The sequence below is a fragment of the Uranotaenia lowii genome, chromosome 2 (assembly GCF_029784155.1).
Source record: "Uranotaenia lowii strain MFRU-FL chromosome 2, ASM2978415v1, whole genome shotgun sequence".
Taxonomy (NCBI): domain Eukaryota; kingdom Metazoa; phylum Arthropoda; class Insecta; order Diptera; family Culicidae; genus Uranotaenia; species Uranotaenia lowii.
Window position 1 is genome coordinate 45,371,251 of NC_073692.1, and position 72,089 is coordinate 45,443,339.

The window sequence follows — 72,089 nt, forward strand, 5'->3', positions numbered from 1 at the left end:
AGAATCAGAATTCAGAATCAGAATTCAGAATCAGAATTCAGAATCAGAATTCAGAATCAGAATTCAGAATCAGAATTCAGAATCAGAATTCAGAATCAGAATTCAGAATCAGAATTCAGAATCAGAATTCAGAATCAGAATTCAGAATCAGAATTCAGAATCAGAATTCAGAATCAGAATTCAGAATCAGAATTCAGAATCAGAATTCAGAATCAGAATTCAGAATCAGAATTCAGAATCAGAATTCAGAATCAGAATTCAGAATCAGAATTCAGAATCAGAATTCAGAATCAGAATTCAGAATCAGAATTCAGAATCAGAATTCAGAATCAGAATTCAGAATCAGAATTCCGAATCAGAATTCAGAATCAGAATTCAGAATCAGAATTCAGAATCAGAATTCAGAATCAGAATTCAGAATCAGAATTCAGAATCAGAATTCAGAATCAGAATTCAGAATCAGAATTCAGAATCAGAATTCAGAATCAGAATTCAGAATCAGAATTCAGAATCAGAATTCAGAATCAGAATTCAGAATCAGAATTCAGAATCAGAATTCAGAATCAGAATTCAGAATCAGAATTCAGAATCAGAATTCAGAATCAGAATTCAGAATCAGAATTCAGAATCAGAATTCAGAATCAGAATTCAGAATCAGAATTCAGAATCAGAATTCAGAATCAGAATTCAGAATCAGAATTCAGAATCAGAATTCAGAATCAGAATTCAGAATCAGAATTCAGAATCAGAATTCAGAATCAGAATTCAAAATCAGAATTCAGAATCAGAATTCAGAATCAGAATTCAGAATCAGAATTCAGAATCAGAATTCAGAATCAGAATTCAGAATCAGAATTCAGAATCAGAATTCAGAATCAGAATTCAGAATCAGAATTCAGAATCAGAATTCAGAATCAGAATTCAGAATCAGAATTCAGAATCAGAATTCAGAATCAGAATTCAGAATCAGAATTCAGAATCAGAATTCAGAATCAGAATTCAGAATCAGAATTCAGAATCAGAATTCAGAATCAGAATTCAGAATCAGAATTCAGAATTCAGAATCAGAATTCAGAATCAGAATTCAGAATCAGAATTCAGAATCAGAATTCAGAATCAGAATTCAGAATCAGAATTCAGAATCAGAATTCAAAATCAGAATTCAGAATCAGAATTCAGAATCAGAATTCAGAATTCAGAATCAGAATTCAGAATCAGAATTCAGAATCAGAATTCAGAATCAGAATTCAGAATCAGAATTCAGAATCAGAATTCAGAATCAGAATTCAGAATCAGAATTCAGAATCAGAATTCAGAATCAGAATTCAGAATCAGAATTCAGAATCAGAATCAGAATTCAGAATCAGAATTCAGAATCAGAATTCAGAATTCAGAATCAGAATTCAGAATCAGAATTCAGAATCAGAATTCAGAATCAGAATTCAGAATCAGAATTCAGAATCAGAATTCAGAATCAGAATTCAGAATCAGAATTCAGAATCAGAATTCAGAATCAGAATTCAGAATCAGAATTCAGAATCAGAATTCAGAATCAGAATTCAGAATCAGAATTCAGAATCAGAATTCAGAATCAGAATTCAGAATCAGAATTCAGAATCAGAATTCAGAATCAGAATTCAGAATCAAAATTCAGAATCAGAATTCAGAATCAGAATTCAGAATCAGAATTCAGAATCAGAATTCAGAATCAGAATTCAGAATTCAGAATCAGACTTCAGAATCCGAATTCAGAATCAGAATTCAGAATCAGAATTCAGAATCAGAATTCAGAATCAGAATTCGAAGATTGAATTCTGAATTTAAATTGTGAAACAGAAATCAAAAATTCAATTTACAATCAAAAAATCAAGATTCATTATTATAAATGGGAATTTTAATAAAAATTAATCCTTAGATTAGTTCTTTGCTGGAATATAGCATAACAACGATTGTTTCACTAAAATAAAAAAAAATCCTGGACAAGTTTCATGGATTATTAAAATAAATCAAGTGTAACAGATAACATTTGTAGAAAATTGGACCCACAGCAAAGGTCGCATTATTGGATTTAAAAAATTAGTGGCAGCTTATCTTAAATTTTAAATCAAATTAAACGAGTGAAATACATCGACACAGCTTTCTCGACGGTGGATTTCGCTATGGAGTAGGATGTCGTCATGCGATCTGTTTTTGCATATTTTTTTCTTGTATCAAATCAAAGGGGAAATGTTCTTTTTTCGTGTGTTTATCGCGGAACAGTGACATTTCTACCAACAAACAAACATTTAGACGATTCATTAGTTTTAACCAAAGATGCAAACATAAATTAGTGACGAGACGACTGAACTGGAGAACGGAAAAAATAAATCCAAACTGGACTGAAACACCTAAATAAATATGCACGGCAATTTTACGACATCGATCGGTCATATACTGTGTAGAACGAAAATATTCTATGGTATGGCTATCTCTATTGTTATTTAGTGTTTTTTCGTTTCGAGGATTTGGGTTGTTGAGCCTAAAAATGGATGTGGTGTGGACAGAGAAAACCGGATTAACTTTTAATTTTTATTTTCGGGGGATAAAAAGTTCGATAGTTTTGATTTATTTTGAAATTGGTTTTCAGAGGCGTTCATCAAAGTGTTGGTTTTTACTATTTGTTGGTTTGATTTGTAACATTCAATCCTCCGTGGATATAACAATGCGAGATTTGTTCTTATTTTTCATTGGTTGCCATATATAAAATGAGCTATTTTGAAAGCTATATTTTGGTTTCTGTGATCAATGATAACACTTCTAGTTTTGTTTATATCTTAGTCTAGAGGGCGTAGCTTCGAAACGGTATTTCTCTCGACAGAGATTTTTTTTTGTAATTAAATGTTTGTGATTTGTTTCTTTTCTAAAATGTAGGAAAATATGTAGACTTCTCTTTTCGCTAAGAAACATTTAAAAACAGCTAAAATGTTTGCGTTCTCTTTAAATGTTATCGAAAGTAATCAAACTTAACATAATGTGAGCATTTAAAAATTTTTGTTTTATGTTTTTTTCTCAAATGACAAAGCTTAGTCACTGCTTTGGTAAATCTAATGTAGCCTTTGGCTACTTTCAGCTGTTGACATCTACAAACTATGTTTGTAGTAAATCATTTGTAAAAAAGATTCAAGAAAACAGTGACTATTCAGGTCCTTTTTTGATTTTTTTTTGTTCTGTCTAAACTTTGCACATCTAACCGAAACAAGCGGTTAGCATTTTATTTAACTTAACTTCACCTATCATTACAATTCCTAATGAATAGGACTTCATCACGTTAAACTGCCATTCCAGAAATATGGTCGCTACCGAAAGCCAATTGTTCTCAAAACTCGAGAGACCAATTGTTAGAGAATAGCGCTTTTGCGAAAATAAAAATTCTCTAAAACCATTTTCACTCCCAGAATAGCAGTCGATCGCGATAATGGTTCTACACCTACTCGTATATTGAGAGTGCTGTCACTCCTGTCACTAAACTTTTACCTATATACTGTCATTTGGGCCGAAATTGACGTTTTACACACTCAACGCTACACCTAGTGATTCTACTAGGAAGGCCAAAACTCAAGGTTGTTTACTTTCCTTTTGTCCACAGTAAAAGAACTAGCCATTGTCGTCAAAATTATAATTGCTGTCTCTCGAGAAAGTAAAGTCAAAGTGACATGTAAACACTCGAAGCCGCACAACGGAAATCGCTCACAATCGGCATCGGTGTGCAGCAACCACCTTGGGGCTTCAAATATTTTTTGTTGGTTTTTTTTAGCTGTTTTTTTTGCTGTTGTTGCTTGTTTTAATTCTACACTTGCTCATACACAGTAGGTACAGACAAATGGTTGCATTTTTTTTTCACAGCTTGCTTGTGTGCTGTTTTGCTCGCTTGAGTGTGTAGGGGCAAAATGTGTGAACGTGTCTCACGTACTTGAAAATTGTAATTTACATTTTTTTTTTTTGCTTGCTCATTTTAGGTTTTGTTTTTCTATGTTTTTTTTTTCGTCAATCTTTTATTACACTAAGGTTTTCTTCTTCTATTCATTTTATCAACATGTATCATAAGTTGTGTTAATATGATGAAAAATGTCACGGCCGTGGGCACATATGTGGAAAAGCATTCGCACAGGTGCTGGAAGATAGGTGGAGCCAGTGGGGTACATTATTGAGAAATAGAGAGTGGTTTATTGACGTCGGGGTTCGATCGAATGAGAGGGTTCAACACGGAGAGCTGAGATAGGATGGTTGAGTGCTAGCCTTTCTAATCGTTGCACTATTAACAATATTAAAGTTGGATGATCGATTTTTAGGATTTTTTCAAATCGATAAATAAATGAACAATAACAACCGATGAATATTGGAAACACAACGATGTTGCACTGTTGAAACAACAATATTATGGTTGAATGAAAGATTTTGAGACTGCTTTAATAGACAGAATGAATTAATATTAATCACCTATGAACATTGGAAAACGAAGATGTACAATAGCGTTTTAATTGAATACGCTTAGTGAGTTGATAATGAATCTTACAAAGTTTCAATTCTCGAAGTTTTCTTCTGGATTCTTGTTTTGATTCTGATTTTACCTTCTAAAGTTTCTTAGTTTATATTTTACATTTGCTTCGCCTTGGATATCACATTTTCAAGGTTCAATGTTTTAGAATTCTTTTTAAAAATCAATAAAAACTGAAAAAGTTTCGACGTAATTTGTTTGATAAAGGATTAAGGCATTCACTTCAAATAGCTTTTGAAGTTACTGGCGATAATTTTACACTGTAGGAAGTTTAAAGGTTTCTAATTTTTTTCGAGGGCACTCAAACATTTTTTTTTCTTCTGGGATTCAATTTTGAAGAATTCAGATAATTTGGACAATTTCGACAATTTTAAGACAATATTTACATATTTAAGACAATTTTGATAATTTTGTGCATGTTAACAATTTTTACAATTTTGACAGTTTTCACAAATTGATAAAATTGGACATTTTTTTCAATTGGGTAAGCTTGGTTGATTTTATCATTTTTTAAAAATTTTGTTGATTTTGTCATTTTGGGCATTTTTTTAGTTTTGTAAATTATGTCAATTTTCATAACATTGTCAATTTTCGTGTGTTTCGTTAATTTTGTTTTCTAACTCAATTTTGTAAAATGTGCCATTTGACAATTTTAATTTTTTAATTTTTTCAGTTTTGTCAAATTTGATAACAATGTCAATTCTGTAAATTTTGTCATTTTCTTAAATTTAGTCAATTTTGTCTTTTGATAACATTATACATTCTGTCAATTATTTTTGCCAATTTTGACAATTGCACTTATTTCGCACAATTTGCAAGAATTTTGTTGATTTTGACTATCTTGGCAACTTTGACAATTTGTCAATTTTGACAAGACGGTTTTTACAATTTTGAAAATCTTGACAATTATTCTAAATACTTTGACAATTTTGTCAATATTTTCCATGTTTTAAATTTTGTCTCTTTGCGCAATTATTTCAGTTTTGTTAATGTTAATAACTTTGTTTATTCCAAGGTGTTACGATATGTAAAATTGCTGATTCAGACATTTTGGGTTTGCAACTGCGGACTTCGTGGAGTTTGTTTTCCAATAAAGCCATCATTTCAAACAAATTTACCGATGTTTACAAACAAACTCACTGAACCTCACCGCGCTCTCCTCGCCTACTTACGGACAAAGTCAGAGAACCTTGTGTTCTAATAACCTTGGAAATTGATTAAATTGTCAAATTTTTCAAATGACAAAATTTACTTAACCAGCAAAATTGACAGCAACGCAAAATTGACAAAATTGACCAAGGTTTTTTTTTTATTTTATTTTTTTAAATAACCTTGGTCAATTAAAAAAAAACCTTGGTCAATTTAGTTAATTTTGCGTTGTTGTCAATTTTGTTGGTTAAGTTAATTTTGTCATTTGAAAAATTTGACAATTTGATCAGTTTCCTTAATTTTTTATTTTTGTTTTTTTTTAAGTTTCGTCCATATTGTCAATTTTGACAACATTGTCAATTCCGTCAATTGTCATTTTGAGTTTTTTTTTGTCTATTTCGTTAATTAACACTTTGATCAACTACGAGATATTTAGTTTTTTCGCTTCACGCGAGTGCGCTTCACTGAGAAGCATAACTCAAATGTGATACATTTGATAAAGAAACTTTATTCTACATAATTTGGTACAACACTTTCGATAACTCAGTGATAATAAAGTTGAAGAATTTGTTTCAGTCGTTTCTAAGATAGAGAATGTAAAATGTGGGTGTTCTCGGGCTTAGATTTCTTCGCGGTCCTTAATGTGATAAGTCAATTTTGCAAATTGGTGTTAACTTAGTCAATTTGGTATTTTTAGTCGATTTTTAATATATTGGAAATTCTATCAATTTGATCATTTTTACCAATTTTGTAATTTTGGCAATTTTGGTGTTATGTACTTACTATTTTGATTTTTTTTAAAATAATTTCGACAATGACAGTTAGGAAGATTTTTTAAGTTTAGTCCATTTTGATAACATTTTCAATTCGATAATTTTTACAATTTTGTTAATAAGGTCAATTTTTTTTAAATTTCTTTAATTTAGTCAACTATGTCCTTGGAATAAAATTTGATAGTAATGTTAATTCTGTAATTTTTAGAAATCATGTAATTTTTGTCTGTTTTGGTAATTCAAAAAATTCATTAAATTTTTTGACAATTTTGACAAATGACAATTTTGACAGTTTGTAAGTTTTTGCAATTTTGAGGTTTTTGACAATATTAAAAATCATTTTGACAATTTAAAAATTTTATTTCAGGGTTGTTTAAATATGAGTTTTTACTTTTATTTTACCATTTCCTTTCTCCATTTTTCAGAGAAATCATAGCGCATTTAGCTGTTGGTAATTTGAGCTGTGCTAAAATAGCTGGAACTTTTTATTTGAGTTGAAAACGTGTATTTTTAACACACAACTTGAAGAAAAAGCTTTTCAACATATGTAAGCTGTAAGATTTTTTTTTTAGGTTAATGCATTTTGTAGGGCAAATTCCGCTTTAGTGTTATTTTAACGTTGTGTTGTTGGACGAGTTTTTCCTTGAAAAACTTTGGCTTGTATCGTCTATCCACCCTGTTACTTGTATCAAGCAAGGCTTATTCTTCGAGTCGATTTACGTGACAAGCCATATTTTATCTCGTAGTCCTGACCCATAAGAGTGACTCAATTGAAAAAACGCGGATAAATGCGGATGAGCTTCAAGTACAAATCTAACCTAATCTGAACTTACGTTGCTTACCTGGAAAACTCACTTAAAACACAATTAAGGATTTAAATTTGACTAATCCAGTCACTCGAATCGCAGAATAAGCCTTCTATTTAGAAATTTACTGAACAATTAGCTCCTACTCAAACAGGCTGAAATTCAGTATTAAAATTTACCAAAATATACCGAAATCGAATTCTTGCGGTATCCTGCAAATGCAATTTTAGGAATTGTGCAAAAAAAACTGAGGCACTGATTTGTTTATTTGATCTGTTTAAAATGGAAAACTATTGATCGATTCACTCAACGGATGTTTGCGGCAAAACATAACCATAGGTTCGATAAAATAACAACCATCATTCTTCGGTTGTACCCCCTCATTCGATTTAACAACTAGGGAACAAAAATACAAACTTAAAATTCATCTCTCAAAAGATACCCCATTGGCCTTTGACAGATCCACTCATTTTTGATATTGGTCACTACTTTCTGTGTTCGTAGCCAGATAGGTTTTTTTTTCGTTTTTGGAAAAACACAGAAACACATTGAACGAAATCATAAATATACAGCAAAACATAAAAATGCTTTTCGAAAACAAATTTGTGAGGAATATATGTGCGAAGTACATACTAGAACAACATTGGGAAAACCCGCTCGATCTGGGTTTTCAGTCCTTACAATCATGATTTATTTTCCTTGACGCGTGATCCAAACCAGGTTTTCTTTTGACACCCTATCGAAGTAGGAAGACACGCGTTTATTTACTTTTTCCCATTTTGATTTTACCTTCTTTTGCTTTTGAAACCCTAAAGGCAAATACGAAATGTTTTCTGTCTGGAGCTATCCTAAACTACATTATTGGCTGGCTGGCTAAACTAAACGGAAGCATTTGGTTCAAATGAGCCGGGCGGGTGGTGGCAAATAAGATTTCCGCGAAGGAAAACAACGTCAGGAACGTCAGGAAAAATTAATTCGATTTTCCTTCGAGGCTTCCCTTGTTGCAGCACATTCCTGTTATTCGTTGGACCTTTCCTGTCTTTTGCTGTTAACGGTCGTACTTTTTTGCTTCATTCCTTTTTTCGAAAAGAACCACTTGACGTCACAGAAGTGTTCCGCCGTGTACTATCTTGAAAAAATTTCCCGACAAAAGGTGCTCTCGTCCCGTAGGATAGAGAATGCTTCATGCTTTGCTTATTATTTACTACAGACTATCCCGTTGAATTCTCGGAAGCTGCTCTCCTGGAACTAAACTTTTGAAAATCTCAAGCTCAAGTCAACACCTGTCCTGTATCTTCCTCGAACAACAATCATCATCAACATTTTCATCACCTTGCCTCGTCGCATCATTGTCACACGCTGTGAACTGAAAGACACCATGTTTAAATTCGTAGCACATTTTTTTCTCGAGAGTGCTGAAAAATGTTTTTCCTGATTTGGGATTCAAGATCTGAGTTATGATTTAGATCTAAGATTTCCGTTCCTAGATTTGATGGCTTCGAATTTGGATTGATTCGAGTTTGGATTAGGATTTAACTTTTTTTTTCATTATCTGACAGTTTGCGCCGGGGGTCTTAGATTTCCTCAAAAATTTCAAATTTGGCTCAATTTTGCGGCTTAAGCCCCCATGATTTTTTTGCATTTTTTTTTTTATTTTAATTCCCCGAAGTATATGAAGTTATATTTTTTCGTAAAATAATTTTCAAACCATATTTCAAGTGCACATCAGTTGCCCATCGATGGAAGTTTTACCAGCTTTTTAAATAGAAAATCCAAAAACAATGTAGACGAGTAAATTTCTATCAAAAAAGTCGTAAATAAGTTTAAAAACTGTTTAAAAGTGCCGTCTGCATCACCCAATATTTTGGGGAAAACATAATTTTGTAGCCCATTTGGTGATGTAACTTTCATCTGAAGACACTCGTATGGGCCATTCACTTCTTAAAGTATTATTTAAGAAATAAAGACATAAGAGATTTTTCCTCATTATTCCATTCATAACGGTTAAAGGAGAGTATGGCCCATTTGGGGTCTTCAGATGAAATTTGCATCATAAAATGGCATAACAAATGTTATGGTTCGCGGAATGTTTGGTGATGCAGACGGGACTTTAAATAGTCTTGGAGTTTGTTTGCGATTTTTCATGCTCATATAAATTTGCCACTCAAATTTAAATATTTTACTTAAAAAGCTGATAAAAATTCCATTATCTATAAAGAATTTCCGTTGAAAAATTGAAAGTTCTGTGCACTTAAAATATATGTTTTTTCCAAGAGAAGAATTTATCTCTGGAATTTTTTTTCCAAAAGCTTGCAAAAAATCATGTTTTTGTGTTGTGAAATTTTGGGAAAAATCAGAAGACCCCCGGCGCAAACGCGTCTGATAAAAAAAAACTTCATTTCGTACCGATTTTAAGTTCAAACTGATTCCGACTTCTGGCCTATTCTGAATTTCAAATTTCAACTGATAATGAATTTATATTGATTACAATTTTGAATCCGTGCTCATTTGAAATTTGAATTAATTTCTAATTTGTTCCAGTTCTGACTTTGAGCTGAAGATCTGATTCCAAAATCTGACTTATTTCGAATTTGGATTGCAGGCTGGTTCTGAATTGATTAGAAATTTTGTCCGACCTCCAGGATTCTAAGTTTTACTGATTCTAAATTCGAATGGATTCCTTTTTTCAATAAATTCTGGATTCAAACTGATTCGGAATTTGGATCGATTCTAAATTCGGACTGATTCTGAATTCTGGTTGATTGTAAATTCGGACTGATTCGGACTCCAGATAGATTCTTAATTCGGCCTGATTTTAATAGTGCACTAAAATTCAAATATTTTACTTAGAAAGCTTTACAAAAAATGAGTTGACGAATATCTCTGAAATTTTTTTTTTTGCCAAAAGTTCAATCATTTTTTTGTGTTGTGAAATTTTGAGGAAAATCAGAAGACCCCTGGCGCAAACGCGTCATATAAAAAAAAATTCATTCAGGACCCATTCAAAGTTCAAACTAATTTGAAATTCTGACCTATTCTGAATTTGGACTGGCTTTAAATTCCAACTGATTATGGATTTGGATTGATTACTATTTTGAATTCGGACTCAATTGAAATTAGAATGGATTTCTAATTTGTTAAGAATTTATTTTTAAAATCTGGTCTGGTTCTGAAATTGATTAGAAATTTCATTCGGGATTTGAATTCGACCTCCTGGATTCTAAGTTTTACTGGTTCTAAATTCGAATGGTTTTTAATCCATTGAATTCTGGATTCGAACTGATTCGGAATCTGGATTGATTCTAAATTCGGACTGATTCAAATATTCAACTTGTAAAGCTGATAAAAATTCTATGCATTCTATATGTTCTATTTAAAAAAACTGACTTCGGTTATCTCTGGATTTTTTTTTGCAAAAAGTTGCAAAAAATCATGTTTTTATGTTGTGAAATTTTGGAAAAAATAAGAAGACCCTCGGCGCAAACGCGTCTGTTAAAAAAAACTTCATTTCGAACCGATTTAAAGTTCGAACTGATTCCGACTTCCGGCTTATTCTGAATACGGACTGACTTTAAATTCCAACTGATTATGAATTTGCATGGATTACAATTTTGAATTCGGACTCATTCGAAACTTGAATTGATTTCTAATTTGTTCCAGTTCTGACTTTGAGCTGAAGAACTGGTTCCAAAGTGTGGCCTGGTTCTGAAATTTATTAGAAATTTCATTCGGGATTTGAGTTCGACCTCCTGGATTCAAACTTTTTCTGATTCTAAATTCGAATGGATTTCTTTTTCCAATGAGTTCTGAATTCAAACTGATTCGGAATTTGGATTGATTCTAAATTCGGACTGATTCTGAATTCGGGTTGATTGGAAGTTCGGACTGATTCGAACTCCGGAGATATTCTAAAATCGGTCTGATTTCAATTGCGTACTTCTGAAATCAAAATGACATCGAATTACGACTTATTTTTAAATCGGTATCTAAATTTGAATACATTCGGAGTCCTAATTCGCACTGATGCTGAATTTGTATAAATCTGAATTGAAACGTATTCTGAATTCAGAATATTTTTAAAAGTGAACTGATTCATATGAATTTTTTAATCTGGTCGGGTTCTAAAATTCGATTAATTCTGAATTTGGATTGATTCAAAATTTGATTACAAACTTCAATTCGATATGATAAGAAATTTGATTTCGAACTAATTTATTCTAAATTTTACTGAAACTAGATTCAAGCAGATTCTGAATTCGAATAATTTCGAATTTGGACTGATTCGGAATGATTCTGGATTCAAACTGATTCGGAATCTTAATTGATTTTTAATTTGAATTTTTTAGAAACTTGGGTTTATTCTGAATTAGGACTAATTCGTGTTTTGTTCTTATTCGGAACTCGAACTGGTTCGAAATTTGAAGTAATTCTTAATTCGAACTGATTCGGAAACTGTTTTATTTCTGAATTCAACTGACACTGAATTAGGGATGATTCTCAGACCGGAATAGTTCGGAATTCGACCTGATTCGTTATTAAAACTGGTTCGGAGATTAAACTTATTTGGAAATTGGACTGATTCGGAATTAGAGCCGATACTGACTGATTCTGAATTTTAGCTTATTATAAAGTCTATTAATTCTTCATTCGAATCGATTTTGAATTAGGACTGATTCGGAGTTCTTGCTTATCATAAATTCAAAGAAATTCTGAAATCGCTATGATTTAGGAATAATTCTCAGTTCGGAATAATGTGAAATTTGAACTATTTTGGAATTCGGACTGATTCGGAATTCGAATTGATTCGGAACTTAAACTGGAATTATTCTCAGTTCAAATTAAGCAGATTTCCATTCGGAATTCCAACTCATCCTTAAAGCGGAACTTGAACTGATTCGGAATGAATGCCAATCCGAGATCCTGAAAACAGAATGATCCTTTATTACAAACCTGATTCCGATTTATCTCATACAGAATTAGGAACTTTTATGTATGGAATTCTGACTGGTTTGGAATTCGGACTGATTCGGAATTCGAAGCGATTCTGGAATCAAAATGACACTGAGTTTAGCTGATTTTGAAAACGGAATGACTCTGAACTCGGATTTCGTATTCTTATCTTCGGATAGGAATTCGCAAATTAAGTCCCAATTCAATATCAGTTTGAATTCAGAACGATTCCTCATTCAGTATGACTTAAGAATAAATGAGTCAAACTGAAACTTTATAAGGAATCATTCTGAATTGGACTTAACAAAATAATCAGTCGAACTGAAACTGAATAAAGAATTTTTCTGAATTCATACTGATACTGAATTGGAACTCATTTCGAATTCGAACTTCTGAATTTGAGTAATTTTGAGCTCGGACTGACTCTGAATAAGCTTTAGAGTGGCCCAAAATTGTATGAGGAAGTAATACTTATGAAATCTTACGCGTTGCAGGCTGAATTTCTCCTAGTAGGACTATCACAAGGTCCTTGTAAATGTTGGCCTGGTCACAGGTAGGGGTCGCGCAATGAAACTGAAAATTGTATGGAACATTGAGACATTTTGATCGAGAGGAACGTGAAAACCTCGTTGGATAAATTTGCAAATATACGTTAATTGACCCTCTAAAAGTTTTTTTTTATTACAGCTCAATAACTTTTTTTTATCACAACTCTACTCGAAATGCGTTCATTGAATGAAATATTTGTTTAAATTAAGTAAACCAGATTTTTTTCATGTGACCCTTTCCCGTGATCCATGTCTGGCTCAAATTTTGCATGTTTCCTTTTACAAGTCCTAGGATCAATGTCAGTCCGTAACATGTAAAATTTTCAAAGATTGGCCAATTTGGATCACTCTGATAAGCACTGACTCTTAATTTGAACTTGGCCTTATTCAAACTTTGAGGTTATTCTGAATTCCGTTTGATTTCGACCGATTTTTATTAAAAAGTTATCCTAGATTCGAATGATTTGGTTTTTTTTATTCTTTTTTTTTTAGGAATTTAACCCATAAAGGTTTCCTCGTAGTGAGTGATTTGGGCTTGTGATATAGCTCAGTTGGCAAGTCTGTTGTCTCCTGAGCCGATGTCCGCGAGTTTGAGCTCAAGAGTAAACATCGAACACAGTTGTACCGGTTAGTTTTTCAATAACGATCCGCCAACTGCAACGTTGATAAAGTCGCGAATGCCATAAAGATGGTAAAACGACTAAAACCGATACGATGTAGGGTAAATGATCTTGAGCGGAACTAGTCGAAATCTGATCTTGAGCGGAACCATTTACTTTTTCTAAGATCTAGGCAATGATTATTTATGAATCTTACCAAAATGTTGAAAAAACACTTTTTCAAGATTTTTTCATACAAGCTTTGTGATTTTTCATAAAATTTATGAAATGAAGTAATGTTTTTAGAAGCTTTAAAAACATACGTATTTCTGCTGCAATTTTCACCAATCTATGCTGATTTTGAACGTCGTTATGTAACCCTTGGCCGTTATAAACTGATTCTTATTGACTAAAATGGTAGAAAAATTCTAAAAGAAGCATTATTCGGGTTTTTGTAACAAGTTTTCCATCAAAATATCAATAAATCACGTGGTTTTTAAAAGTAAAATATGATCTTGAGTGGAACCATCTTTGATCTTGAGCGGAACTACTAGCTTCCGAAATAAACCGCTAGGTGCACTGCCTTATGCCTTATGTCTCACACGCAGGTTTTACCCCTGAATGTAAGCAACACCTTTTTATTGTACTTATTATATCAGCTTTAGGGACAGAAAAGATCTAAAATTAATTTCGAATACAACTGAAAATTACTTTGATTGGTGTCACAGCGTACCAAACCAGGCACTCAAAATGTTTAGTTTTTGTGGTGCAAGAAATGTTTTTCGGTTTTTTCTTTCAGAGGAACGACGGTCAGTAAAGTAATGTCATTATTCCAGAATAAGAATCAATCTTCATTGCCATTACTATTCGATCTTTAAGAAGCAGCTTTCGTTTAAAGAGGTTGTTCTTGATGTCGAAATTCCAATTGAATACGATATACCAATAAACAAAAATTAAAATTATTTTTAACACCAATTCCTTCAGTTCTTAAATGTGTTGCAAAGCACACCTAGTTAGCTATTTTATCATACTTAACGAATCAATTGGTGGCCTGGTATTGAAAACCTATCCGATTCTCTAGTGTTTGATGTTTAGACTTGAGCTGGAACTCATGAAATCGGTTAGAGAAATAAATGTTTTATCAATTGAGCTAAATGCTTAATGTTTCCATATTTTGTTGATATAAATTAATTTTATCGTGATTCATAAAAAACAAGAAACTTTATTCTATGAATGAGTTGTTTAGAGCAAGAATGCTGAAATCAAAGAAAAATCTGTAATTTCACAGAATTTTGAGCAAATTTTTATCACAAAATCTGTGCTACTGAACACAGAAATTTGAAATATTTACAGATTTCACCGAATTTTTGAATTTTGAATAGATTTCCAAAATTTTAATTTTTGTTCAATATAAAATTTAGGTTTCTTATTTTGAATTAGAAAAGTTTGTTAAGAATTTCAATGTTAATTGATTTTTCCCAACTAGAATATAAAAAAAAGAAGCAATTTATCATAAATTTTCAATGAAATTAAAGGAATCAGCATCACAGAAATCCATCGCTGGATTTGGGGATAAAAGTACAAAAAATCAAATTTTTTCTATCGAAACACTTTGATTTAGAGCAATGTACAGTTTTATTAGCAAAATCTGTAATTAAAGGCATCTTCTTTTGTATAACTGACTTTGTCGTAACCTTCAAAAGTTGTTCGGGGTAATATGACCCTAAGCACGCACATTCAAATTATCACTCAAATATACTAACAAATCTAATTTTTTAGATGAAATAGCTGAAATTTGAGTATCTATTTTTTCAAAATAAAATACAGTGAATCAAAATGAAAATTGGGAATCTTTTTTGAAGTAAGAAATAAATTTGAACGGATATTTTGAAAACAACTTTGGAAGGCAAAGTTTTTGTCATTTACATGAAAACATAAATTTTTGAACTTTGAAATCTTTAAAGATGAAATTTAATTGAAGTTTTCACAGTTACACAAAGATTATAAATGATAGCTATTCAAGATGTTGACAGTACAAAATGGTTCCGCTCAAGATCATATTTTAGTTCCGCTCAAGATCAGAATTCTTTCTTCAGTAAAACAGCTCTAGAGTTATCAGGGTTTACTCTAAAATATTTTACAAATCATCATTAGAAAGCAGAAGCCAAGATCTATCCGCTGAACTAAAAAAAGTTCGTTCGGATGTAACCCCTATCCACACCGCTTGGTCAACTGTTCCGAGTTGCGTCGAATTTATCCAATTGGTTCCGCTCAAGATCATTTACCCTAGGTGATTGGCTACATGAACTCATTAAAAACCCATCCCCATATAGAATAGCGTATGCGTGTATAAATAATTAACGCAAATTTAAGAAGTCTGGTGGAATTCAAAGGAATCTTTCGATTGCTTTGATTCAAGTCTGGTTCATCGTGTGGGAAAATTGGGCGAACCACGTTGAGCGTGTAAAAGAGAGAAAAACCGTCAAAACGTCACTTTCGTTTCCGGTGAAAAATCGGACGATCGGTCGCCACACAAAATCGTGGCAGTAAAAAAAAGTGCGTACGCGGAAGAAAAACCCGGTTTGCCAGCGGAAGAAGCTGGAGTGCCCTAAGTGCAGCACCAGCAGGAGGTACGTAACCCCGGAATTCGTTGGCGCAAAGGCATTGAAAAATGCAATTTATTTACAGCTTCTACGCGGCAAAAACCGGAGCACGCCACGTGCATACTTTGCACAGAATCCAGCCGAATAAAAGGTAAAAAACCCTGCCATAAACCCATTTTTTTTTTACTATATCGCTTCTTTTATCGCCTCTAGGGCAGTCCATTTTGGGAAACTCGATGCCCGGGCCAGGAGCAACAAAATAAGAACAAGCACCAGAGAAGGGTTGCAAAGGCAAGTATCTGCCGCGAGAAAAGAAAAGTGGTCGGGTTATTTTACTTTTCCTAAGCGAATTCCTCGCTGGATTCCTCAGGCTGCGCCGTATCACTACGCAATGGCAAAAAAATCCCGATGGAACAGCCGCCAAATCCGACCGCGTCCGTCTCGCAACATCAGTGCTGAAAAATCCCGGTGGAACACCACCGAATTCGGGTCGCTTCGAGCAGCCGCCGAATCCGAGGTATCCGATCGCCGAATCAGTGGCAAAAATCTTGGCGGTTCAGGGCCGAATCCGAAGCATTTGATCGCCGCATCAATGGCGAAAAATCTTGGGGAACAGCCGCCGAAATCCGATCGCTGCATCAGATCGCCGCACCAGAGGCAAAACATCCAGGGGGAACAGCCGTCGAATCCGCGCTCATCAGGCGCCCAGAAGAATTCGGATAGTCATCTGATGAGGCGAACGAACAATCGAGGAAGGAAGAGGCATATCGTAAATTTGTGAAAGCCAGTAAGTAACACGCAATCTTGGGGAATATGGGAGAGACGAGATTAAAATGTTGCCCTACTCACACAAAATCAATCATAATTTGATTTTATTCATTTGTGGCACCGACCACGGTCCGCCCACATAACAATTCTTCATAATGTGACCAAATCTTAATTTCAAGTTCTGTTGTGAATTCTTATTATTTTAATAATTAGGTTAGTAAACTTTGGTTTGATCATGAGTTCAGAATTCTTGTTCTGAGTTTCGATTTTGATATGAAATATTTTATATTTTTTTTTTTTATAATTTTGTTACCATTATTTGTGTGTTCGAATTACGCAACAATCCAAATTTCTTTCCGTATTTTGGTGTTTCCATTTCTGCTCCTTTAATTCAAATTCCTAAAACTTTAAACCCTTACTCCAGTTATTGAATTAACCTTTTTCGTCATACACGACTCTTAGGATGACCGGAATTCCATTTCCGGTAATGAGATTACTGTCGATATTTTTCACGATGAGATGGAATGTGTCCCAATGGGACTTTCATTTCACAGGTGACAGGTGATGATGTTCGGCTCTCTATTACTCTCTATTGATTATAATTTTGTTGAACGGTCACCGCCTCGGTCAACTGTTTCATGATGATTAAAGTTGTTCTTTGTTTTGAGGTTTGCATTTTTTTTTACCTGGTCTTTCTTAAGGGTAAGTTCAGTAAGTTCAACTTGTGTCATTACAACATACCCAGTTTAAATCCTAACTTTCAACCTTACTGATGACTCATTTTTACGAAAGCTCATCTTCATTAACCTATCATGAGTTTAGAAAAGAATGGTGTCCGAGTGGTGTTTTTTCTTGTATGGGTTTTGTAGCCAGTGTTATAGATTCGATGTGGACGATGTTGTCTACTGTTTTCAATGAATTTGTGTTGTAACTAGCAAAAATTAAGATATAAACCAATATTCAAAGGATGTGCTAAACAAATCATCAATAAACAAAAAAATATTCCAATAATAAAAAACTGAGTTAAAATATAATCAAAATTGGAAACGTTTTATGCAGTGTGTAGTTCGGTATTGCCATTTGTTGGTTGTGTTTATGTAAATTGTTTGTGGAGAGTTTCTCGATGGAAAACAAATGGATTTCTACTCCAACTTATCGCTGCATTCGGAGCCATTAACGAAACAGTATGTAGTTCGAAATTTGGTTCACTACAACTGCATGTTTTTGGAAACCTTCAATGTAGGTAGACCTTTTTTTAATTTATTGTTTCAGTGATAGCGAAAAACTATTTTTTTTAAATAAAAAATAACATGCTATCTCGAGTTCAGAAAATATTGAATGTTGTTTGCGATTGGCAACTGTCGGTTTGATTTGACAGTTTGACAAACTTTGACTATGGGGATTCCAAAAACAAAAGGAAGGGAGAAAGTGTTTGGAAATCTTCTGTTAGTTTTCTAGCAGACACAGACAGTTTCTACATCTTTGAATTACTTTTCGTCATGATAGAAAGTATTCTAGAGATGAAGGTTAGTCGAGGAGATAAACAAAATGCACGTGTGGAAGCAAACATTCTCAAGGCTCGGTGCTCAATGCATGCAAACAATCAAAGCGTGTGGTAGAATAAAAGCAATCCAATAGTGTGTCGATACAAACGAGAATGACGAAACAAAAATATAAGAAAAAATGAACAATAAATGCGTCACTCACACTCATAGGGATGCACAAAATACCAGTTCTATCAGAGGGCATGCAATATTTCAGCTTACTTCATTTTCGTTGTTTTTTTACAGACCTTTTTGTTATTGTTTCAATTGTAAAGATGCTTAGATTTGAGGTGGATTTTTGAAAAGTAAAACTATTTTGGGGAACTAAGAGAGACTGTACAACCCAGTTTTTTTTTAATATTTACAGGGAGAAATAGTTCTAAAGAAATGATAAAAATGCAAAACTATGGCAGTTTTGGTCTAACACAAGTCTGCACAGACCCTTTTTATTATCTGAAGGAAGACATTTGGACGTATAAAACGATAGATGAAATAATGATTCGCAATCTAGACCGGAACGAAGCTTGGAATTGTTAAAAAAATGTACACTTAAGGTGGAACTAACATCCTTTCTGTAATAATAATGTTGGATGAAAGAAAATTGTGTAAAGTTTATCTATTTTTCCGTCAGTTTTTCTTATAAATTTTTATAAAAAACTATGTTTCACCAACCGGTTGTAAAATTTTCTCAAATCGAACAAATGCATGGCGACCGTCAAACGCCTTGAAACTGGAATGAAATGTAAAAGTTTTCAAAAATGTCATAAGCATGTAGCTAGAAATACTGTTGAGATTTGTGTATAAATCTTTGTTCAAACTCACGAGATTGATCACTTTCTATTTCCATTTCGTCACAGTGGATGTTTACCTCGAAGGACGATGGAGGGTCGATTTCGATAATTGGGTGCGGGGTTAAACTCTTGGGATAAAAGTCGTTAATCAACTTTAAGGAAGTTGAAAAAAAAAAATGGTAGGAAAATCCTTAAACCACAAAGAAGATTTCTGATTTGCAAAATCAAAAAATCTAAAAATTTAAACAATGAAAAATTTGGAACAGGACGGAAACTACTGAGGGACTGCAACTTTTGAAACCGAAAAAAAACCTGGACAGGTAGTTTTCATCGTTTTTATTTGCTCGCTTCTGGTTTGGTTGACTAATGCTTTGGATTTTGTTCTCGATATATCAAAAAATGATCACGATTATGTTTTTTTTTGACGTTCTATCTTGGATCCGCAATAATAAATTTTCCAAAATTTTCTTGTATATCTGTTTTTTTCTCTCTTCCTTTCGGAAACTTGCAATACAGGACAATCAATCAATATTGTTGTGTTAGCACGTTTTTTTTTTCATTTTTTAACCTTGAATTTTGGGGGTGTTTTTTTCGTTCAATAATTCAGTTACTGTTTGACAATTTTGTTCTCTCCTCGTATGGATAGACTAACTATTTTGGAACGCTGCAAATTCTTCGAAATCGTTTTAGCTGCTCGTTAGTTCCTATATTGTATTTCTGCTGCTCGAGTATAATTTATTCTTAGATTACTTTTTGCTTTTTCCGCTGACGGAATGAACAGCCGGTTTTCATTTGTTCGGGGTATCGTCAAAGTTTTGTCGATCGAGTCAAAGTTTACTAAACCTATTTTGGAAAGCTTTTATAAATTTTCAAACGCATGCTAAAACAAAAAAAAATAGATTCAAATATTTTATGTTATCATTAAAATAACATTCGTAAAACGCTCAATAACTTGAGATCCAAAAAAATTGTTTTGAAATTATCTGAAATCTTTGGATCTAGGAAAAAGTTTCTTAGATTATCAAAATAGTAGGTACCTATTCTGTTGAAACAAACTCGAACTTGACTGCAGGTTATTTGAAAATATACCTGAAGAATATTTTTTGAAAAAATTCTGCTGAACAGTACCACTGAAAATTACAGAAACTATCAAACAATCAAAATTTAAACAAGTTCTTTGATAATTTGATATTTTTTTCTGTGTTGGATCAAACATAAAGTTTTTTTTCAATTTCTGGTTAAAAGCTATCTATGACTGCGACCATCTACTGGTACTAAATATAAGTATGATATTTAGATATTTTATGAAAGCATCCGAAAACGACCCTGTGCCTATTGTTCCACAAAAAAGTGTGTATAAAAATAAAGCTCTATCTACATATCCACTTCTCATGAATTAAATTTACTTTCAGTATACTCAAGCTTGAAACTGCATTTAAATGTATAGAGCAGCAGTAAGAATTATTCGAAAATTTTCACACCTTGTTACTGGAAATGTTTGTATTCGCTGAATTGATTATTGACATTAATCATACTAGTACCTATTGTTGTTTCATCTTGTTAACTAACGAATTTCGTGAGCAAAAAAAAACAAAATTATCTAAATACTTCCAATGGTAATTGGAAGTTACTTGACTTTTATTCCTGTTGATCAAGTTGAAGTGAAAATTTCGATAATTACGCCCAACCGATATGTCGTTGTAAGACGCTGCAGCTGACTTCAATTTGAAACAAAATAAATTTTTAACCTTCTCTTATAATATAACCTGCTTTGTTTAAGTGAGCTGCGATGAATAGATTATGATATTTGCGATTCGTATATTTACAAACTAACATGCCCTGCTATTATGATCGCTTATTCGCCGCTGACAAATGAGGCCCTCAGAGCCAAAGCGATATAGTAAATGCAAAAATTATCGATTTTGAGTTTTTACTGCCAAAAAATTCTTCATTTTTCAAATGTATGGAAAATCACCAAACAAAGCAACTAAAAGCCGTGTTTTCTGGAAATTAACTGTTATGCACTTATACCCCTTCGGATCCAAGGGCCTTAAATGATACCAAGCAGCTTTCAATCCCCGAAAAGAAATACCCAGCTTTGCGTCTTGCCTTCCTATGTAGCACTCAATGATCGAATTACGACTGTCAACTTCTACTGAATTGACAAAGTTTAGAATTTTTCCAAGGAATCTGTTTTTTTTTTCATATCTGTACCTGTGTGGAATGCTATCGGAGTGTGTGCTATCGGTTTTAGTAAATGAAATTAGGTAAAAATTTATTCATCCTCTTAATACACCCAAATATATCATATGTGTTACAAATCGTGTACTTCAAATCTGCACACACTGATATTGTTCTTTTGATAAATTGAGTAAAATTAAATGAAATTTGGCGTACAAATACTCTAATATGTGTTGTGAGCCTACTTGGTTGAATAATTCTACTGAATCAAAGCATTTCCCAGCATTTTTCAAAACAAAAAACATCAACAAAGCGGACCCACGTCTGTCTCAAGCCTAGTCCACACTAGGCAACCTGGACTGCGATTTCGGTTGCTGAGACTTGTTTATGTTTACATTTGATGATATTGCCGTCTCAAGTCTCCTGACAAGTATAGGAGACCTTCAGCAACCAAAATGTATGTATGTATGTATGTATGTATCCACCTTGGGTTTGCAGCAGCGCCGCGGTTATGGCCAAAAAAATAACCCACGCGTCCAACTTGGCTCCCACGCACCACAGTCATAACCACTCAATGAGACTTCTAAGGGGATGGAATCGTAAGCAGAGGCACTTACGGTATCCAGGGTTATTAGGGGAAAAGTCTCGAGAAGTTATAACTATGTTGTTGACTAACCAAAATGGCATGCAAGTTATAATCCCGCCCCCAAGGCTTCCGAAAAAAGAGTGCGTCCTTATTTTACAAAAAGTAATCGAAAACTATGTTTTCCTAAACCATGCCAAATTCCCTTGACATGAATTGAGGAACGTCCAGTATTCGAAACGAGAAACAAGCACATACTGTAACCCGCTCCTTTTGCAAAACGAGGATACCCTGATGCTCCCACCCGAATTTGATGATACAGTAGAAATATATGAAATATCATAATAATATATAATATAAATAAAATAAAAATTCCAAATATAAAAATAATAATGATAGATAATATAAATATAATAATAACATAATGAAATATTAAAAGAATATATAATATATTATGGTGTTATGTAACACAATGCAATGAAACAAAGTAAGAATGAGTACACTGAAACTTGGTTAATAAATCACATATTCCTTAAGCCTCTGAAAAAAGTTAATTATTCCCAAGTGATCCTCATGATTATTTCACCGGTTTGAAACGAATGCTAATTATCATAAAAATTAAATTTGAAATCATAAGAGTCATCTATTGAAATCTGAAAAAAAAATATAGTTAAAATCAACAAATTTCTGTGATAAAAATTGATTATTTACATGGCGAGATCTGAAATCTGATATTAACAAAAAACAAATAGCTACTTTTAGAATGAATCAAGCCATCATTAAATTTGCAAATTTCAATTTGATCAAGTTTAATATTCCACAATTTTTAATATTAACTCTGATACTCGGGACAACATTGATTTTTTTTAAATACCTGCAAGAATGTTTATAAGAATGTAAACAATAAATAAGTACATATAAACCTGTCAAAATATATAATTTAATTATTAAAGATGTACCGAATATTCCGCCGGTCGCGATTATACTAAAATCGTCACCAACATACGGATTCGCCGTCGAGAAACTGTTATGTGACAGTAAATAAAATGAAATATTTTTTACTTCTTCAAGAGCTAAACATTGACGCTATTAACCTCTTATTATATATTTATTACAATGCAAATTTTTAAGACAACAATTTGCATTGTAATTACAATGGATTATTTGGTAAATCTACAATTCCTATCAAGTCTGGGATGTCATGCTGAAAACTGAAATAAAAGTAAGAAATACGTTATGGTGGATATCACTTGATCTGAAACTTTCAAAAGTAGAAATTCATGTTTGAATTAAAAATTGTTAGTTAAATTTATAAACTATATTATCATCATGCTATCATCAATAATCTGTAACAAAAAGTTTCATTAGTAACTTAATATGCTTTGTATTTACAATCCGCCAGTTCCTTCATGTCATTATCAACTACGTATGTTGACCTGTAGAAAAATATTAGGGTTAGTTGCCCTACTTTGGACCCTTTAAGCGGTGGTTTTTAAATAATCATGTTTTTCTCATAAATGGACGGAAGTTTAATATCTTTCAAGAAATTTATCTACAGTTCATAATCTTATCGTCAAGTTTCAATAAGATTTTTCAATGTAGGTTTCACCGTTATTGAAAGATTTGCAATTATATGGATGATCAACATTTCCATCTTTGAACCTACTGTTCCCATTTCGGTACTGAACTGGTACCTTTCATTGGACCTATAGCTAAAATTCTTGTAGAAAGAATGATTTTTCGAGAAGAAATAAACAAATTTATTAAAAATGTTATCTGCAGTCGAATATTATCGTAAAAAAGTATTACAGCTTTTTAATGATAAAAACACTTATGTTTTGTTTATCAATATTTCAAACACTTTTACTGCCCGTCAGCTCTATCAGCAGAACAAGAGCTGACACTTTTTTGTGATCACTTTCTTGTAGTTTATTTGTGTAAAGCTGACAAAAAAAGCTATGAATGTTCAATATTGGTTCTGAATTATGCCCCAATTAAAAATTCGCATCTTTGTTGATTTGTTGATGTTGAACTAAAGTTTTGGTGATGTTAGGTCTAAAATTGGAACATCAAAGTCGAAGTCTCCTATTTTTGGACCCCTTACAAATTTTCCGTGTTTTCCATTAGTTTTCATTTATTTTAGGAGAAATAGGTAGTATCATTCATATTCTTCTCAGTGAAAGTAATTTTCCTTAAAACTTTGGCTTGGGCAGTAAAAAAACGAAATTTTTCCTTACTCACTCTCATTTCTCAAAACGCGCCCCACTAATTGATATGTCTGATTTATCACTGATTAGTAGGTACATTTTTAAAAACGTTGAAAATTCTATCAGAAGGACTTTTTATGGCAAAAAGCGGTATGATAGGATTCAGGAAGAATAAGAGTTCATTGTGTGCATAGCAATATCTTTATCCTTTGCTAGCTAAATGAATTATTCACAATTTTGGGCGTTTTAGGACTAAAGTAGGCTCTAGGTCCAAAGTAGGAGCACTCACCCTATTTGATAAAAGCGTCTGTCTTGAAGAAATTTTTGATTGAATTCCATAAAGCTACCAAATAAAAAAAAAATAGAAAGATTTCGAACATATGAATGTATAAAATTATGATGCTATGAAACTATGATACGATAATTTTATGTTAATATGATTAAATGCGCATGGATACAAAAACTTCTTTAAAGACCATTACTGTGCTTTTCAAAAGAGATGTGATGGGCTGAAAAAAATTATTAATTTACTGTTCTATACTATAATATCATCGCAAGAATGCAAAAATTTGCATGAAAATACCTCTGTATGTGTTTCCTTTAGAGAAAAGACAGGAAAAGAAAGAGAAAGAGAAAAGATAAGTTGGAAGTTCCTCACCGCATGCAAGCAACGCTTGCTTTGATCCTTTTTTGTTGGACGACGCCTCAAGCATCGTATCGAAACATGTTCGGACAAGTTTCGCGTCTGAAATTTGTTTCTTATCTTTCACTACTTTCACTTTTGTGGAATTATTTTTTCGAAACGCAATATCTAAACTCTACATGTACACTTAATTATTGCGATTTGCATAAAAAAATTTTAATTTTTTTTCAATTCCGCACTTTAGTACCAGATAAAAAAACACTTGCTAATTGGTTTGCTAATCAATTATCACGCACTGATTATCTTTTGTTATAAAACTCCGATATCCCCTCACTATGTTTCACTGGTGATTATTGCTATCTACAATTTTTAAACTCTTCATAGAACACTTGATACTCAGCTAACAAAATCTTCACCGCGGTTGGAGGAAAAAAACTGACGAACCGAACGCGACGGGGGCGCAAAGCCGACTGGAGACCTTCAGCAACCAAAATGTAAACATAAACAAGTCTCAGCAAACGAACTCGCACTTCAAGTTGCCGAGTGTGGACTAGGCTTCAGGAAATACCTGATAATGTTTTCAAGTTGTCGTCAAAAGAGCAGTGCGTTCGTGAGAAAGTTTTGCACGAGTAAGTATCACTTTTAAAATTAGAATCCGTCGCACATAATGGAAATCGGAAAAAGTTAAGAATCACGAATTCTACGGTATCAGGATACTGAAACGTGAGCCGAACTACGTTCGTTTAGAATCCAGAAGTTCCCGGACCGAGACGAGAAGCAAAATAAAACAGCCAAAAGTAGTGTACTGTTGCGTGGTGGATAATGATCCAGGATAGATCAAGGCAAACTTCAAGCAGATCATCCGAGACCCAAGTAACACCGATAGTTATAAGACTCCTCAAGTCCCTTATAAAACCAAAACTTTGTCTAGTAGCCTGCTATAACACTTTAAATGTTACTTGGCCTGAGGATCCGAGACCGACCGAGCCCGCTTGTCCAGTAATAACAAGATCACGATCGACGGTGACGAACTGGAGATAATCGAAGATTTGTCCATTTCGGCTCACTGGTGGCCGCAGACAATGACACCAGCCGTGAGATCCGGAGGTGAATGATCAGCGGAAGACGAGAAGACTTAGCCCTCGCACGAAGTGTAACCTGTGCACGGTGCTCATTAGACCGGTTGTCCTTTACAGGCACGAGACGTGGATATTGCTCTAGGAGGACCTGCAAACACTCGGAGTATTCGAGCGACGAGTGTCAAGAATCATCTTTGGCGGCATGCAGGAGAATGGAGTGGGGAGGCGAAGGATAAAACACGGGCTCGCGCGACTCTTTGGCAAACCCAGTATCCAAAAGGTGGCGAGCCCTGGACGGATACGCTGTCTGTCCCGCAAAACAGGTGTTCGCCGCGATTCCGGTAGGCATCAGATGAACAGGAGCGCAACGAGCAAGCTGATTAGACCATTTGGCAAATGTGGAATGTCCCAGAAATTGGAGAACAGTTTCCGAGTGAATTGAAGAAATGTTGTTCTTCAAGTTATGTCGTGAGACGGTATACTGTGGAAATAATAAAAGAAACAGATTTATTTAAACCTGTACATGACGGCCAATGATAAGTTTGACGTTGCCGAGAACCTCAGGGCACAGAAAGTTTCGAAATTAGTCCTTAAGTTTCTGGTGTGGCAAGTCACGTGCGGAAACGGTAGGCAAGTCAATCTTAAAGAGTACCTCCAGAAGCGCTCTTTTGGGTGGATTTGGTATCTTGCCACTACTTCAATGAGGTTGTAGAGAAGTTCGAGGCGCAAGGAGTCGATTTTGAAGTACTGGGCAACCCGATCGAGAAGTACACGGCCATTATTTAAGGATTGCTTCTGAAACTACCTTGAATTAAGTCTCGATTGTTTCTTTACACTCCCTAAAAATTTGGTGGAAATCGAATGAAAACTCGAAAGTTGAAATTGAATTTTGTCTGTGCAGATTTAAAAAACACCACAAAAGATGTCAACGGTTTTATAACCTGAAGCATGGCTTGATAAACAGGAAATTTTTTAACGATTACTGCCCAGCTTTTCCTTGAACATGGTCGTCCGGTGCCACCATATTGTATTGATGTTCAACAACGTTCGACGAGTGAACTCCAGAACAATTACCAAAGCGATACTCGAGGCTATCTCAAAGATATTTACTGTGAGTTCATACGGAATCTCGTATTCGTTGGGGGGAGGTCAGGGAAAACATCGCAAATACCCTGAAGGTTGAAAACTGCTAAGAAGGTATTTTAAAACGAAGATAGTTTCCCGGGGATCATGAAGTAAACTGGCTACTCTTGGCAAACTGTTTGAAATCTATCTTGGCTATCTTCAAGAGATTGACGGTCTTAACAAAAAATTTACTGAGAATGTTTGACGGGTCTTTTAAACAGGTTCTACCGTAGCGTCACTAAAATACGTGGATCCCCAAAGAGGCGGGTTGGTCTTCGAACTTATAAAATGCGGTCCAGTAGCGCTCGTGAAGATCGTGTTGAGATCGTTTGGAAATTCCGGTATCACTTATAGGTCGGTGAACTTAGAGCAAGATGGAAGATCGTCAAGCCAGATTCAGTGGAAAGACGACGTACTGGAGCCACGCCGCGGTCGACAGACAAGAACTAAGTAAGGTCTTCGAGCCACTGCGACTGGGAGGTCCTTGAGCCAGAGCCATGAAGTGGTCAACGGACCAGAACTGCGTAAGGTCGTAGAGCCAGACCCACTTGGAGGTAGTTGACCCGGAAGGTCGGCGATCTGGAGCCCAGATGGAAGGACATCGTGCCATTGGTGAGGCGTCGAGCCAAAAGAAGAGTGTCGAGCCGCACCCAAAAAGTTGGTTAGCCATTTGGAGGTCGTCGAGCAGAAACCATGGAAGGCCGATGGGCCGGAAGCCAAATGGAAAGTCATCGAGCTGTAACAGATAGACTCATCGATGTGCCTCGATAAAGTTTTGTGGCGCTCTATTAGTGGCGGAATCTAGCTGAATTCATATCGTTGTCGGAAAAAAGTAAAATGCTAGTTGTATCTTATGTCGTTTCTAGACATTGTTTCAGGGTGTTATTGGCAACTACCATGATAGACATTTTCGCGCATGTTTCCTGAAGTCACGGTTATGTGCTGGACCAGGTGTTAGTTCAAGATGAGGCACTCTCGATCGGCATATGACGGACTGAAAACCGGACCTTGAGTCATTACGATAGATACTCGAACCTTGAATCATTAAAGAAGAGAAGAAGTCAGGCCTTGAGTCGTCGAGAGTCATAAATTATTATGCGCATGAAGTGCACTCGTGAACCTGTATTGCCGAGGAGCCTTTCTGCGCTAGTTTAATCTCTTATCCGGATGGGTTCATGGTCAGAGACAGTAGTTAGTTCATAAGGTGTATACGTATGCTGTTAAAATTATTCACTGGGTCCGTAGAAAGGTGCACACGTTTTTTCCAAAGTGGTAGACTTCGATGGACAATCCGTTAATACTCGGAACTCGGAAAATGCGGAATATCGCTGCGGAGCTTTGAAGATCCGACCAGAGTACCACAAACAAGAGGCCTTCAAAAAAAGAAGGCTTCTTAAGTATGGAATTTTCACCACACACACGTGGAATCGTCACCGGTTTGGATCAGCGCTTGCGGGTCGTCATTTGTGTTGGACCGATTCAAGAGTGCTAACTGAGTCGAAGGAAGTTTAATTCCGGTCAGTATTTGAGGGAGCTGTTCACCTCGGCCACGTGTGTCGAAAAGTGAACTGTGGAGACTCTCAGTGTGTCGCGGCCGGTACTTTATTAACGCCGCAAGGGAAATCACCCCGGAAGATGATACCGAATCAGCAGTTGTTCGTGTTCCGGCCACGATCGCCGAAAGCAGTTTGATGTCGGGTATAAGGCGCCGATCACGAGCAATGGCCATAGTTTGAAGTCGGGTTTTTAAGCGCCAATCGGGGTGCCATTTGATTATTCCACGATCGCCGAAGCGAGTTTGATGTCGGGTATTAAGCGCCGATCAAGAGCAAAGACCAAAATTTAATGCCGGCCATCATCGCCCATTAAGGCGTATTGAATTGATGTTCAAGCCAGCTTGAGCGCTGTAGGGATTTAGGACGCCGGAGAAGTTTATGTGGGTGTTCCGGCTACGAACGAGGTTGGATTTGTGTCCTGACCACAAATGCCGAGAGGAGGAGCCTGATGTTCTGAGAGTGAACATATCACAGAAAACATTCAGGTAAGCTTAGGACATTTATGTCTGAAAACTCAATCCAATGGAAGCCAACTTTTGTACCGATTGGAGAGGAGCCAAAACCTCAACGGACACACGAACATTGGTTAGATTTCACAAAGTTTTCTAATGTATCAAGGTATCTCATCAATTCTCAGTTAGGTCGAAGCCTGTTCCAAAGTAGGCAGGACTATCATGTAAAACTTGAGGGTTTTCCTTCAATATTTTATGTTCAAAATTGATCTCATGACAAAATGGTGAAAAAAAATCATATCTGTTTTCAAGTTGATTGGAACTCCAATTTATTACGAACCTAGTGTCAACGTCATCAACATCAGAGACAATTTTAAATCCAAAATCTCATTGAATCAAGATAATGAATGACCGACGGCGAATGGTTTAAGTAATTTCCATATGTAGTTATGTAACTACTCTCTGGAGCCACCGATTTTCAGAAAAAATAATTTTCGTAACTTCTCTGTAGGCTCTACCCCCTTCACTGAGGTGACATGCAAAGTGAGTCTTGCGATATATACGTTTGAAAAAAAAAAAAAGAAACAAATTCAAAACAACATGCAGTTATGTTAGGCGTAACAAAAATCAAGTAAAAAACAGATAAAACTTGTAAAAAAAACAACCGTTAGCACACATTGATTCTGCATTATACTAGATTTTTTTTCTGTACAGAGGTTCTGCTAATTAGGCTTTCGTTTCGCGCAACTTTTGAGAGTTTGATTTGTTTGGAAAGTGCATAGCGAGATCAAAACATAACAACGACCGGAGAGTTGCTGAAGTTTTAACTCAAGTAGCTACTGGTAGTAGGTTTGATGATTTCTAATGTTTCAACGCGCAGCTGCTGGTTATGTTCTGATGGGGGAGAAAAGATGGGCAGAAAGATGATATCTAACTATTTACAAGGATATTTTGCTCTTTCTTAGCTATTAATTGTATTTAGGTATAAAAATATGTTTTCATTTTGAGTATTTGCTCTAGCGATCTATGGTAGCTTAAGGTATCAGTAACTAATGTACATAACAAAACTCATACAAATGTACTCATTTAAATTAAAACATTCTCAGATATATGTCGGTTAGAAAATAAAATGACGCATTAAAACTAAACTCTACAGCAGTTAGAATAGCTTATCGTGAGCAGTTTGAGTACTAGAGCGATGCTTGTTTTGTTTTTTTTTTACTTCTCGATTCGGGTTTTGATTTTCGTTATGAATCGCGTAAGTATGTTTCCTCCGGTTGGTGTTTATTGTAACGTATGCGGAAAGCGTTCGTGTTTTTCTTTCCGAATGAAAAATATAATCTAACTTGTAGCAAACGGGCGATTTTGAAAATTCTATATCTCTGCTTATTGTAGATGATGTTCAATTTGAACGGATGGCTTTCGTTTGGTTTCTTCAAATTCAGTATTCTAACGCACTATCTATCTAGTAAGTTTTAAGAAGGTCAAAAAGTCTAGGAGAATCGAAACAGTAACGAAAAACTCAATCAACTATCTATTGTCAAACTCGATATCAGTACCTATGAAAGTTTTATAGATTACAGGGAGAGAAAGGGGGAAAGGAGCTTTATATAACATTTGTTGTTGTTGCTAAACTCGAGTGTAAAGAGTTTGTTAGTATCGAGAAAAAGGGTTCAAAGGAAAAGTAAACAAATTCAAACATTAGTTTTAGTCGCCATGCATTTACTAAGGACTATGTTGAGATAGAGAGATAAAGGGGGTTAGACTAATTATATGAAAAGACGTTTGGATGTAAGAAAATGAACGAATGAACGATGGGCTTCTCATTCAACAAGTTTTGTTTTCGTAAGCTTGTTTGAATGAGCCGCCAGTGAATCGGATCATCTGAAAGTATCTAACCATCCAGAAGGTGATCTGGGGAATGATGATAGTTGAAGAAATTCAAAGAGAGTATCTGAAGATATTCTGCTTATGGTTGGTAGGTAACAAAGATAACTGTTAAAAAAGTGGTTACGGTTCAATGAATCATATTAAAATATTTATGTACGCATCTGAACCGGGGGAATGATCAAGGAAAAGTCAGAAATGTGAAACAATCCATATCGAAACTCATCGAACTGGTACTAATGTTAGGTTGAGATGAAAATATTTCTTTGAATATTGTGAATCGCTGAGAGGTAAACAAATGAAGGTGTACTGATTTACTGGATGCATCTGCCAGTGAGAAGTGTTTGAGTGTTTGTGTTGAATAGATGTTTCTATCTTGTTGTTACCGTGAATGGGTCATGAAAGATATATCTCCAGAAAAGGATATGGCCATCCGCGTTCTTGATCTATGAAACATATGTTTTTCTGTTTAACAGAAAGTTGCTTCCATTAATCTACTATCTAAGGTTTGGGGTCATTGAAATCGATCCACACGGCTCCTAAAGCTTGGTACCGTGATATTACTAGTTTTTGTTTTTATTCGAAATTCATTGTTCGCCATTTTTGTGCTGCGGCTTACCGAAGTACCCTCTGCACCGTATTCAACAGAATCACGGCTATCACGCTACTGATACACATCTTGACATTGAGATGATTGGTAAAATGTAAGCTAGGACTCGAGTTACACATATCTTCCTCACAAAAACACATATGTCCATTGCCTGAACTTTCCATCATACACACATGATCTACCATAAACAAGTTTATCTGTAATTGAGATGTACACATTCTTCTAACAACTTCATAAGCTGAAATATTTCAAACATTTTTTTTGTTTCATTTCATGTTAACAATTATGAATATTTAACAATATACGAGATTATTATGAATATATATTTCATTTGTCACATTTTAAAACAGTGTATTGTTTGATAGCCAAAAAAAATAAATTATAAAAATTAGAACAAAATCATATTTATCACGATGACCGGGAAGCAAAAACAATTGGTAGCGGTAGAGTTGTGTGTCGGAGAGAGAATAAAAAGAATGTTATTAATTAAGGTATCTTATCGAACTACTGAATGTAACAGTATGCATTTCGAATATAGTAATAATGGAGCAGGTGATGATCGAGAACTAAAAACTAATGATTATTCCTTGGAACCGATTGTTTTCTCTTTGGAAAACAAAAACAATTATCCCTTAAAAGTTCAAAAAAAGTTATATGTCAGACGATAGAATTTAACTTATAGCTCAACCAGAGATGCATATTTTCTTTAAGTGCTTTTTTTTTGTAAACTCAAATATACAGGCCTTAATGGCTCAAAGCGGAAAATCGTTGACTTGAGTATAAATTTTGGCGTTTGCATCATTTGCAGAAATTGTTGAGCATCACAGTGATAATCAGTGTTGTTAGCGAGAACTTTCACGAATTTCACAAGACTGGTGATTATCAGAAAATATGCAACTCTAGTTAAAACAATTGTTTAACAGTTATTACTATTTTGTCATGATCCTGTGTAAAACTACTAACTCAAAGAAATGAAAAACGTTCAAAAAAGACTCGTACTATGATTACCAATTCAGATGATGAGATGAGACACTCAATAAAAATAATACACTGGTAGATGAGATTGTTTTTACACCTAAACAGCGAATATATTTAAAACGAAGCCGATCGTTTGTTGTGATTCGAAAAAGAGGGTCAGACTTACGTGTCCGGGAGTGTCGCACCATCTTGACGCAGCATCCGTTGCAGGTCATCAGGGGCGGCTGATCCCGGGGAAGCGCCGTATAATTGAAGGGATCCTTGCAGCGGGCGTCCGTCCAGCTATCGCACTCGTAGCAGTAAATCGACCGAGCTTGGGTGTGAGGATTGTAGGGATTATTTGGGTTTTTTTTTAAATTGATAAATCAGAATGATGGAATAAAAAAGGGGGAAAATATATTAGTTTTTTGGTGTATAATATTTCTCTCACAACAAGTGCTACAGAAAAGAAATGGAATGAGAAATAAGTTTTGTCCAATTTCTTTCGTTCAAACACCGGTTGTTAAATTCAATAGGGAAAATGTAATGTAAATTATTTTGTTACCCCTTTTTTATTTTATCCTAATCCCATTTCTTTTCAAAAATTTTAACATTTACATAAACTTCACAAATGTACCTAAAACTAATAGAATAAACGAATTAATACAGGTTTCTACTGAAAAAAGGTTTCCGACATTCAATCAATCACACATATGCAATTGAAACTTTTTTTAAAGACCTCTTTATCAATATTATACACCTTGTCAGATGAATTCCACTATGCTTGGATATAATTTTCATGAATTCACATATCGATACGTCAACCCCAAATTAACGTGTATATCGTGATTAAAATAGATGTTCTCGTCTTGGTAAACTTGAATACCATCAATATTCAACAACTAAAAAGTTGTCCTATTGCGCTAGGCCATTTTAACTTCTCAAGAAAACTGCTCAAGTTTGGCTAAGAGTACCTGTTTTCTTCACTATTCCTGCGAACACTTGTTTTTGTTTCCAAATATGAAAATGTCAGCCGAAAGTCAGAACTTCTTACTCTTATTTTCAACGAAAACGCATATTCTAAATCCATTTTCATTCCGAACCTCTGAAGGAGTTTTTCGGTGTATTGTACTTGAGAAATCTCTAATTTTTGATTCTCAAAGTCACGTGTTATTTTCATTCCCAGGAAACATTTCATTTCGTACAAGTAGGTACTTCATTTGGAATAACCTTCTAAATTCCTTTATGGTCAATTTTATGGAATCAATATGTTTGTCTATCAAAAGGATGACGTCTACGTAGAGTAGGGTATTTCGGGGGAATATGCACCTGCTAAGGGAAATTACCGAGTATGTGGAATACATAAGCTGAACACCCGAATACATTGCAACATGTGCTTCGTATTTCTATCTTCTACTCATATTCTGTCAAAAATATCACTTTTTATTGTAAAACTATGAAAATATTCGATTTTTTACAAACGCCTTTAAAAGCAACCTTTGAAATCATTGGATGTTAAACGCCCCAGTGTGAGCTAATGATGCTCCAAAACATTGGATCAAAACGACTCGAAAACAACACAATATTCACAGTGAAAACGAATTAATTCTGTTATTTGATTCGGAAAAAGTGCAAAAAAAAATTTTTTCCAAGTTTATCTACACATAATAACAAGTGGTTTGTTAACATTTCTCATTGAAAAAATGAAAAATTTTGAATTTCATGACTTTATTTTGAACTGTGTCAGTTTCAAAAAAAAATTCTGCCGCTTTTGGCAACAAGTTTAGTGAACCGATTCGATTTTCTGTGCACGTTTTTTACTCAATTCCGATCGAAAGTTATAATTATTATGCGTCCTAATGATAATATAGGACTAAGCAAAGAAGAAGATCGATATTTCATTTCGAAAATCGGTCTGTATTCATGGAAAACTCCACTCCAAAGCTTAGAATAAAACACGTGGTTTTGTTTACATCTTACCGAACAGCACCTTGAGAGGAGGGTGATTTGTCCAAAAATTGATGGGGGCATTTTGATCGGATATTTGAAATTTAGTATGTCTTCGGTTTACCATAAAACAACAATTTACCACAGTTTTTCATCAATTGATAATTCAAATATATAATTTGAACTATCAATAAAATCAATGGTGAGGATTTTTTAAGCAATCATTATTAGATCGGTACTAACCAGGTTTCCGGAATTAAAAGAGAGTTTATTAAGTTGTTCACATGCACGGTTATATTTCGATCTTCCTCGTGTCCTGTCGCTCAAACAACTAACTCCAATAGTTTTTCCTGTCCCTCGATTGCTTCGATCGATATCACATTCCCCCCTTACTTAGACAAAGATTCTCTTACATTGGAAACATAGTTTTTAAGATATTCTGGTCGTTTAGTTTCGCGTAAACTTCGACGCACTATGCAATCACCTTCATTAACGTCGTCCAGGTTGGCTTCCAGTGCTCTCTCATTATTCCCTATCTGAGACTCCGATTGATCCCCACCATTTTTCATCTGAGAGTCATTATTTGACTCGTTGCACCCTTGATCAATGAGTTTCAGATGTGAAACATTCCTCTGGTATGTTTTTCCCGTTTCCAACGATCTTAAGTCAACGGTCGCTCCAGTTCTTGATACGATCTTGAATTTTTCGGGTCCAAAATTAGTACATAGTTTGTTGTCCTTGATTATCCGTTTCGCCACCACTACATCCCCTTCTTTTAAATCGATCTGCTTTGCATGCCTTTTGTTGTTTAAAACTTGACTCGCCTCCAACTTCTTTTTCCAGTCCCGATCTCTGGTTTCCTCCCATAAAATTCCTCTTGAATACAGTTCCTCCGAACTTGGAATTTTATCCCTCATTACTCTTCCAAACATGAGCGTTGACGGCGCGATTCCTGTAACTGAATGGGGAGTAGAGTTGTACATCAACAGAAAATTTCTTAAATCCCATTTCCAGTCATTAGCGGTTTCCTGTTGGCTGATACGTAAACGTTTCAAAATGGAACTATTCATACGTTCAACCTCACCATTTGCTTGTGGCCAATACGGCGTTGTTCGTTGATGAGATATTCCGAACTCGTCACAAAAATGCTTGAAACATTCACTGGTAAACTGCGGTCCGTTGTCTGATCTCAATGACTCCGGAAAACCAAATCTTGTGAACGTTTCGAAAAGGGATTTAATAGTCAATTGAGTCGTGATTTGTTTCATAACAATAACTTCAGTAAATCGGCTATAATAATCAACGATAACAAGAAGATAATGACCTGACGGCAGCGGTCCCAAAAAATCAATAGCAACTTCTGCCCACGACCTTTCTGGCATTTTGGAGCGCAACATTGGCTCAGGTGGTCCCACTGCGGATACTAGGGTACATGACTGGCATTTTCGTACAAAATTTTCGACCTGTGCGTCCATATTAGGCCACCAAACTTTTTGACGAAGTCTCCGCTTCATTAAACTCATTCCCGGATGATCAATTTTTGCCTCGAAACTGCCAAGTATTGCCATGGGTTTATTGGATGCGTACCCCGTGAATGTTCTATCTACGTGAGTCGTACAGTTCTTAACTTGTACCTTGAGTCGTTTCATTTCATTCCAAATGTCCTCAGAAATAATATTAGCCGCTGCTCCGGAATCTATGACCATAGGTACTCCTACACCACCGATTTTGAACAAAAATGTGTTCTTTCCCATAGCATAGAATATGTAATCGTCATTCTGTTCTTGTTCTGCGCCACTGACCATTCTTATACGCTTAAAAGGTCCACTCTGTCGCTGTTCCGTATTTGCTCGCTTCCGACATTGTTTAGCCCAATGATCGGGTCCTCCACATTTTAAACATCTAGAGCCTAAAGCAGGGCATCCTTCCGAGCCTTGCATGTGACCTTTCTTTCCGCACGAAAAACAAACAGATTGTGTTGGATTGTTGAATTTTGAATATCGGTGAGATTTGTCAAAAACGGAACGATCAAACTTCTTAAATGTTTTTCGTTGATTCAAAACAGTTGGATTGTAAAAATTTCTTTGTTCTCCATCTTTTTGATCCAAAAATACTTTGCTAATGGGTTGTACATGCGAAGAACGAGATATTTCCTTTAACTTTTTCTCACTTTCCTCCAGCGCAACACCAAAAGCCTCTACTTCAGACAAAATCATATCTCGTTTCAGCATTTTTTCTTTAAGTTTATCTGACCTACATGTCTCTACAATCTGATCTACTATCATTTCTTCTGGTTCTTTAAATTCACACCTTTTCGCTTGACCTCTTAAACGCAAAACATAATCAGAAAAACGTTCCGACGGTTGTTGGATTATTTGCCGAAATAGATGCCTTTCATATGTTTTGCGTCGATACGGTTCAAAATGAGCGTCTAGCTTCGCAACCGCTACGTTATAGTAGTTGGGGTCAGGAATAACGTAGGATACATTCTCGATGTCTGGTAGATTGTCGTATATATCCCGTAAATCAGAACCCCCGAGGTATAACAATTTCGAACGTTTGTCGTATTGAGATTCTATCTTCTCGGATTCAAAATAACATTCCAAATCCCGTTTCCATCTGGCCCATGCCAATGGTAGTTGTGAAGACTCGATGGAAGTTATAAATGGTTTGATACGATTATCAGATGCTGACCTGAAGAAATCATAACATAAAAACAAAATCATTCCTTTTAATACAAGACACGAATGCCGCAGAGATGGTAAAGTGTCTCAAATAAAAAAAAAAAAAAAAAAAAATTCCTTTTAATAATTTTTAATTCTTTTTTTAATCAGAGGTGATTTATCAAACATACGCGTCATTTCTCAACTTTTTTTTTAAGTACGCAAAAAAAATAATAAAATTTACACGATGGTGGCCAATTCTTATATTAATCATTTAATTACTAAACGTTAATTGGCTAATTATTAAAAATATCGTCTCCAAAAGAGTGTTTTTTTTTTTTGTATATGGCGAACCCGCCCGATCCTTTTTATCAATGGCGAACCCGCCTGATCCTTTTTATCAACGGCGAACCCGCCTTATCTCTCTCTTGGCGAACCCGCCTTATCTTTCCATGGCGAACCCGCCTTATCTTTCTCATGGCGAACCCGCCTTATCACTTTCATGGCGAACCCGCCTTATCCTTTCCATGGCGAACCCGCCTTTTCTTTCTCATGGCGAATCCGCCTTATCATTTACATGGCGAACCCGCCGTCCAATTTCGCAAATCAATTTATTATCATAAAGACACATGAAATAAAAAAAATCTTAACTGACCAGTAACAACCAAAAAAAAATTACAGATTTTGTTCATCAAGGTCCAGGAAACAAAAAAAATTTCAAGGAGTTTACCAGTAGTCATGGTAACTTGGGTAACTAAATTTTCCGGTTCATGTGCGAAAAAAAAAACTTGAATGACGCGTATTCGATTAAAATCTTCTCTACTATGTGCTGATTCTTTAGTACTTACATCTTCCCCGATTTACTCCTCGTCGCCAATATTAGATCGGTACTAACCAGGTTTCCGGAATTAAAAGAGAGTTTATTAAGTTGTTCACATGCACGGTTATATTTCGATCTTCCTCGTGTCCTGTCGCTCAAACAACTAACTCCAATAGTTTTTCCTGTCCCTCGATTGCTTCGATCGATATCACAATCATCTTGGGGTAAAAGCCTATTTCATGTGATCACTTTTTACAAGTTAAGTGATGGATAGCCATCACAAAATTTAATTGATTTGTTATTCGTGTTTGAATGAATATCTGGTAACCTAAAATTACAAAGGTATTGGTTTTAAGAACACATACATATGTGTAAAAAGAATCCACTAAAAACTTCGCAAATCTCCAAAATTTATCAAAATATTGTCGCTGGCGTTTTACCCCGCAAGGGCATTATGGACAGAAGTACCCTATAAGAAATATTCCTTTGACTTTTGACTTAAAGATACAACAGTCAGTTTTTAGAGAAATTAAATCCAGAGTTCTCGTAGCATCATCAAATCGGTTATTCCATGATCTACTAGTTTGTTTTAAACCATACAAACTTTTGTGCAGGCGAACAGTTTGATTTAACTTATCCTCATTCCGTGGTAACTTCACGAATATTTTTTTATCCTATTATCCATTTAAAAATGCCGTCTTGACATCAATTGAATTGACTAATAATATGTGCTCGTTTGCAAATGCAAGAATAAGTCGAACGCTTTCCAATTTTGCAATAGGTGCATATTCTCGAGAGTGACCCTACACAATCCTCTTCCCTCTCCTCAAGTCAAAAAAAAATCTAATAGTTGAGTAGCCGCGACAATTACGGCCCCCGCTTACTAACTCCACACAAAAGTGAAATGAATACTCGGCACAAATCTAACTTCATGAGTTAAATGCCTCAATAAAACTACTTGTAAATTTAAAAAAAAACTGGGCATATATTTCACAGTAAAGCTTAGTTCTTTTAGAAATGGGACAGTTACGAATGCCTGTATCTCAAAAACCATTCGTTTGAACCAAATACTTTCTATGAAGAAAAAGAAGGTAATGTTATGATTTTTCATGAAAAAATTTGAAAAAAAATATTTTCCGTTTTTTGTTAAAGAAATTTCTACTTTATTCTTGGTATCTCCCATTGGCCGGCGCACACTTTTTTCGGTCATGGTATTGATCAGTTTCTCCAACTTATACTTCGTAAAATCTATATTTTAGGTGGCTTCACCCTCCTTCTTCAATTTCTAATACTTTTTGGTCCAATACTTCTCTGGAAACTGGAAACTGGAAGCATTTTAGTGGAAACAGTTGTTTCGAAATGAACAAATTTGATTATTTTTGACCACATTTTTGAACGTTTTTTTTGGGTACCGGTTTTACAGCTTAAGAGCTTTGGAACTATCAAAAAATGGTTGTTTGAGGTTGGATTTCTATGAGTCATCACTAGGCAACATTTTCAGCTTATCGGAGAAAATTGTTTTGGACATTTCAGCGATCTACCCTTAATTTTTCGTTTATTGAAAATTAAAAATGCTGATATGAGACTTGACTTCCTTGATGATCCTTAACCGTTGTTGCCGATCATGTGCTTCACTCCAATGCTTGATTTGAACTTTGCGGACATTATTGACAGTGTTTGCATACTTATCCACCACAAAAACTTAGTAATTCTTTGAATAATCAACGGTTTTGTCAGCTATCAATTTGATAATGACGATTTTTAAAGGAAATTGTGCAAAATAATTTTTTTCTTTTTCTCTTGCATCGTACATATCTCAAAAACGCGTAAATTTTAAATTTTGAAAAAAATAGGCCGAATAGTACTTTTTACAGGCAACAAAATGCTGTAAAAATTTTTAATATCCAATAACTAGTTAACGAGCTATTAGCAAATGAAAGTGTCCCATTTCTAAAAGAACTAAGCTTTAATCAAATCCAGGTCGCTGTGAACATCCCTTTGCAACCAATCTTGCTTTATATCGTCCATCATCTTTCATTGTGAAAACCCATTTCGACTGAATTGGTTTCACTCCTTTTGGAATACAGTTAACCACTGTCCAAGTTTTGTTTTGATGTAATGCATCAAGTTATTCTTAAATTGCAACTTTCCATTCCCTACAATCGTCCGTTTTCTATTGCTTCGCCGCAATGTGTGGTTAGAGACGTTGTCACTTATATCGCCTTCTTGAGTTTCATTCGTACTCTCATAATCACTTATTCCAAATGATTATTCAATTTGACCATTATCAATCGAAGTAACATTATCTTCTAAAGATACTGATTCTTGGTCCTCAATTTCTTTATCAATTTTCTCTTGCAAGATAACCTCCTGCTTTTACCTACCTACCTAAGGGTCCAGCGCCGATTGACCGGCGCATAGGGCTGAGATAAAAGATCTCCACTGCTGGCGATCCGGAGCCAGCGTCTTCACTTGCTGCCAGCCGAGGTTCTCGTCAACTGTGCGGATTTCAGCGGCTAGACTTCGCCACCACGAGCTTTTGGGCCTGCCTCTTCTTCGATGCCCATCTGGATTCCAGTCAAGCGCCTCTCTGCAAATCTCGTTTTCATCTCTTCGCAGCGTGTGCCCAATCCATCTCCACTTACGTTCCCGAATCTCGATTTCTAGCGCCTTTTGATGACACCGGCGATGAAGTTCAACGTTCGAGATCCAGTTGCCAGGCCACCAAGCGCGGATGATGTTCCGCAGGCAGCGATTTACAAAAACTTGCAGTTTTCGCGTCGTCACCGCATATGTGCACCAAGTTTCACACCCGTACAGCAATACGGATTTGACGTTTGAGTTGAAGATTCGGATCTTAGTTCGTAGAGAGATCTGGCGTGACCGCCAGATGTTTCGGAGACTCGCAAACGCAAATCGGGCTTTTCTGATCCGGGTTTCGATGTCCTTCTTGGTACCACCATCAGGCGTAATCTGGCTACCAAGATACTGGAAGCACTCCACTGTCTCAACCTGTTGTCCAGCTACCACGAAATTGGAACGATTTTCTGTATTGATTTCCATCGACTTGGTCTTTCCGACATTGATTTTGAGTCCTGCTGCCTTGGAGCTTTCGGTGAGGTCGTCGAGTTTGCTCTGCATGTCTTGTTGTGTTTGGGCGAGCAAAACAATATCGTCTGCCAGGTCAAGGTCGTTCAGTTGCTCCATGGTTGAAGGATTCCACGGCAATCCTCGGTTTGGTCTACAGTCAATCGATCCAGTCAAGATCTCATCCATTACGATGAGAAAAAGCAGCGGTGACAAAATACATCCTTGTCTCACTCCAGCAGTTACCGGGATTGGTTCGGACAAGACACCGTCGTGCAAGACCTTGCACGAAAATGCCTCGTACTGTGCTTCGATGAGATGGACTAGTTTCTCTGGGACCCCTCGTCGTCTAAGAGCAGCCCAGATGTTTTCGTGGTTCAGTCGGTCAAATGCTTTTTCGAAATCAACGAACACCAGCAGAAGAGAGTCCTGGAATTCGTTGATTTGTTCCAGTATTATTCGTAGCGTTGTGATGTGGTCCACACATGATCGTCCGGATCGGAATCCAGCTTGTTGCCGTCGGAGTGTAGCGTCGATTTTCTCCTGGATCCTGTTCAGGATCACTTTGCAGAGTACTTTGAGGGTTGTACAGATCAAAGTTATGCCACGCCAGTTACCGCACTCTGTTAGGTCTCCTTTCTTTGGGACCTTTACGAGGATACCCTGCATCCAGTCGGCCGGGAATATTGCAGTATCCCAAATGTCAGCGAATAGACGGTGCAACATTTGTGCTGACAAGGCAGGGTCGGCTTTGAGCATTTCAGCAGGAATGCAATCGATTCCAGGCGCTTTGTTGGATTTCATGTCCTTGATTGCCGCTTCTATTTCAGCCAGCGAAGGCGCTTCCGAGTTGACGCCATTAATGCGACTTACTGTGGGCGCCTCGAGCTGCGGGTTCTGTTGGCCATTGCTATTTGTAACTCGAAAAAGTTGATCAAAATGCTCAGTCCAACGCTTGAGCTGATCTGTTCGATCTGTCAGCAGCTGACCTGCTCGGTTTTTCAGCGGCATTCTTGCATTAGTCCTTGCACCACTAAGGCGGCGAGAAATATCATATAATAATCGGATATCTCCAATGGCGGCGGCTCTTTCTCCCTCTTCGGCTAGCGAGTTTGTCCAGGCTCTCTTGTCTCGTCTACAAGCTCGTTTAACTGCCTTTTCCAGCTCCGCATATCGTAAGCGGGCGGCTGCTTTGGCTGACCCGGTACATGCCTGCTCAATTCCGACTTTCGCCTTTCTCCGATCATCGACCATCCTCCAGGTTTCATCCGACATCCATTCACTTCGTCTTCCACAAACTTTACCGAGTTCTTCGACTGTTCCGTCTGTCGGCAGCTCCGAGGCTCGGGATTCTAGCTGTTCAACGTATGCCCTTTTCACCTCTGGATTCTCCAACCTGCGAACGTCGTATCGACACCCGACTTTCTCCTCGCGCCGTTGGACACGCGCAACTCTCAGTCGTATCTCGCCAAGGACGAGGTGATGGTCAGATGCAATGTCTGCGCTTCGTTTGTTGCGGACATCAAGAAGGCTCCTTCTCCATTTTCGGCTGATGCAGATGTGGTCAATTTGATTTTCTGTTCGGCCATCTCGGGATACCCAAGTGACCTTATGTGCTGGTCGATGGGGGAAGAGCGATCCACCGATCACCATGTTGTTGTTGCCACAAAATTCTACAAACAGCTCTCCGTTTTCGCTCATCTGTCCTAGGCCATGGCGCCCCATGATGCGCTCAAAGTCCTGATTATCGGAGCCAATCTTTGCGTTGAAGTCGCCTAAGTGGATTTGAATGTCACCCTTCGGAATTCTCTCAACCACGCTGTTCAATTGACTGTAAAACTGCTCTTTCTCCTGCAAATCGGCAACGTCAGTTGGCGCATAACACTGGACCATTGTAAGGTTTCTAACCCGTGTTCTGAATCTGGCTACGATTATTCTTTCGTTTATCGGTTCCCATCTTATGAGGGCCGCATGGGCCTGCGGGCTTAACAGGAAACCAACTCCTCGTTCCCGAGTAGCATGTTCTCCTCGTATGCCAGAGTAAAGCAGTACTTGCCCGGACTGTGTCTTGTGTTCTCCAGTGTTAGGCCAACGGACTTCGCTCAGTCCCAATATCTCTAGCTTGAGGCGGCTAGCTTCTCTAGCAAGTTGAGCCAGCTTTCCTGGCTGGGCAAGGGTCAAAACATTCCAAGTTCCAATTCTAGTCCGTGTTTTCATGCTAAAAGTCGTTGCCAAAGTTCCAATTCGGTTATTTCTTCTCTCAGTTTCTGTAACAATAAAAGATATCAGGAGCAGTAGGTTGTTAGCCTAAAGTCCCTATCCCGCGATGGGGCTGCCATCTTGGACTTAGCTGGCGGGAGCCGCATTTCATAAATTCAGCCGCTTGCTGCAAGACAGACGCTGTTTGAGCCGCCCCTGACCTGGAGAACAGACGCTCGGTTGTTGTTGCACGCCGCCCCTGACCTGGAGACGCGTGCGGCCACCTTCTCAGTCTGCATGCGACCAAAGCATCCACAACCTCCTGCTTTTCATCAAGCAAAAATAATTTGTCTTCATGATTTACCATGATGGGTTAATCAAATATAACATTTCTTCCAATCTCAAAGGATCGTGTATTTTCGTTCCAGAGACAAAACCATTATTTGCGTAATCCACAAAAATTAATGTCTTAGTTTTCGAATCTAATTTTTGACGTCTTTAATTCAGAATTTTTTTGAATGCTTTGCATCCGAAGTTCTTTAAATGTTTTACGCTTCGTATTTTCCCATACCACATTTCGAAAGGTCTTTCCTCTTGAGAATGCCGGAATCTTTGAACCTATTTAGCCGATCTGAAAACGACCTGCTCTGCGCAGAAGCTTGCCTTCCAAGCACTGCATTTAGAAACTGGCCACGGCGAGGGCGTCGGAATTTGTAAACGATACCTCCATTGGAGTCAGAAACACCTTCTATTATGGCTTCAGGCATGTCCGGCAAACGTCCGGGAACTTGGACAAGTTCCCGGACGTCGTCATGACGGAACCGATAGAAACGCCAGAATTCACCACTCCAACGAACCGCTGATGAGCACCAACGAGGCCTTCCGTGCTGTCGTGGGCCAAGCTTTTCCATCGATGAACCCCATCACCTAACAGATGTCAAAAACTAATTCAGTTTATGACCGTTTCATACTAAATATGCGTAAACTTTGCCAACTAAACAGAGTCTTGCGAAAACCTACTAAATTGACCGATCCCCCCCGATAACATAGATCAACTTATTTTGCTACCAAATCATACGTAATTGTGTGAGCCTTTTCATCAGCCGATTTTGTATGGCACCTATGTCATATTCAAGCGTAGCCCGATTAATCGGCAAACTAAATAGGGTCATTTATTTAGTAGGGTGATTTGGGCCAGACTAAATCGGCACCCTACTAAATATGTCAACGGAGAAATTTTTCATCTGTCAAATATCCTATCGGGTCTCAACACGTGGCGGTGTTATTGTTTGTAGAATGTCAAATTGATATTGTGTGCAATTCACTCGACTTGCATCTAACTGATAGTTCCCGAGTAAAAAGATTTCTCAACAGTTAGACTAAGCCCGTTTTTATTAGGACTTGCACGGATATTCGGTACAAACTTCGGGAACGGTTTGGTCCATACTGGTTGCCCGGATTTCATTAAAAAATCCGGGTTTTGACCGAATTTTTCCCTTTATTTGCAAAATAAAAAAAATCAAATTTAGTTAGGGTAGTTATTCTAGATTTCGACAGGAGCTAGTTTTCGACAAATTTTTAATGCAAGGCTTTCTATTCGGTGGCTCAAGCTATCTATGTTCATATTTTTCTATTTTTGCTCTCCCATTTTATTATACGTTGAATATAAAAATTCTTCTAAATAAGTTGTTGAATAATAGTAAATCAATAATTTAAAAGTTACAGTCTAAATCACCTGTGAAATTCAAAGCCATCGACCAAATAAGAATGATTTTGTACGTGATACCTTTTGAAAATTTATAAAACCTGTAAAATGACAAATCCGCTCAAACGTAATGGCTACACTAAATAAAAGTACAAAATTACAACACCAAACTAAGCATGCTTGAGATTACGGACAAATACGGAATTCTTGAACAACTCATGTCAAGAAAACTGTTGTTCGTGTGTGTGTTCAAACGGTCATCTAGCTTACTTTGACACTCTGCAGAAACCTGTGGAATCCAAAACCAAAACACTCCAACTAGCGCTGGTATAGTAGGGTAGGCAGCAGGAAAACCGAAAGCGTTAGTTATTTGTTATCATTTAGAGCAAGTTCACTCGTGTTGGGAAAAAGTGGTAGAAATCTCGACACTTGTAGCACATTTTGAAAATTCTACCATGCGAAAGTGTTTTCAAGATCTTTGGCCGTTGTATTTTTTACAACACTGTGTCAATTTCAGCCGTATATGATAGAAATCGAACTATTTTTGCATCACAGCATGCGAAAATAGAACACGTGTTGTAAAAAAAACTTGACAGCCGCAGAGCTTGAAAATATTTTTGCATGGGAAAGTTTTCAAAATGTGCTACAAATGTCACAATTTCTACCACTTTTTCTCAACACGAGTGAACTTGCTCTTAGGGTTCTTAAATTTATAGGATGAGTTATGCGATGGTTAATGTTTTACAGCTAGGGGTGGTGTTAATCGAAAAAAAAAACAATAAAAACTTTTAACAAATTGATAAATTTATTATAAAACCTAAGAAAACGGTTACTTTCAGACTTACATGGAAAACAATTGTCAGCGGAAGTGTAATGGGTGAATGCTAAAATAAGCACTTAAAATAAATGAAACAAAACATGACGTTCAAGAACCGTTTTTGACTAAATAATACAATTTAAAAAGAGAGAATAAAAAGGCACGTCCGCACGTCAAGAGAAGCCAGCGCGATCGAAAGTGGTTGATTGGGGTAGTTGAAGAATGATTGGAAGGTAACACTCATTTCTTATGAAAGAAACCACGATTTTCAAAACGTCAATCTTTCTCCTTGAGGAGTAGATATTTCTAAAAATGAAACAGAGGAGACATTCCCGATCAGGAGAGAATAATAACTCAAACGTATCTCACCTTATTCTGATTGACAGACTTGAATAGGGTTGAGCTCATTTTCAATGATAAAGATTTTGCATTGTTTTCAAAAATTCAATATGCATCTGATCAATAATAAATCCCATTGTAATTGTAAGGTATTCAGGAACGAAAAACCCGATCAGGAGGGAAAAACTAAACTATATCAAGATGAGATATTTTGATACTATTTTTTTCCTATCTAAATTTGTTATTATCCAGTACTCGTAGGATGTTAAAGTATCTCAAATTTTATCAAAAAATCTATGCGATCATAGTTAAATTATATCAATTTCAGATATGCTCCTATCAAGATTATATCTCATTCAGATAGCATAGTTTGATATTGGACAGAACAAATCCTATCAAAATTATAACTTATCAAGATATAAGTGCTTCGAGAAAAATTTCTAGTGGAATGTCAATGAACCACATTATATGCTAAAACCATGCTCCATTTTTGGTTTTTCAAATATTGAATTCAATTTTATGGATCTGTTGAGCGAAACTCATTAATGCACGGTTTGGGCCGTTGACTTCGATGTCCGTGTTTCATAAAAAGTTGCACGTATATCAAAATATGATATAATCATTTTATTTTAGGACAATCCAATGTTCTGATTGCCATCCGATCCGGTCTTTCAGCCACTCCAATCGACGACGAATCATGGAACGATCAGGAATTAGTGTGGATCCGTATCGATCTGGGTACTCGAAAGCTCTTCGTTGGGGTTTTATACCTACCTCCTGATCGAGCCAAAAGCGCGGTCTTCGCAGAGTCGTTTTCCCGCGGCCTTTCCCGATTGTGTTCCCTTACTGTTCCCGAGGACGACATTCTTATTATTGGCGACTTCAACCTGCCCGGTCTTAAATGGTGTTTCTCCCAGTGCGGTTTTTTGTTTGCTGATCCAGCGAGATCTTCATTTACTACGCCCTCTAGTTTGATCATCGACTCACTCAGCACAGCAACTCTCCGACAAATTAACAGCATCGAGAATGAGAATGGTCGCTTGCTCGATCTCTGTTTTGTTAACGACGGATCGCAATTGGCTACGATTGAACGGGCTCCTGCGCCTCTGGTTAAGCTTGTTCCTCACCAACCGGCACTGCTGCTTTCGCTTGAAATCTCAGAAGTCGTGACTCCTATCAAGAAGCCGGCATCCTTTTTTCACGATTTTAAGAACGCCGATTTTGTCGCTATTTCACAAACCCTTGACGCCACTCGAATCTCGGAACTCGAATCTTCCGATCCAAACGCCGCTGCTATGAAGTTCTCCCATATCATCAACTACATCATCGATCGTCACGTACCAAAACGCTCAGCAGCCTCTGACCTACGTGCTCCCCAGGTCACGAAAGAACAAATTCGACAAATGAAAGCACTCAAGAACAAAGCCCTCCGCTACTACTTGAGGCACAAGTCTCTCCACGCCAAAAACCAGTATAACTTAACGCAGCTCATAAAAAAGTATGCACGCGTTGTTACCAGGGCTACCTTATCCGGATTCAGCAAGGTTTTAAAACTAGACCAAAATCGTTTTGGCAGTACATTAAGGACCAAGGGAAAGAATTTTTGATTCTGGTTCAATATCCACGGACCAGTTGACTATGGCGTCCCACGTCCCACGTCAGAGCACTTCCTTTCATCACATCGTAATTGATGACGATACCATCTTGAAGGCGACTGCTAAGCTGAAATCCAGTGTTTCTGCAGGTCCGGATGGCGATCCAGCGACTTTTCTAAAACGCTATATATCACATATGGTGACTCCTATAAAACGAATCTTCCAATCATCGCTTACGGAATCCACGTTCCCTTCCATTTGGAAAGAGGCTTACATGTTTCCGGTCTACAAAAAAGGTGACAGGAGGAACGTTAACAACTATCGCGGTATTTCTGCCCTATGTGCGATCGCCAAACTGTTTGAGCTGGTTGTATTAGATCTATTTTTCTCGTATTGCAATTTTTATTTCTCTAACGAACAACATGGATTCACGCCCAAACGCTCTACGACAACAAACCTGTTGACGTTCACATCTTCCGTGCAAGACAGTTTTGCCATGGGATCTCAAACCGACGTTATCTACACCGACCTGACCGCAGCTTTCGACAAGGTAAACCACAAAATAGCCATAGCCAAACTAGATCGTATCGGTATTTGCGGCTCTTTGCTGGCATGGTTCCATAGCTACCTGGTAGGGCGGAAACTTATTGTACGATCAGGGGAATCATTTTCCAATCAATTCCCTGCCTCTTCTGGAGTACCTCAAGGGAGCCACCTAGGACCCATCATATTCCTGATCTACTTCAACGACGTGCTGCTGCTTCTCGATGGACTAAAACTGGCGTATGCCGACGACTTGAAATTGTTTCAATCCATCAACAGCCCCGAAGATGTGAACGTCTTGCGGAGCCAGTTTAACATCTTCGCCGCCTGGTGTGATGTCAATTGCCTTCCCTTGAATCGCAACAAATGTACGGTAATTTCGTTTTCACGCAAGCGGCTACCGCTATCGGCTGATTATTTTCTAGGACATGAGGCAATTGCACGAGTTGAGCATGTCAAAGACCTTGGTGTGATCCTGGACGAACGGCTGGATTTCAAGATCCACACAAACTACATCGTCGATAAAGCTTCTATATGCCTGGGTCTTTTATTCCGCATGACAAAAGACTTTAAGGATATTTATTGTCTCAAGAGTCTTTACTGCAGCTTGGTTCGATCGTCTCTCGAATATGCCTTGGCTGTATGGTGCCCCTACTACCAAAATGGCTCGGAGCGTATCGAGGCCATCCAAAGGCGTTTTTTGCGCTTCGCTCTCCGGAACCTGAACTGGCAAGACCCATTCCGACTCCCCAGCTACGAAAGCCGCTGCCGCCTTATCGACATCGACACGCTGCAGGCCCGCCGGACCGCAACACGGGCCTCTATTGTTGCTGATCTGCTTTCGTCTAGAACCGGCTGCCCTGCACTGCTAGAAGCACTCCAACTCAGCGTGCGATCCCGAGGCTTGAGGAATCGTAATCTTCAGCTCTTTGCTCCTCTCCGACAGAATAACTACCGAGCTAATACAGCGCTAATTGGTGCAATAAGGACGTTTAACCGCTTCTCCGATCATTTTGATTTTGACGTTTCGAGGGAATTATTCCGAAGAAGAATCCTTAGTGCTTTAAGTATAGTATAGGGTAAATTCCGTGTAATTGTAGTTTGTCTTTAATTTTTAACCTATCATTTGGATCAATATGTGATCTGTTGATGAAATAAACAAATAACAAATCCGAAAAAAAATCTTTATCATTGAAAATGAGCTCAACCCCATTCAAGTCTGTCAATCAGAATAAGATATAATTCAGATTGGAGAAACTTAAAATCGAAAATTTAGAGTACTTAATTATAACTGAATCAGATCAAGGCCGTGTGAACGGGGGGAGTTTTAGGGGTTTAACACCCCCCCCCCCCACCCCCCAATGGAGATTTTTTCCAAGTAAAACTTTCAGTTCAAGAAAGGAATTTACCGTACATGTCAGAAAATTTGCTCGACTCCGGCGGAATTTAATCCTAAATCACTCAAGGCCTAAAACATTTCATTTTAAGACGCTTCCAAATTAACATTAATTACTGTATGTTTTAGATTTTATTAGAATAGACCATCTGTATTTTTGAAACTCAAATCTTGACCTAAAATATGGGTTGTTTTTAGAAGGGGTTTTTATTAAGAAGTGTAACCAACCAAATTCAGAATTTGAAGCTAACAAAATTCATTCATCAAATATTTATTTTACAGGTCAACAAATTGATAGAAATGTGACAGGTATTCAATACTTAGGATAGTCATCAGAATTAGCCAAAAAACTTTAACTTTTATTTTATTATTTATCACTTTGATTATTAAAAAAATGTCATTACATATTTTCTGCTAATTAAAAATTTTCTTCAAGAAACAAATTTTACCTTCAATTTTGTTTTGTAATTCTTGTTTTTCTAATGCTCAACTCAACATTCAAAAGGTTTTTTTATAAATTACACAAAGCCACAAAATTCACATATTTCCGAAGTGGAATGAACTTTATAGCTAGTTTTTCCTTAAATTTATTAAACCTAAATCTGCAGTTATTGTTTTTTTTTCTATCAGCTTTTTTTTAAATGTGTAAAATCATATAAGAAAAATCGGAATATTTTAGACAATTTAAACTTAACAAAAATAAAAGGTTTAAATTGAATTATCTAGCTTTCTAAGACGGCAAGTTATTTTGACTTCTGCGAAGAAAGTAAGAGAAGTTTTCTGTTCAATAAGGGAGTTTCAACAAATTTAAAAAAGTTTCAGCAAAAATTAAATTTTGGATATTTTTAATGCCAAATTTGAATAATATTAGCAGGCTTCAACAATAAGTTTAATTATCCCTTCGCTTCATAAAGTAACAAATTTGCAACAATGAAGGTATGGAAAAAGTGAAAAATTGTATTTTATTTTAATATTTTTTCTTAATGAACACATAATTTCCGACTGTTCATGAAATGAAGGGTTAAATAGAACCTTTGTATTGTTATGATATTTGTCCAATTTTTAAAACTGTTTAATTTATTATTTTTAGATTATTCATCATACTCATGCTCAAAATATTTTTCCTTCTTAGTCAAATGAAGTAATCAAATTTAGTCAGTTTTCGTTCATTAGTTATCAATAATTGATTTCACCCAACACTTATTCATTTTTAAACTTATAAACTCTCTATTATCAAAACTAGAGGCGATTGAAAAAATCTGTGTAAAAATTTAGAAAATTCAGGAAATTTAAGGAAATTCGAAATTAATAAAAAGGCATAATTTTTAAATAGCGTCATCGAATTTTATTGTATAGTTTTATGAAATTTTGAGATATTAATTAATAAATTTAGATATTTATTAATAAATTTGTCCTTGTTGTTCCAATTCTGAATTTCTGTTTTCTGAAAACAAAATATTCATCAATTTTCATTAACAAAAACAAATTTTCGAGCTATTATCCTTGTCAGGACTCAGTATTTTAATTGGCAGCGGAAAAATATTCAGTGCTTGAAATTTTAAACTAACTGTTATGCATTTTAAAGTTTATAAACCTTTCACTTAATCTTATTTTTTTCAATCATCTTTTTTGAATCGATCACAATTTTTTAGTTATTCTATGAAAAGTTTAAAAGATGATTACAAGTAGCAACTTTAAAGCAAAATTTCAATGTTTTTGAGGTGCTTTATTTCTTAAATTTTTTCTACGAAACATGGAGTTACATAATTTTGAAATTTTTTTAATGACTCACTGGATTTTTTGTGCATTTTTGGTGTTGTTATTATTTCTAGCTAAAATTTAATTTCGGGTATCTATTAAGTTTTGCATTCTGATTCTTCTTAATGTTTGTAAAAGAGGTTACTTTAGAACATTGAAAATATTGTTCCATTATAACTGCCAAATTGAACATTTGTATAGTTTTCTAAAAACTTTTCATTCCTTTTTCATTACGTGTTTTTTTATACATTAATGTAAAAACCTTCTGCAAGCAATAAAAGAAATAATAAAATTGATTTTTCTGTGAATAATTAATAAATAAGTATATAAAACAAACAAATGTATGGGCCCCAGAAAAAAATTGACCAGCCCCACGCGAAGGTTTAATCCGGCACTGCATAAGTGAATAGTGGGGATCTAATTTTAAACAGGATTTATTATATACTTTACATGAAACTACTTTTCATTTCGTACTCAACATAAAATAAACATAATGCTCACGAGGACACGTTCGTTTCAATCGTTTGAAAATGATGATGCTGACACGAAATATCTCGTTTTTTCACTTGACGCAAGTGTGCATCACTGGGTAGCATAACTCAAATGTGATACATTTTATAAAGAAACCTTATTGTACATAATTGTGAACAACACTTTCGATAATTTAAAAATATTAAATTTATGGAATTTGGTCCAGTCATTTCTGAGAAAAAGAAGGTCAAATTGTGGTGTTTTCGGGCTTAGATTTCTTCGCGGTACTTAATGTTTTAAGTCTTTCCGAAAAGTTTTAATTAAATGATTTAAAATAAACATACTTTATCTGGAAACCATGAAACCTTCAATCATGGCAGAACGATTAGTAATCAATCAAGAGATCTCGAGGCGGACATGTAAACAGACGCCTATCAAGCAATTCGTAATAAAATCTTGGGCGAACGTGTGATACGAGTATGGTGCTCGGCAATGCTCATCACGTTGTTTATGTTTACATTTTCGTCCGACGACGAGAGTTGTTTAGGCTGCTGGTGAGAGAGTCCTTCCGCCGAGTGCAATTCTCTCTCACTGTTGCGAAAAGCGAAAATGAACGGAAGGGAAAACCACTTTCCTCCACTGATGATCGGCGCGACACTTCTCGTGACATGCGGAAAACTTCAATAATGGTGACCAAAACATGAAGGAAGAAAATGAATGAATGATGGTGAATTTGTGTTCATGAAATGCTCTGATAAATGTGGATGTCACTTGTTTGGTTGAATTTTTGTTCGTACAAAATAAAGATGGAAATCCGTTCCTTACCAAGGGGAATTAAAATCCAATGTTTCCGGTCCATTTTCGGGGGATGTGTTTGTTGTGCTGTTGATATTCGTTGCTGGTTGATATTTTTCTGAGCGTAATTCTAAGGTGTCAGCTACGCTGACATTAAGACCCTTCCTATGAATGGCTTCCGTGTTCTTGTTATGAAGCTGTGAAATCCCTTCAGTATCCCAAGGGCTTATGTTTCATCGCTGTATTATGTGATGTAAATTTTCACTGTGCCATGTAGGTCAGACTTTTTTTTTTCGCTGTTGATCCTTTTAATTTTATTTCAATGGTCTTCTCTTGAATTTTCAACTTTCATCCTGTTAATCTTTTTCTGTTAAACAAATAAAACAATACATTCTTTCCAATATGGAATACAACGAATTCGATCTGAAACTTGTCAGTTGAATTGTGACAGCAGGTGAAAAAGCAAAACGTCAAAGATTTTTTTCGCACTCATGTGGGTAACGTTGCAAGGAAGGACACATTTTCTTTGTCAATCTTGAAAAAGAAATCAATACACTTTTTCATGGATTAAATTTTCGCACTCAGCATTTTTCTTCCTTGGAAAAGCTTGAATATTAGCATTCATAACTCATAATCACTCGAACGCCACTGAAATAAAATCACAATCCCCATCCAACCTTCAACATCTGCAATGCGACATTAAGAATAGGAAAATTTTCTTCCTCGTTTTTCAGCTGCAGCTCACTCTTGGAATTTTCCGATATTCCTTCACTAATCTACCCGTGATGTTTTATCACTTTTAATCACCACCAGATGATTGAAAGCTCGAAATTCGTCTTCTCAAGAACGAATCCAGTTCAATTAACGCCCGAACGAATCGATAATCGACGGAAAGGAAAATAGTTTTCTTCTTTTTCCCGTCCTCGGAAAAGAAAAACGCTTTGACCGAGAACACCGAGCACGATTTTCCTGCTAGGTCAGCACCAGTGAAAAGTTGCGACGTGAATGTGACGGGCCAGCCAGCAGCTCTTTTCGGTTGACGTCCTCTACACACTCATCTATGTAGGATGATGAGATGGGTCATCGTGTTTCGAGTGAGCTCAGAGACTTTTGTTTGAGCATTCATTCAACATTCTCGGCGGCACACTTTCCGTGTTGTTTGATAAATATGGGGAACCCGATGACGGGTGAAGCGATATGGATGAATTCTTGGTGCCTACTTGGTTAGAACATTAGGGTGCACATATTTTGTTGAAATTTCGCTGTGGGATTAACTGGTTTTGAAATCATAAGCAACACTCAGGTTTAAAGTTTTTAATTTTTGTAAAAAGTGTTTTCAATGAAAGTCTTGAAGTCGACATTTTTTGCTCCATGGATTTTTTTTAGTCATTTGTAAAATGTATTTTTTAGTTGAAATATCAAAAAAAAAACTTGTCATTTTTTTTAACGTCGGTCATTACATGAATGTAGAATGTGCTTCAGTTATGTGTGACGTTGCTATTTATTTTATACTTTTTTGTATTTATTTGAAAGATTTTTCTATTGTTTTTTTTCGTGAGATTTTTTTTAAATTCGTACAGGGTTTTCTTTGTGAGAGAAGAAAGTACCGGAACGGAGGACAAATCGTGTGCGTGACATCATTTTCAACAATCCTGGACGAGGAGGGACTTAAGTAAGATTGTTTCATGTTTCATTCATTATGTTTCATTCATTATATCATTCATTCGCCAAGTAGGATTCCATCAATTGCACCCTTCCCATTCCTATCTAAAACAGCTTTATGAGTCGTATGTGTTCTCTGCACGTATTGAGTTATATCACTGTTTCAGATCTTCCCTACCATGATTACATTGATTAAGTTGTACTAATTTGACACTCTCTGGAGCCACCTTTTTTAAAGATTTTTTTTGGATTTTTTTATTTTTGATATTTTATTAGCCAGGTCTTCAAATGAATGTATGTTCATACAAATGCATTTATAGTTGGATATATACGATCTTTAAGAGAAATCATTTGAAGACTTTTTACCATTGTCGGTTGTGTGATAAATTCAAAACTTTCCACAGCCCAAGAGAGAGTTGACAACCTATAAATATCGACGCTCTGTTTCACAGTATTGCTGTGTGTTAAAAACGACATAAAATAATATTATGAAAAATCTAGATCAGGGATGAGCAACGCGCGGCCCCTGAGATATGTTTTTGCGGCCCGCGAAGCTTTTCTCAAATTGAATTGATTCCATGATTCTTTTTAACGATACATTGTCAATCATCATGTGTTCTTTTAAAGACACACATGCAATATTATTTATTTGCAAAACGTTATATTGGTATTTTTTTTTTCAGATTACATTTTTTCTTAACTGTTTATCTACCTCTGTAAATTCAAATCCATGAAAGCAGATCGGGAAAGCACACAAAAAATCCGAAGGCTACAGATGACCACAGGCGTTTCTGAGTCCGTTAGTGTGATCATTGTTTTTTTTTTTCATTTCATGTAAAGAAACAGTTTTATGATAAATATGCTCATCAGATAATTTATTTAAAATTTTATTCTTCCACCAAATTCAGAAAAAAACCTAATTCTCAAAAAAAAATCCATCCACAAGTGAAATATTTTCGTTCTTGAATATTGAATATTGGCAATAAGAAAATCTAAATAATGAAGACTGGGTGAACGGTTTTAGATTTCTTATCGACATGAGTCAGTATCAAAGTTTCCAAAGAAAAATTCTAAATTTTTGACAAGGACAATGTAAAAATTTTTGTGATTTGACCCAAAATGTTTGTGACGATTATCTGTCATGCTCTTCATAAAATAAAATCATCGAAAAATCATGTCAAACATCAACAGATTGAGTCGTTTTTGTTTTAAATAACCAATCCACATTACCAAAGCCTTACGATATTCAAGAATAAGCTTTTGAAAGCCTATCCCAATGGTATTCTCATTAAACTAAGAAAATCTATGAAATCTGTGAAAAAATCCTAGAATCAAGAATGTAAACTGATGTTTTAACGAAGTTGAAAATTATGAATTTTCATGTGATTTTGGCAAACTTGCTCAACATGCAGCAATGTAATGAAATACGGAACCTCAAACGAAATACAGTTTTATCACCGTTTGTAGAAAAAACAATCAAGTCTTTGAAGAAAACAAATTTGTAAAAATGTTAAATTGTGAAATGCGGAAATACGAATTCAAAGTCTTTAAATTTCAATAACCAATCAACTTCCAACACTGAGAAAACAGTGATTTCCTATTTTTATCAATAGGTTAAAGTTAAGGTTGCCAGAATGGCTGGCTTACATCCAGGTTTGCCCGGATATTCAATACAAAATTTGGGAATAGTCCGGCCCGGTCGCTCGATTGCCCGAATTTCATCAAAAAATGTCCTGGTTTTGCCCGGATTTATTCACTTTTTTGGCGAATCAAAAAATAAGACAAATTGTGTTGAATTTTTTTTTATTTAAGCCTCCATATAAAATGCCCTGATATTGAACGGCTTTCATATAAAATTGCTCGGATTTATCCGACCCGGATACGTGCTAAAATAATTCTGGCAACTTAACAATAAGTTGACTATAACACTTTTGAATTGAAGTGATGACGCGTCCTAGTAGGTACCACCTACCATAAAAGAATTTTTCTTGATAAACGGTTCAAAACGGAAACGATTTTTTCGAACCATGAAAAGGCCTTCAAAATTTTCTCAATATTCGCGAAAAAGTTAAATTCAATTAAAAATTTTAAATTATTCTAAATTGATCAAAATTTCGTGATGTCCCTGCTTAATTTTGGCTGATATTTATTATTGACCTTGCATAAAAAAAACAAAACAGTAGAACGGGGTAAATCGGGACAATTTTTGAGCTATTTTCGAAATGTGTAGGTCAAATACAGCTCTTTAGGGCAGCTTGCGATGGTATATTTTATGGACCTTGTAAGTATGAACCTACCACTCCCACCGGCGTTTATGGGACTCCCTTTGTTCGGCCTCAGGGCGGCACGCTTACACAAAACCAAAATCGCAGGGAATGCCACTACATCCACAGAAAAAACCCCAAAAGTTGCACTTCTCAATAATTTATATTTTTGCTATTTGCACACACCTCCCTTACTCCCACGTTCTTAAGTTTAGGCCAAACCTGGAGGGCAATGCCCTGGTGTTGCTGCTAAGCTGAAGGCTGTTGGCTTCGTTGGGTTGGTAGTAGGTCAGCCGGGTTGGAAGCTTGTGGACCACGGGCTTGTAGGACGTCTGCTGCTTCAACGGGGAGGTTGTCGATCCGATGGGTTCGGGAATCGGAATCGACCAAACACCTTCGTCCGTCTTGTTTCCGAAGCCACGTAGCAGTTCCGGAATTCTTGCCGAAAACCAAGGGGTCCTATGATGGAACAACGGATTCATAAGCGGGCATATTCTGGCGATACCCAAAATGGCGGTTCGGCGGCTTCTTGGCTTACCTGGTGTCTGGCTTTTCACACTAACTGATACTGGGTTTTTAGCTAAGTATAGCGTTTTAGCTTTCCACACGTCTGTGGTTAATACAGAAGTGAGCCAGCACCAGGAAGCCGCCTTTGACCGGCATTGACCCGAGCGGTCAGGTCGTTGTTCTCTTCGCGCTCGTCTTTGCGTCGGGGCGTCGCTGTCGTTCGGCTTGGTTACCAACAGCCTCGGCTACTACGGTTGACCCTCTGATTGTGGAGTCGCGCTCGTCTTTGCGTTGGGGCGTCGCTGTCGTTCGGCTTGGTTACCAACAGCTTCGGCTACTACGGTTGGCCCTCTGATTGTGGAGTGCTGAAGCTTGATGTGTGCGGAGGCTTGTGACTTGTGGCGCTGTCGGCGCATTGAAGGCTTTTTTTGGGGAAAAACTTTGCACATAGTCACAATCACTGCGATATAATGCTGAAACCTACTGCTACTCGCGACAAATCTCAGAAACCTCGACGGAAGTGTTATCTGACGCTTACACTCTCCCCCGGACCGGGAAAAAATATTTTCTATGTAATACCGAAGAATTACAAAGGAAATATTTTTCGCCTTCCTGCGTATTCGCAGCGAACCGAACCAATAACACACGCCATCTGAACCTTGACTTCACAATTTAAGATTCACTCGGCCAATTTAACAGGTATTTACGGTAACTTTTGAGACATTCACCTACAATACAGAAGTTTAGACACCCAAATTCGACTGAACAACGCATGAATCAGGCTTAGTATTGTCATTGAGTATCGGGGTCATAAGGCATCAGCATCGTAATCGACTCCGCTCTGTTTAAAGAAATTCTTTACTGGCCATCAGCGTTCCTAGAACTCCGGCCTCCAGCGATTAAGTTCCACAAGGGAAGCCTCCGACAGATACCGCCTATTCATTTAGAAAGCTTAAAAAGTTTATATTACAAATGCAAACAATAGAGTAAAACGAAATAACAATCAAAGTTTCAAACAGACAAACATTACCTATTAATTATAAATCACAGAATATTTTGGAGCGCATTAACTATTTTTCTCGGACTCGTTAAGTAAAAAATGACATCTGAAATCTTTTCCGTGTTTTTAAAATCGGAGTTGTAATCTAGTACTTCAATAATCATCATGATTTCATTTGTGTGAGGGTCAAGATTTCGGGATCATTTTTTTGAACTGTCAAAGCTGTGAAAATGATTGATCAAAGAAATATGAGACGTGGAAACATGTGGTTGCTCGGCATGCTGATCGTGATGGAAGGTAAGTGGTTTAAATTTTTGTGTGCCGGCTTACGAGATCACTCTATACTTATCAGTGGGGATCTACTGATCTTAAAGTACCGTCGAATAAGTGTGGTGTGATGATTTGTACGCTGTTTAGTTCACAACAAATTTTACCCTTGCCCCATCACGAAATTATAATAATTGTAAGTATTCCTTTTATTTATTCATTTAAAAATACCATTTTTATGCTTTCAGAGGTGAATACACGGACGACTATGCGAAAAATATTTGATTTTAGCCAAAAAATCAAATTGGTGTAAACTGACCTACATCACTTTCAACCCTAAGGTCAATGACCTTGAACTTGACCTAGTTTTTTTTTTCTTCATACGCTCGACTTGCATAGGGTTACTAGTTGTTCAAATCTCGGTCTTCCAAGTTGTTTTAAATTTTAACTCCAAACATAAAACTGATTTGATATTTCTTTAAACTAACTAAACACTGATTCGATTATCCTAAATTTAATAATTAAAATTTTCACTATTTATATATATATTTAAAACTTAAAATCTAACTAATTTATATCTAAATGAAAACCTAAAGCTTATCCTAAACTTAGCTTAACATTTTAAAATACCTAATTCAAACGACCTAATTTCTTTTTATTTATTTTTTTCAGATTACTTTTCTGTCTGCCACAATGATGTCGCTAGTTGATGATGATCCTAGCTGGAACATATGTATGTATGATATGGACTTTTATACTCAACCATTTAGAAGGATGGCCGGATACTTATGGGACGCAGTTTTCAAGAACTGGGCGGGACAAAAATGGATGAAAAAAAAAAAACCGGTAGATTATACAAAACAGAAAACAAGAGAACTCTCAGGTATGTATACGGTTATGTTATTAAGGAACTTCGGTGAAATTTCTAAAATTTGCAATTTTAACATTTACAACGTTCACTTGAAACAATTACCGACATTCAACAAGATAAGTATGTTTTTTTTTAAACGCCCTTGCACTTCCACGAAGGTTGTTTCTAATTTTGATAACGAACACCTTTTCGATCACTATTTTCTTTTGTTATCTTTGGCTTTTCATTAGATCCTTCACTGAAGCTTATTTCTATTTTTGTTTTGTTGCCGACTGACTCCGGAACGAAAATTATCCACGAACTGAAGACACATGAAAAATTACGAACAAATAATAAATCTTTGGTTTATGTTTGCGATTGAGCCTGATTCTTCAAAACATTTGGGCAGCTGTTTTATATTTCCTTTGCACCTGGCGTTTCCTTTTAAGTGGATGCTTTACTTGGAACAGGTTAGCAAGTGATTCACGGTTTAAGGTCAGCGGCTGAAAATATTCCTAGAGATTTTCCATTGACATCCGCGACTTCGTAACAATTTGTGCCTTTTTTTTCTACAATGATACAGGGAGTGTACTGTGGGCCTATTTTTGCGTTGAAGTTATTTGCTGCTGATGACTGGCGGAAACTTTTTTTGTAAACTTGCTGGCCTATATTAAAAGGGGTTGGGTATGTTTTATGTCTCAGATTATAACGCTTCGCATTTTCATCGTATGCTTTCTTCAGCTGATCGCGTACATAATCTCCTACTTTTTTGCTGACACCGCGCCATCTCTCCATTCTAGCTACTTCTGATTCTTCTACATCTTGCTCCAATTTATGGTCAGAGCCTCTCGACACAATTTCGTTACCGAAAACGATTCGATGAGGAGTAAGTTTTGTCGAGGCATGGAGGGTGTTATTCAATACAAACTCCATCTCTGATATTTTAGTATCCCACAGCTTTTGGTCATTCTTCACATACGAACGAATCATGCTGTTTATCGTTCGATTTAACCTTTCAGTGGGGTTGGCTTGACTACGGTGTCGAGCATTGGCCCAATGTTGGATTTCGTATTTATCCAAAAGCGATCGAAATTCGTTTGACAAGAAAGTAGTGGCATTGTCTGTGATAACAAATTGAGGTGTCGCGAATCGCCTAAACCACGACTCTTCCAGTATTTTGCACAGACTAACACTGGAGATCTTTTTCACTGGAGTAAGCAGGCAATACTTAGAAAAGAGGTCCATGACAACTAATAAGTGGGCATTTCCCTGCTTACTCCGTGGCAAGGATTGAATGTAGTCCATGCAAAGTATCTGAAAGGGTCGGGTCGCAATTCTTTGTTTACCCATTTGGGGTGTATTTGAGACGGTTGAGTGTTTGTTCATTTTGCAGTTTTTGCAATTGGAGATATACTTTTTAATATCCGCACTCATGCGAGGCCAGTAGTACCGGCGTTTTATTTTTTCCACGCACTTATCAAACCCGATGTGTAAGTTTTTATCGTGCTCTTCTTCAAGTACCTGGGTGCGCCTTGAATTTGGAACACAATGCTTCCACTCAAACCGGTAGTCCATTGTGTCCGCCTTCGAGGATACGAACTTGAGCAACTTCCCTTCAGATATTTTAAAATCAACGTATTTTTCAGGATTAGATTCGACTGCAGAGAACAATTTTTTGTACCACCCGTCATCGGGCTCTGCATCCAGGGTCTCGATAGATCGGGAGAGTGCATCCGGTACAATATTGTCTTTTCCTTTACGATGCCGGATGTCCATATCATACTGCTGTAGTATGATACTCCAGCGGCTCAAACGAGAGGATGACCGCCACTTTGCACGCATGATAAACGTTAGAGCGGCCGAATCTGTCACTAAAGTGAATTTAGTTCCTTCAATGTACCCTCTAAATTTCTCGATACTGCGAAGGGCAGCCAAACCTTCCTTTTCAGCCGCATGGTACCTTAGCTCAGCTCCTTTGAGCTTTTCAGAGAAATATGCAATGACTTTCTCTTCTCCGTCATGCTCCTGTGTTAGGACACCGGCGATCGCATTGTCACTAGCGTCTGTTTGGACCACGAAGGGCAGCGAAAAGTTTGGGTTTGCCATTACCGGAGCTGCAATTAGCCGCTCCTTAATGGTCTGGAAAGCTAACTCTGCTGTCGCATTCCATTGCACTCTCTTGGGCTTGTTTTTAAGCAAGTCCGTGAGAGGTGCAACGATGCTGCTAAAATTTTCGATGAACCTGCGGTAGTAATTAACCATACCGAGGAATCGTCTTAGCTGTCGTACCGATTTAGGGGCCTGGTATCCGATGATCGCCTGAATGCGATCAGGATTAGGCCTCAATCCATCTTGGGATAGGACGTATCCAAGGTACGGCAATTCGTGACAACAGAATTTCGATTTCTGCATGTTAATGCAGAGATTAGCTTCCCCCAAACGTTTCGCTAGCTCCTTCAGTTTGGCCAGGTGGTCTTCAAACGTCAGCGTAGCTACTACAATATCGTCCAAATAGACGAAAATTGCAGGCTCTAACGCTCCGAAACCTAACACCCGATCCATACACTTGCTAAGTGTAGCAGGACTCCCTACCAGACCCATAGGACAAGATTTGTATTGAAACAAACCACGTCCCGGTACCGAGAAGGCCGTGAATTTCCGGGAAGCAGATTCCAACGGAATCTGTAGGAATGCCTGTGATAAATCGATGGTTGGCATCCCTCGCGGGGAGGTTGTCGATCCGATGGGTTCGGGAATCGGAATCGACCAAACACCTTCGTCCGTCTTGTTTCCGAAGCCACGTAGCAGTTCCGGAATTCTTGCCGAAAACCAAGGGGTCCTATGATGGAACAACGGATTCATAAGCGGGCATATTCTGGCGATACCCAAAATGGCGGTTCGGCGGCTTCTTGGCTTACCTGGTGTCTGGCTTTTCACACTAACTGATACTGGGTTTTTAGCTAAGTATAGCGTTTTAGCTTTCCACACGTCTGTGGTTAATACAGAAGTGAGCCAGCACCAGGAAGCCGCCTTTGACCGGCATTGACCCGAGCGGTCAGGTCGTTGTTCTCTTCGCGCTCGTCTTTGCGTCGGGGCGTCGCTGTCGTTCGGCTTGGTTACCAACAGCCTCGGCTACTACGGTTGACCCTCTGATTGTGGAGTCGCGCTCGTCTTTGCGTTGGGGCGTCGCTGTCGTTCGGCTTGGTTACCAACAGCTTCGGCTACTACGGTTGGCCCTCTGATTGTGGAGTGCTGAAGCTTGATGTGTGCGGAGGCTTGTGACTTGTGGCGCTGTCGGCGCATTGAAGGCTTTTTTTGGGGAAAAACTTTGCACATAGTCACAATCACTGCGATATAATGCTGAAACCTACTGCTACTCGCGACAAATCTCAGAAACCTCGACGGAAGTGTTATCTGACGCTTACAACCTGAACCTAACTGATTCAAAGTAAAAAAAGTAAAAGTTTTATATTATTAATTTGTGTTCATAGGGACATTTATATATAGGGACATTTTCTTGTTTATTTAGAAGTTCTTCAGCTAAAGAACTGTACAACATTATAAATACGTTCAATGTAGCTTTTATTATTTAAAAGCAAATCAAGAATTCTTTTGTCGCTTTGCAGATATTTTTTGATTTTTCCAAACTTCAGTAATCACCTTTTCATTCGCCCACACTTATATTAAAAGAAATGTTACTTGTTATGCCTGATTCCAAAGGCACAATTTATTTGAGTGCGGCCCGCCGGAAAGATTTCAAATTTGTAATTGTCCCGTTGCTTAAAAAGGTTACTCACCCCTGATCTAGATAATAGGTAGGTACTAGTAGGTATGCGTATGACCGTTAGTGTTTTCAAGTATGTATTTAAAATTCAATGAAGTAACAATTTATAGTTACTCACCTTCTGTGATCAGGGTTTTCAATAAAAGAAGGTGCTGCTCCTGACCTATTTTGTTTAGTTATTTTTGTATCTTTTTCCTGTGAACTTATCTATCTATATATATAAAAATGGATTTCTGTCTGTCTGTCTGTCTGTCTGTCTGTCTGTCTGTCTGTCTGTCTGTCTGTTCCCTATAGACTCAGAAACTACTGAACCTATTTAAGTGAAACTTGGCAGGTGGGGGTATTGGAGGCCGGGGAAGGTTCCCATTATGGTTTAAGACCCCTCCCTCTAACAGGAAGGGGGGGAGGGGCCTTCCAAACAAAAGACAAATTTTTGCATAACTCGAGAACCAATCAATCGAATGTTATCAAATTTGGCATGGGGTAGTATTTGGGAATGGGGAATATTTTAATAAATATTTGGTACCCCTCCCTCCTCCCAGTGGGGTGATAGGAAGGGGGGAGGGGGGCTACCTTACAATTTTCCATATAATTCGAAAACTAATCAAGATATTAGAACCAAATTTGGCATGGGAAGGTATTTTGATACCAAAAATATTTCAATGATTATTTGAGACCCCTCCCTCTTTCCAGTTGAAAGGGGTAGGGGCCTCTTTCATATTTTTTTACATAACTCAAAAACTAATGAAGCAAATGGAACCAAATTTGGCATGGGAAAGTATTTGGATACAAAAAATATTTCTATGATTATTTGAGACAACTCCATCTTTCCAGTAGGGAGATATAAAGGGGGAGGGGGCTCTCTTTTCAATTTTTACATAACTCAAAAACTAATTAAGCAAATGGAACCAAATTTGGCATGGGCGGATATTTGGGAACGTGACATATTCTAATGATTATTTGAGACCCTTTCCTTCTTCCAGTAGGGAAAAGGAAAGAGGGAGGGAAGTTTCATACAATTTTTATTGCATAACTCAAGAACTACAACAGCAAATTGAACCAAATTGGTCATGGAACGATATTTGGGTACGAGAAATGCTTCTATGAATATTTGGTATCCCTCACTCCTTCAAAAAGGTGGATGAAAAGGGGGAGAAGAGGTGTCTCTTACAATTTTCAGTATAACTGGAGAGCTGATCGAGCAAATTGAACCATATTTGGCATGTGAGGGCATTTATATACGATAAATGTTTCTATTATAAATTGAAGCCCCACCTTTTTTCAGCGGAAAGATATAAAGGGGGAAAGAGGGGCTTCCATACAACTTTTTAACATAACTCGAGAATTAATAGAGCAAATGAAATAAAATATGGCATCAAAAAGTATTTGAGTACAAAAAAAAATTATGAATATTAAGTTCTCACCTCTCCATTCAATGGGGAGAACGGAAGGGGGGATGGTACTTCCTTTCAAGTTCATGCATAACTCAAGAATTTACAACGCAAATAAAACCAAATTTGGCATGGGATGGTATTCCACGAGAATTTTTTTTAACAATTCTTTTCTTGCAGTGGGATGATAGAATTGGGAATAAAAGAAGGGAAGAGGAAAGCTTACATTTAACTTTTTTTTCTCTATAAAATCCGAGAAATGGACAAAACATAACATGGAAAATCATTTTGGTATGATTCTATGATTATCTGACGTGCCATCCTCCTTTCAGTGAGTAGGTACATAGGAGGAGGGAGGTGAGCCCAATACAATTTAGTTAGCATAAGTTCTCAAATTATGCAAACGAAGCCAAAAAATGGAAACAAATATGGCATGGAAAGGTACTTGGTTACGAGATATGTTTCTACGATTGTTATAGACTCTTACGCTTTACAGTGTAGAAAGGAGAAGAAAGGAGGGGGTTGTTGTTGTAAAGCTTAAAACTTATCAACCAATGGAATAATATTTGATACAAGAAGGTTTTTGGGAACGTAAAAATGGGTATGATTATTAAAGATCACGAACTCCATTCAGCAGGGGGGGGAAGGAAAGGACAGGGGGGGAGGGGGGGCTCTCTTATCAGTTTTTTTTGCATAAATCCAGAACATATCAAGCAAAAACAACCATATTTTATAGGTTGGGTTGTTTGCGTACGATTAATTTGAGACCCTCCTTTTAAGGGCGAAGCTTAAAAAATCAAATTAAAATTATCAGATCTTTAACACAAATTTGTAGATCAAGAATCAGAATATTAGTTTAAGTTATTTTTGTGTTCCAATTCGAAACTCCAGCTGCAGCTCTCATTTTATATCGGTTGCTCATGAATTATGTTATAATTCGATTTAAAATAATGCCAACAAAACAATAAAAATTTGATTAAATTCTGAAAATATCATTCGATTTTGAAAGGTGTAGCAAAGCACACCGGGTCAGCTAGTGTAAAATATAAATAATGTGAGGCCAACTCTCTGGAGTCACTTTTTACTAAATTGAATATGATTCACAAATGTTAACAGTTGTTTGGGAGCAAATTTTCAAAAAAATTGAACCAATAATCTTTTAAACTGAATAAATGTGGATAACTGAGGATGAACATTTAAAACTCAGCACCTACAGGGTCACCAAAAAGTCTGGTCACACACACTGGCTTTCATAGCTTTATTCAGTAACTCATAAAGATACTTCACAGACGATATCTCGGAATTATACCACCTTTATCTGATCGAACCAGCTTCAGGCGTCTCGGAAAGTCGTCGCAAGCGGCACGCACGTGCTCCATCGGCATCTCGTCCCAGATATTCATGATAACTCGCTTGAATTGCTCCAAATTTGTTATTTTATAGTCGTTCAGCTTCGACATTATGTAGCCCCACACGAAATAATCTAGAAGATTCAGATTCGGAGACGACGGAGGCCATTCATTCTTCGAAATGAAATCGGTCAAGTTTTCCTCACACCACGTCTGAACAACCTTTGTGGTGTGGGATGTGGCACCATCATGCTGGAAGCAAGACTGACATCTTATTTTGGAACTGAGAAACGTTCTGCTTGTCCGCAGGAGCTTGCTGGAGGCTCACTCTCCAAACTCGATCATTTTGGCGGTTGACTGTTTGCTCTAATACGAACAGCTTCTCGTTCGAAAAAATAATCTCGTCATCTGCGCGCCAACCGAGCAGCGATAACAGCTGCTCTCAACTCTGCCATGGCTCACAACTCAATGTAGACAAACTGGACAGAAACGAAACTCTGCCACTTTGGGCAGCAAAGTTATCCCTTTCATTTGACATATAGATGGCACCAGAGAGATGCAAAGGACTATCTTGCCTATTTTTGATAGATTTTTAAGTTAACGTGTGTTTGAGATATTTACGATGCAAAAAGGCATGGTAAAAATAATTTTGCACAAATTTGCTCCTTTTACGCATTTTGCGCCTCGAAAATTCTTCATTGTTGACTTGAAAGCTCATGAACTGTGGATTTTTTCTGATTTTTTTTTCACCAAATTGTTAAGAAGTATAAGGAGCCACTCTAGGATCCACACGAAGTTCATACCAACCATCGGAGTGCAACCCTTGATCTTAAATATGGTAAAAAGTCTATGGTTATTGAGGATAACTGAATGCAGACTCCTTACATAATGCAAAAAATCCATTTCCGGCAGGCAAAAAGTGTTTTCTGACTAGTAGACACCAAGTAAATAACTAATAATGATCAGTTCCAAAGATCGCAATCTGTGCATCCGGTTTTTACGCAATAAGACAGATGTGTTCTGATGGACAAAAAATTTATATTAAAACCGGATTTAAGAGATCAAACTATTCGAGGTGCCTACTCATGAAAAGGTTCCAACCAGATTCCAATTGCTTTTTCCAGGTGAGTTTGTGTAAAATATCATGATTTTGCAAAAGTTTTGCTTCTGTAGTAAAAAAAATAAATCAATACATGACTGAAAAAAGTGTGCAAAGATGAAAAAGAGATTTTATGAAAAAAATTAGAGTATTTCTTGAAATCATAGATAAATATTTTTTTTTTTATATTTTGACATTAAATGTCATATCAACACCTTCATTTCCTCCATAGAAAGTTTTTTGATAGAATGAATAGTTTTTGAAATACACACGTTTGTAACTGTCCGGATTCTAAATGATCATAGCCTTAGCTGCTCGATCACTGAGGCCACAGCAATTTAAAAAAGGGCTGTCAAATTGACAGCTCTAGAATCAATTTGACTTGGAGCAACCAAATATATATTTTGTCAGTTCACTTCATTGAAACTTCGAGTAATTTTACAAAACATTTGCTTACGATTTTATATTTAATGAAAGCATTACCTGAGAATAAGAATATAGAATTGATAAAAAATAATCCGTGAATTTTTTTAATCGTATTTGACGATTTTTTTTTTAATTCCGAGCATTAATAACCTTCTGATGAGTAGTTTTGAAACCTATGATAAGCCTATGATTCTGAGTATTATTAAATTTTTAAAACTTTTGTTGTTTTCCTTTTTTTAGATTCTCAGAATTCAAACGTGTCAGTATTGTTAGTCAGAAATCTCTTCTCAGAATTCATGAAATATTCTATTTTTTTTTAATTGGTGAGTGCTCTTACTTCGGACCTAGCGGCTACCTTTGTCTCAAAATGCCGAAAATTATAAATAATTCATTTTACATATATTCCTATGCACACAATTTCTCTTATTTATCCTGAATCCTACCATACCGTTTTTGCCATCAAAAGTCTTTCTGATGAAATTTTCAACGTTTTTAAAAATATACTTCCACCTCAGTGGTAAATCAGACAGCTCAATTTGTGGGGCGCGTATTAAAAAATTAGAGCATTTAAGAAAAAAACGATTTTTTTACTGTCCAAGCCAAAGTGAAAAAGAAAATTACATTCACTGTGAAGAATATGAATATGAATATGAAAATCAATGGAAAATTCGGAAAATTTGCAAAGGGTCCAAATAAAGAAAACTTTCGACTTTGATGTTCCATTTTTAGATCTGACATCACCAAAACATTGTTTTAATACCAACAAACCAACAAAGGTGCGAATTTTTTAATTGGGGCATAATTCAGAACCAATATTGAATATTTCTAACATTTTTCAGCCAGCTTTACGCAAATAAACTATAAGGAAGGAAACACAAACAAGTGTCAGCTATTGTTCTGTTGATAGAGCTGACGGGTATAGATATAGGAATTTTAGTTCTAGGTCCAACGAAAAGTACCGATCCAGTGCCAAAATAGGAACAGTAGGTTCAAAGTTGAAAATTTTGATCATCCATATCTTTGCAAATCTTTCAATAACGGAGAAAGTTATGTTCAAAATTTTCATTGAAACTTGCAGATCATGAACTATAAATAAATTTCCTGAAAAATCTAAACTTACCGTCCATTTATGAGAAAAACATGATTATTTAAAAACCACCGCTTAAAGGGTCCAAAGTAAGGCAACTAACCCTACCTACTTATAATTCAAAATTTTTTTTTAGAATTTTAATTTTTTTTAAGTTTTTCTTAGATTTCCCAATGTTTTTAGAAGTTCTGAGAATTTTTAAAATTAGGATTTCCAAATATTGACGACGAAAAATTTACAAATATGTGTAGCATTCAGATTTCACAGTTAAGTACAGTACATACTGAGCTCCTAATCAACCAATTTTAAAGGATTTTAAAATTTCCTGCAAAGTGAGAATTTAGATTTTTGTATTCATAGAATTTCTTAATCTCAGTATTTCCAAATCTCTTATAATTTTCGTAATCCTGATCAAAAATCAGAGTATCCAGCGTTCACGAAATTCTTAAAATTATCAAGTTCTCTTCTCTAAAATCGTTTATATTTTCATAACTGTCAGAAATTTTATAATCCGGATTATAAATTCTGATTTCTAGAACGACCATCCAAAATTCATCGTTCATGATCCAGATTTAACAATTAAGCATTTGAAATTCATAAATCTGAATATTGAATTCGACAGTATGGATCCGGTTTCCGAGCAGAGAACTCTAAATGCAGAATGTGTAATTTAACACAATCTACTGCATGCACTATGAATCCCTGAGAATTTTTTTTTGTGTCGATGGAAATATCTTTATTGACCTCTAACATCAATTCAGATTGTATGTATGTGATGTATTCTAAATCTATCATCTCATGTTTAAGATTCTTGAACTTCCATCTTTTCTACACAATAATCAAAATTAAAATAAATAAACCAAAAGACAGGAAGTAGATACAGCTCTTAACAACCGTTATCGATTATTTACGTTAACTCAACAACACCTATCCATGCCAATTGGCGTTGGATGAATGTAACCGTAAATCAGTGAAAACCATTAGGATAGAGAAGAAAAATAGGGAAAAATTCTCACGGGCAAATGTAAACAAATAAGGTAGTAATAGCTGCAGCGGTGCCGTTCTATGTTTTCAAACCTTCTCCCATATGGTCGTTTTCTCACGCGATTTCCATGGTATTCTCATCACTTTCCAAGCTAAGCGTAAGCTAACCAACAGGAGAAGCGAACTTTCCTAACTGTGCTATTTGGCCGTTCTATATTACAGCTTCGACGTATAGTGAAGTTATAATGGAGCTTTCCCGTGCTTTCCCTCTGTCTGAAGGAGACGCATGGTGTTGTTAAAAAAGATGTCGGTAGCATTCCTACGTCATTGAGACAATCATGATGTTTCATCGCATTGGCAATACATAACTTACATACGTATATAGGGGCAAGTGTTCCAATATGCACAAATCGGATAATACATATTTGACGAAATAAATGAAAATAATTGATCAGTCAGTTTACACAAAAGTTTTATTCTTGAAAAAATAAGGTAAAAAAAACATTCAAAACTTAAAGAAGGGAGTTGAAAAATTTTATTATAATCCTTTTTTCAGAATCTCTAAACCAAAATATCTGTTGTTTTCAAATCAGAGCATATTGTAAAATTATAAATGACTAGCTGACCCAGTAAACTTCGTTTTACCTTCTAATGTAATCGTGATTAATGTTTAATTTCATCTACACGTCCTTAACTTCATCGTGCTCGCGAATTGATTCTCATGGAAATCGTAACAAATAAAGTTGAATTTGTATTGGGTCCACCTTCCATTATACAAACAATCTCTGACCCAAAAAACCCTCGGATACCAAATTTCACTTCATTCCGACCAACCATTCATACGTGATGTTGTTACAAAGAAAACGCCTCCATTTTTATATATAAGATGTGAAGAGATAATTTTGTATGGGGACCCCCCTTTCATAAAAAGTGAGCTTCTTGAAACTATTATACAAACCATCTCTGACCCAAAAAACCCTCTAATACCAAATTTTACTTCATTCCGACCGACCATTCATACGTGATGTTGTTACAAAGAAAATGCCTCCATTTTTATATATAAGATGTGAAGAGATAATTTTGTATGGGGACCCCCCTTTCATAAAAAGTGAGCTCCTTGAAACTATTATACAAACCATCTCTGACCCAAAAAACCCTCGGATACCAAATTTCACTTCATTCCGACCGACCATTCATACGTGATGTTGTTACAAAGAAAACGCCTCCATTTTTATATATAAGATTAGATATTGGAATAATAGACCATTTTTTAATGCCAGGGCCAGGCAGATTTAATGCATTAAAACAGATTGACCATACTAAATTTATGTTTTTTTTTTTATCATTACAACATTAAATATATGCTCTAAAAATGGAATGATGAACACCACAAACATACAAGATGCATAAAGCGGCTCAGAAGACAAGTCTTGTTTGAAATTTGGCATGAATGCTTATTTGTAGGCCAGGAATGATGATGATTTTGAGATGACCTCTTTGGAAGGGGGTCGTCCATACAAAATAAAAAGAGTTTTACCGGACGGTCATTTTTTTTAAATGAACCCAAACACATACAGGATCCAGCAAAACAGCCCGTTCATTATAACAGCTCACTGTTTTTGTGATATTGAAGTTATTATAAATTTGATTGCGACGAAAAGCAAAAGGGGTCGTCCACAAAAAAAGTTCACTGTTTTTGTGATATTGACGCTATTATGCGTTTGATGAGATGATCAATCGATACCAAGTATCAAATTTTGTGTAAGGGGTCAGCAAAAGGGATCGTCCATATAAACGGTTTGCTTTCTTTGCATATGGCATCCCCAAGTAACACACAAAATTCAGATTGGTTTTATAATTTTTGAACGCTAGTTTATAAAGGACGTATAATATCTATTATTGGTTTAAAAATCATTTAATAATAACCTTTTTACAACTAGTCTCTAGGACATCTACACGCCCATTATATATCCAACTTATATAACAACATTAAACTTTTGAGATTTGATTTTTATTAGGCACTTTGACTGTCCTATAAAACATTTTTATATTTGAAAAGATAAAGAATTTGAAAATGTTTAATTAAACCTTGCTATGAACCTGTTCAGATTTATAAAAGCCCTTTCAAACCAATTCCTAGTAGGGTAAGTGATCCTTAACTTGGCATGCTCCTAATCTTGGCATGCCAAAATGCATTTTGGTGATTTTCATGTCAAACATACGCCTAAAAATGAAAAAAAAAATTAAACATAAAAGGAAATCGCATATGGCAACATTCTGCATAGCATTTGTCCACAATTGAATCCAAATGACTGCGTAATAATTTTTTTTCGCATGACAAACTGCAAATAAAATTATGATCTTCGGAAAAAATCTTAAATGAACCTACCTTGCTAGTGCATCTGCCATCTTCGGATTGATTTTAAAAACATACTTCCTTACGGAAAAATCACTAAAAATTACCATTGGTTGCAGCAAAACATGGCAAAAAATATAAAATAATAACTTACTCCTAATAACGTACATTTTCTATCTAGAATTCAAGAAAATATAAACATATTTTTTGCCTAATCTTGGCATGCAATTCCACAAATAGAAGTATGCATGTTTGTGTGAAAACGAGCAGGCAGTCGGCAGCCGGCGGCCGTTCGTCGGCCGACGGTGCACAGTGGTCTGGAAATTGAAAAGCCGGTCGAAAGTAAAATGAATGATTGAAATTAATTAAAAATATCGTGAATGTATTTTGGACTATGATCAATTTATTTATCTCTCAAGCCGACTCAAGCGTGTCTGGCATCTTTGTTGGAATTATAATGCTACAATTTGAGCTGCTCTTTTATGGTAAATTTCGAGAACTATTCTTCTCAATAAAATTTACCTTTAATTTACCGGATCCGAATCCGCATTGATATCTTGGATCTCAATGTTGAAGTTACTAT

At 36.4% G+C, this 72,089-nt stretch overlaps 1 protein-coding gene across 6 annotated transcripts; it reads right to left on the bottom strand.

Moving 5' to 3' along the window:
• Positions 1 to 2,554: 2,554 nt before the first annotated feature.
• LOC129749016 (protein quiver) lies at positions 2,555 to 53,471 on the bottom strand. Of its 6 annotated transcripts, none has more exons than XM_055743845.1 (6): positions 53,226 to 53,471; positions 52,511 to 52,847; positions 45,037 to 45,090; positions 32,533 to 32,679; positions 25,158 to 31,626; positions 2,555 to 21,687 (listed from the first exon to the last, which is right to left on the bottom strand). In XM_055743845.1, the coding sequence occupies exons 2-5, from the start codon at positions 52,542 to 52,544 to the stop codon at positions 31,394 to 31,396; spliced, it is 468 nt and encodes a 155-aa protein (XP_055599820.1). In that variant the 5' UTR covers positions 52,545 to 52,847; positions 53,226 to 53,471; the 3' UTR covers positions 2,555 to 21,687; positions 25,158 to 31,393. The 6 variants fall into 6 exon arrangements, with proteins under 6 accessions (XP_055599820.1, XP_055599817.1, XP_055599819.1 ...); XM_055743842.1 differs by having other exon boundaries at positions 53,158 to 53,471; XM_055743844.1 differs by having other exon boundaries at positions 52,511 to 52,903; positions 53,158 to 53,471.
• Between the last annotated feature and the right edge of the window lie 18,618 nt (positions 53,472 to 72,089).

Coding starts and splice junctions, on each gene's coding strand:
- LOC129749016 (XM_055743845.1), bottom strand. CDS start 52,544: ATGGACCGGAAACATTGGATTTTAATTCCCCTTG. Junction 45,091..52,510: donor TTGGATTTTAATTCCCCTTG/GTAAGGAACGGA, acceptor CTACTATACCAG/CGCTAGTTGGAGTGTTTTGG. Junction 31,627..32,532: donor GGTGCGACACTCCCGGACAC/GTAAGTCTGACC, acceptor GAAATATTTCAG/CTTATGAAGTTGTTAGAAGA.